The 52,448-nt window shown below is 43.2% G+C and overlaps 3 protein-coding genes across 4 annotated transcripts; 1 reads left to right on the top strand and 2 right to left on the bottom strand.

Moving 5' to 3' along the window:
• Positions 1-2,221: 2,221 nt before the first annotated feature.
• Positions 2,222-15,586, bottom strand: SERPINB5 (serpin family B member 5). The gene is made up of 7 exons (XM_052697626.1): positions 15,469-15,586; positions 9,850-10,024; positions 7,314-7,451; positions 6,212-6,329; positions 4,720-4,862; positions 4,082-4,249; positions 2,222-3,697 (listed from the first exon to the last, which is right to left on the bottom strand). Exons 2-7 carry the CDS (start codon positions 10,021-10,023, stop codon positions 3,305-3,307), a joined length of 1,134 nt encoding a protein of 377 aa, XP_052553586.1. The 5' UTR covers position 10,024; positions 15,469-15,586; the 3' UTR covers positions 2,222-3,304.
• Positions 15,587-22,148: 6,562 nt separating this feature from the next.
• On the bottom strand, positions 22,149-37,957 carry LOC128087752 (translation initiation factor IF-2-like). Of its 2 annotated transcripts, none has more exons than XM_052697627.1 (2): positions 24,214-24,289; positions 22,149-23,301 (listed from the first exon to the last, which is right to left on the bottom strand). In XM_052697627.1, exons 1-2 carry the CDS (start codon positions 24,260-24,262, stop codon positions 22,268-22,270), a joined length of 1,083 nt encoding a protein of 360 aa, XP_052553587.1. In that variant the 5' UTR covers positions 24,263-24,289; the 3' UTR covers positions 22,149-22,267. The 2 variants fall into 2 exon arrangements, with proteins under 2 accessions (XP_052553587.1, XP_052553588.1); XM_052697628.1 differs by lacking the exon at positions 24,214-24,289 and adding an exon at positions 37,561-37,957 and having other exon boundaries at positions 22,150-22,903.
• VPS4B (vacuolar protein sorting 4 homolog B) lies at positions 30,566-49,119 on the top strand. The gene is made up of 11 exons (XM_052697613.1): positions 30,566-30,767; positions 33,262-33,373; positions 34,458-34,608; positions 35,795-35,862; positions 38,996-39,115; positions 39,355-39,511; positions 40,131-40,279; positions 40,445-40,526; positions 41,976-42,195; positions 45,010-45,147; positions 47,008-49,119. The coding sequence occupies exons 1-11, from the start codon at positions 30,576-30,578 to the stop codon at positions 47,107-47,109; spliced, it is 1,491 nt and encodes a 496-aa protein (XP_052553573.1). The 5' UTR covers positions 30,566-30,575; the 3' UTR covers positions 47,110-49,119.
• The last annotated feature ends 3,329 nt before the right edge of the window (positions 49,120-52,448 follow it).

The raw sequence follows: 52,448 nt of genomic DNA, 5'->3' as shown, positions 1-52,448 counted from the left end.
CTGCAAAAGCTAGCCGTGGCTTGCTTTTTTCCATCAGGCCAGTTACCCATCATTGGATAGTAATGCTGTGTTGAAAGGTGAGGTGGAGTAGCTTGGTGATCTGAGCAAGTCCTCGCTTATGCTCACTTTCTCCGTCACAGCCAACGCCCTTCAGTACAAATACATTTCTATACACAAGCTCCCACACAGGTTTTCCCATGTCCTCCCATGCAATTTCTTGCCCACAGCCCAGAGGCCAGAATGGGTGGAACAGTACAGTACCTTGTAATGGCATTTCTCACATTAGCAGGAGCTGTTCTGATATTTCCTTCTCACATGCTGCAAGTTGAATAGGTTTTACGTTAGGACTTCTAAATTTCCATAGGACTGGAAGGGTCTAGGAAACAGGACTAGTACACTCAAATCCAATTGCTGAATGGAACAGGGATTATGGCATAACCTTCCTTTTTGGCTGTATGATGTCCATTATACCAAAAGCATGAAGCTGGCCTGCTGGCTTCAAGGGGTTCACAGAGACAGGTTGCATCACAGCTCTACCTGCAACTGTACTTTCTGGCCCTCCGTGGCTATTTGGGCCTATTTGTGTTGTTGCTTGTTGGTTTCCATTCACACTTGGTTCCTTCAAACTGGGCTATGTCATAAGCCTAACACCTTATCTGAACTCACTTGCTAGGTGTTAGTATGTCAGATCATCTAAGATACCATTAGTAAAAGCTAAAATTCATTATGATTAGCAGCTTAACAAAGCAAGACTAAATATTTGTCTAGTCTGCACTTGCTAGTAGGAAATAAGAATTATTTTCCAACAGCAGAGAGAAGAAGCAGATATGGAAAATGAACCAGAGCTTTTCATGGTCTTTTGTAAACTGAGACAGCTTCATATCTGAAATATCAGCTTGCCTTGCATAGGCTGGGGTACCTTAGTGTTAGTCGGGAGGTGGAGGCAGACAGGTCTCTGCCTGAGACAGTGTTTCTGTGTGCTTTCATGGGATAGCCCTCCTTGGCAAAGGCACCAACAAGGAGCTCTCTGGGAACATATGTGAATGCACTAAGTGTTCTGATCAGCATTTAAATGGATGGATATGAGCTGGATTGAATGGCTCCTGCACTGCAATATTTTTGTGATCTGGAAAATCTGAGAGTGATATCTCAGCTTTTCTCCTTCAGTAAGTCTTGTCTAGGCAGAAAAAGAGAAATGAGGCAGTCTAACAGAGATTTTCATCAGTCTAGCAGACCAGCACAGCACTGGCAATAAAGTATGATATGGCTTGCTGGATACCTACAACTACTAGACCACGAGTAAGTGCTGAGACACAGAGAAGCTGCACAGACTGTAGGCAACTAGTCCACCTTGCCTATGTACAGACTGCTCAGCTGCTCATCAGCTGCCAACCCCATGTGCAGTGCCCAGACCCATGGGAAAAACAGTGGACACCACAGTGATGACACCTCTGGATAACTACAACCCCAACCTCCAAAACAGATCAGACAGTGATGGGGCATATAAAACGTTTTCCAGACACTCAGTTATCACTGAAGCTATTGAGATAGTAAAGATGTCTGCAGGCTTTTTCCTCTCAGACAGAATGAAATGAATTCTTACATATTGCATTCTTCTATCCATGTATCAGAATGCCTGATGAAGAGCAGCAGAGACCCCCAGATGCCTGCAAGGACTCATCTCTTGTTGGTTTTGGTGAGTTTGTCTCCTCAGTGCCTTCAGTGATGTGAACCAGTGTATCCACTAACTGTCTGATATTAAGATAAATCAGAGACCATTAGAGGCTCACAAAGGGAAGCCAACTGGTGAAACCACTTAATCTTTGTGACTAAAGGCTGCTTGTGGTTTGGGAACATCAATAACCAAAACAGAAGTCTCTCCAAATCCATAATAGGCACTGTGCTGTTCTCTGGTATGAGAAGAAAGGAATACGTATAGAAGGTTGCACGTTCCCATTTAGAATTCTCTAAGTTCTTTCAGATCTGAAGAACCAAGGAATACTCAGTTAAAATGGCCCCTTCTTTGAAAATATATTATTGAACTCACTCTATATATTGACCAACTAGTAACATACTCCTTAACTGTCAGCTATTATCATGTGGTCCAAAAGGGCAATTCAGTCACAGATTTGATTTCTTCATATATTTAACTATGTCCTGAATGAATCTATCAATTTCTGTTCCTATCTTCTTGGAGGTTGAGTGAAGGACAACAGATTGACACTGGATGTACTGCAGACATTTGACACAAGTTTTGTAGTGCTTTATTCTGAACAGTGATTAGGTAAATCAGTACTGAACATATGCAGCAGGCAGTCTTTAGATAGAAATGAAAACTAATTACAATAATTTCATATGGAATTTGGAGACTGGTAATTACAATGTTAATCTCACTCAAGTAAAAGACTTTGTTTCTTTCTGGAACCCCAGAGGTTAGTTAAATATGTGGAGCCTTCTTGGTGCTGAATCCAGAAGCAACAGAAAATCTATCTGAAGACTGTGGCACTTTCAATATTAATCCAAGTGATATCTATCCTAGAACTGCATAACCTTCTTTTTCTCATATATACAACAGAGTTCCTCTCAGCTGCAGTGAACTGGTCACCCCTGCCATGTCTGAAGGAGAATGAGTGAAAAAATCCCACACAGTAGAGTGCAACCTCCTCAGCCTACAAACTGATGTAGCTGACACTGAAAAGTCTTCTAGACGTTTTATTATTGCCTCTTGTGTCCACACGTGCAGCTGCTGGTTCACAGATGCAAACTCTGAGTTGTTCGGCTGCAGTATTTCACCGTGCCTTAGCAGGGTCCAGCAGGGCACCCTGGATCACCAGACTGTAGCCAGGTACAAGAGGAGGGTATAGTCCTCCACATGTCCACATTTTCCCCTTTTATAGTCTAGAAATCCACTGAGAATGAGTCTTGAGGGAAGGTATTTTGGATATGAAACAGGAACGCAGCTCTTCCCCACAGAGCCTTTTCCAGCTCCTGGTCTTTCAAAAACAGGCTTTTTGTTCATTTTGTTTTAGAAAAAGGTGTCACAGAGGAACAAAATTCTTGTGAAAAAGGATGGAATACTTCTTAGTAAAATATCATGTGTTCTGCACAGTGGAAATCCTTCAGCTTAATGGGATTAATAAAAGGAAATTAGTTCTGCTGCATATGTAGAGTACACTGTGTTACCCTTCTGATATATGAACCTCTTACAATTCCTTTCAAAGGTGATAGTCAGGACACCAAGCATTACAGGAACACGCATCACCGTAAATGTAATCGTGTTTTTTTCATAATCAATATTCTCTGCTTAAGGGGAACAGAATCTGCCTGAAAGAATCACATTGCGAGTTTTGTTGTGCCTAAACAAAAAGATAAACGGATGGTCAGCTTTAAATTCATCCTTGTGTTGCAGAATCCGATATCCTGGTACCTCTAGAGACTCTCCTCCCTGTTCGTTTACTTCCAAAGAGACTTTATGAATGATCTTCGACAAAACCACACCTTTGGTTTCACACATCTCAGAGAAATCTGATGCGCTCTCATCAAAGACATTCGTCATGCCGAGGCTTTCCAGGAGTGGCTTCAGGTCATAATCACCTTCCACACTGAACTTTGGAAGAAATACATTCACTTTGGTGTTGGCCATTATGCTGGGATTGGTCCACTTTAATAACGTCTCAGGGGTGAGTGCCTTTTCCAGCTGAGGACATAAAGAGCAAAGGAAATTAATGTTCAGTTCAGAGAAAGTGGGAACAAAAAGACCATTTCTGAACTCATCACTCCTATCAAACACCAACAAACAAAATCTAAAAGACAACTTTTGCTTGTAGCATTCAGAGTTAACTTACACTCTCAGTTGTATTGATGTAAAGATTATTTAATCCATACAGTAGACTTCCAGAGAAACTCCATTAAATGTTCACACTCTGATTATTGGTTCTTCACAAGCGTTTGCTACGTAATCAGCTCAGCAGCCTAATGAAGGAATCCAAGGAAGACACTCTCTACCCAGGCTACACACACCTGTGCACCAACACAGCTGTGCACGGAAAGCATCATCTCAATACTGTTGTTTTTCTCTCACCTTTTCCAGGCCAGTCGTCTCATCTTCAATGTCTTTGGGGAGCAGAATGAGCATGCTGATATGTTTGTTAAGGCATGGAAGTTCAAGGATTGCAACATTTAACTCTTTTACATAACCCAGGCAAAAAGTAGCTTCCAGATTCATCATTTGCACTGGCTTAGTTTCAGTCTGCAAAACACAAGAGGAGACAATCTAGCACTCCTTTGAATTCACAGAGATGAGAGAGGAAATTTTGCAAGCTTGCATGAAAGCGGTACATTGATTACCATCATGGAATTTGTTGGCTTTCGTAAGTAATGATATCAGCTGTAAGACTCCAGTAGTGAAAGCTGTTTGTACTTTAAGAGGAGCAGTTTTCCTGTGTACTTAATACAGTATACTGGGAATGTGCTTTAAAGGAAAATATTACCTGCTGTTGGTGACCCTTAGTGCTTGTTTCACCAACAGCTTCAAACTAGCAATGTAACAAGAAAACTGGCTTAGGTGCTTTTGCAACAGCATGGAGGTTTTGACAGGAGTCTAAGAATGCCATTTAGTAACAAACATTTCTCACTTTCTCTCATTGAAATTTCCTTAGCACAAAATTGGCAAATATTTATTTGAGTGGAAGCAGTGCTCTATTTTATTTTAGGACATACCTTGTTGACTTTAAAAGGACATTCTTTGATCTCTGCCTCTGGGAACTTCTTCATCCAGTTTGTGACAAAATAAGCTGCATTAACTAGGAGGATCTGAGTCTGGTCACTTACACTATCCTCATTCAAAATATTCTCCATTTTGCCTGTGAACATGGTGAAGCTGGTCATTAATACAATAAATTATCAGCAGATGTGTTATTTTCACAGAACATGGAAACACTGTACTGAATTAAAATATTTCTGCCCTGCACCTCACAGATAGCAATTTTAATTATAAAGGGAAATTCCAAAACAGAAGCATTTAGTTCCCTAGCTGCAGCTTCATGTTTGAAGTGGAATTTGGGTCAAGATAGATATTCCAAGTGACATTTTTACTCGGTTTACATAAAACAGAATAAAAAATATGTCTACTACTTTTGTTTAGTACTTTAAAGAAGGTACTGAAACTTCAGTGAAATTCATCAGATAGAACTGAAAAAATATTTCTCATTTGGAGAGCAAGACTTCCAGGGAGGTTCCTGTTTAGGTTCCACTCACTTTTGGAGTTATACATGAGAATAAAATAACCCAAATAAGAAATATCTCTAACTATCTAATTACAGTTCATAACCAAATAATGCCATGGATTTCAAAAAGAGAACGGAATTCTTTCCCTCACTTAATTTTGTGTCTGTTCAAACACTGTCATAAGATACTGAATTCGGAGTGCTGTGTATTTTAGTCTCCACTCATGCATAAATCACACAAGCAGTGCAAAGTACTTCCCCAGAGGTACCTATGTCACCTTGGGATGGACCAGATGTGACTCAGGCACCCATATTTTTATATTTGTACCACATGAGGGCAATAGGCAGCAACCGACCCTGGAGCTACCTGTGAACAGCATGTACATAAGCTCTGCCTTGGGCACTGCGTACCAGACCTCCACCTGCATACACTGGGCAGGTTCTGCCCGGGAGCCCTGATGGTCACTGAGAGGTGCTTCTTGTGACTTAGTGGCTAAGAGGCACTGCAGGAAAAGCGCAGCCCTATTGCCACAGGAGCATCTCCAAGTAAGAAGTATATGTCCACCTGTGGTCAAAATCAGCTGCGCTGCTGAGATGAGCTACTAATTAACAGCTTGAACTTCAGAGTCCAGTACATACCCTCCATTAGAGAACGGGGACAGGATTTGATGTACTGATGTCAGATGTTTGTGAAGCTCCACAGCCAGGAGCTGTCATTCTCCCACACTTTCCCAGTGAAAACAAATGAGATGCTTTGCCAAAGGCTAATGCAAGGTCTGCCTCCAGAAATGCCACAGCAGTAAAGTAAATGATTTAAAAGCATGCTAACGTGGCTAATCCTCATGAATCCAAATAATAGGTGTAGTCCCATTGCTTTCACTATGTATTTATTTCTAAAAGCAGTAGTTAGGAGATGTCACGGTATCATGACATGATATCATTCTTCAAAGCGGTCAGCAGCATCCCTGAGGTTAGGCCCTACTCACCGTCAGTGAGCTCTGAGAGAGATTTGTTGATCTTCTGTCGTGTTTCCTCGGTTTTTTCTTTGAACTCCACTAGTTCCAGCTCCGATGGAAAAGGCCTCTTTGTGGAGTTAACAAAGTCCTGAAAGACACGAGGTACCAAAGCTAACCTCCCTTAAATGCTCTTCACTAGATGACTTTTTACATGGCCTACAACATCAGTATCCCAAGCTTCATTACAGTGTAGGCAGAGAGTAGATTACAAAGGACAGCTAATAAGTAACAGCAGGTGACAGCCAGGATACACGGCCGCATTCAGCAGATTGCTCCCCAGACTGTCTTCAGTCCAGTTACACTAGCTGCTGAAGTAGCTTTGGTGTTACAGGAGTGAACACACTGCCCAAGTTTGAAAGGACAAAGTGGCCTTCAGTCTGGACCTGGGCAAAAGAAAGGGACGAGACAAAGTCCACAGGCTGCTCACAGAGTGCCTGTCCTTGTCAGATGACATGCCCACTGTGGATGGGACCAAAGAGCAGGCAACCTAATTATAACACCATTTATGCAGGTTGTGAGTCTTCTGAAATATCGCTTCTAGGTTGAAGTTGCCCTTGCTTGGGGTCCTATTCAAAAGCAACTCTAATAAATCAAACACAACATTTTTCTCAATTGTTTGCAAGGTCCTTAAGTTTCATGGCCAAACAACACCTTCCTCACTTGTGTTGTTTGAATAACCAGGCTTGTGCCTCCTCAGTTGAATTAAGAAAACTACTCTTTATGTAGTAATTACTTGGGTGTGTGGACTAGACACACACTTGCACCACCATCTTTATTTAAAATCCTTCCCAGTCATACTTACATTGCAAAGCCCTTGATGTGGCATAGAAGTAACACTGTATTCAAAACCTACTGGGTCTACTGACCTAAAACATATTAATGAAAGAAGTGCAACTGTAGCAGTCGCTGCATTGCTTGGGGTCAAGCAGAACAATCATCCTCCTACAAACTTTTATTATGCTGTTCATCATTTGAGTCTAGTCAAGTAAAAGGAAATAGTGAGAGAATGTATTTTGAATAACATCGAAGTCTGGTTGGTCAAGCAATTCAAGCACGTTTCTGCAGTACTTACTGTGGTAGGACTGAGAGACTTGTCTACAAAGAGCCGCTTGACCATTTTCAGTGCAAAGAAAGAGGTGAGTTTGGAAACATCTGCAGTTACCGTTTGAAACCCAAAAGAAACATCTTTGACGTCTTGTAAATGGAGCACCTGATAATGAACATAATAAAAAACTGATCAGCTTTCTTTTTATCATCTAAAAATTCAGAGAATCATGGTATCATTAAGGTTGGAAATGACCTCTAGGATGATCTATTCCAATCCATCACCACCATGCCCACCAAACCACATCCCTCAGTGCCACATGTACACATTTCTCGAACAGCTTCCTGGGCAGCCTGTTCCAATGCCTCACTGCTCTTTCAGAAAATAAATTTTCCTAATATCCAAACTGAACCTCCCCTGGTGCAACTTGGGGCATTGATCTCTCATCCTATTAATGCTACCTGGGAGAAGAAGCCAGCCCCAACCTCACCACAACCTCCTCTCAGGCAGTTGTAAAGAGTGATCAAGTCTCCTCTGAGATTCTTCTTCTCCAGGCTGAACTGATCCCAATTCCCTCAGCTGCTCTGCTGTAAGACCAGTGCTCCAGTCCCTTCACAGCTTTGTTGTCCTTCTCTGGAAGTGCTCCAGGCCTAACAGCTTGGCAGTAAATAATGTTTGTTTGTGACCAGAGCTTTGACTTTTTTGTATTTAAGCTAACAACACAACCTCTCACTCTTATTTATTACTAAAAAAACCCTCATTTATTTGACATCCCCACATAAATCTAAAGACTTCATTCTATCAGAACTTCAACCAAAAGTGTTTCCTTCCTGTGAGCAGTCCAAAGAATCCCATAGAGCTGTTAATACTAGTAATGTGATCTAGTGAAATACAAATCTGCGGTGCGGAGTCATGTTTTCATCAAACTCACATTCTTGTCCAAAAATCTGGAGTTTAGAGTTTAGAAGCCAGATAAATGAATGTTCCAGTTAGTTTCCTTTCTGCAAATGGGCTACTTCTTTGAAAACTGCTTAGCAGATGGCAAGGTTTGCTGATTATTGACACATGCCGTTGTGTGGTATTTCAGCAGAAATCAATCAGATAACTAGGTGAGCTTTGGTAGACAGAATGTAAGCTAGAGGTACGGCTGCTGACCCACCTCCCAACTCCTGGGAATCACATGCCCAGTTCAGGATGTTCTAACATGACCTTAAACTCTCTGCTTTTAGGTGCCTCCCTGTTGCGAGATCTTTGAGAGTGCACGTTCCATTAAAAACAGCCTGCCCAGCCCTTATCATCTTTCCCAGTCAGCATTAGTGACCTTTTCCCTTTCAGCCTCACTCCTGCTCTTTCTCCCTGAACACACCATGTCTTTACAGACACAGTAAATTACCTCTTGAGAAATGTGAAATGTAAGTGCACTTGTGTAACAGAACTCTATTTGTGGATGTGGATGTTCACTTACTATGGGACAGTTCAATGCAAATTGCAGGCACAAGTGAAAGTGAAATTAAGCATGGGATAATATTTTAAGTTTTTCCATTGGAAAGACAGTGCTTGAATTTTGAAATGGTGAGGAAGCTCTGGGGTGTCATTCAAACTAGAAATAAGATCTAAAAAACTTTTTTTTTTTTTTTATAAACCTATTTGGGAAAACACCCAGCAGGCCTTTGTGGGTATATCACTTTGTTGCTGTGTAGATAGGCTCACTGCAATCTGTAGGATGAGTGGAGGCAGTGTGCCATCAGGGAAACCAAAGGTACAGGGAGGAACTGCTAAAGGAAGCAAAATGTATTCAAATACGTGGAATGCCCCTGAGACCCAGGTGATAATCAGCATATAAATGCAGGCTGAATTTGCTTCTCATTCACCTCTAGGTAACTGCAGAGACTGTGGGCACTGGAATAAAAAGAGGCTGTGTAAATCCTGCCTCTCACAGAGGCAGTCGTGCAACCTCTCCACACCACAGAATGACCTCAATACACTCATTGCACCATCACCATGATGCTGCTTTGTGGTGCTGTAAAACCCTTGAGCATCTAGTGCTGTTTGCAAGGCAAAGTACTATTCAAGCTGCGCTGCCTCCTACTGCGTTATCTTCCTCTTAGCTGTGTGGCAGGAGAAAGGGGAAATGGCAGAGAGAACAGCTAAAATCACTTGGTAATGGCAAAATTATTTCCAGTCCTGTTAAGCTTAGGCAGTCCTGAATAACCACAAAACAATTATCCAGAAAATGCAGTGACTTCAGCAGTGACCTTCAGCCATAGTCAGCACTCTGCTGAAAGGAGCCAGCGCCTTAATGCAATTGCTGAGGACTCTGCCATGTCCCCATCCACCCTGTAAATGCTTGAGAAAGCTTTTTTCCGTGTGCCAGTGATTTTCAGCCTCCTTGGTTGTGTGGAGCCATGGAGTGTGGAAACATTCTGGAATTTTGGATGGATAGTTTCTATCTGGCTTAAAAGGGAACCAGCACTCCTGTACAGTATTAACAAGAATAAATAGGAAAGCCACCTCTGATAGCCACATAATTTTGCAGCTACAGAGAAGGATGCTGGCAGCTCACCTTTTTCATTTGGTCTGCAGTGTCACCCTTTGTAGCTTTATATGCCAGAGCCAAAGACGTGGAGGTACACAGTGGGGCAAAGACAATATTGGCTGTTTTGTCCTTCTCGCATAGCTTTTTGAACATATCAACAGCAAAGGCAGTGTTTGCTAGTTGCAGAGCATCCATTGTCATTCTGTAACAGAAAAGGATAAAGAGAGATGACCCACAGAGTGAGCTCCTGTTGCAGCGGGGCTGGCAGGTCACTGATTTCCGTGCTGAAGGAGGCTGGACACCAGTATGGGGATGGTGCAGCTTGAGCCCACAGTGGGAGGCGAAAAAAGCCTGACCAATCCTGTCCAGTCTCAGACACCATCAGCAGCTCTTGAGGAGAATCTCATCCATGCCCAACTAGGGTAACACGAGTGGCTCAGTAAAAGCCCTTACCTTCAAGTGCCAGCTGGCAATTCTGCGTGGAGCCAGTATTACCAGATGTACGTGGAGAATCTGGGTTGGTCAGAGTGACCCACACATATCGAGTCACATTGGATAACATATGGATTTAATCTGTTTTTAATTGATACTCATCAAATATGCCAACTTATAAGGCACTTTGCCTATGCTTTGGGCCCTTCTAGTGCTTTCATAGGCCTTTAGAAGTCTCACAGTCTTTCCCGTCTCTTGCTTCATGTCTAGTTGTTCATTAAAGCTTCAGCTGTGGCACATCTTCTCTCTAAGGGGTGATTCTCTGTTCTCCCTACCCTTGCTAGAAGTCTCCAGAAAGCTGTCTGATCCTGTAGGTTGAGATCATCCTAGAAACTCTAAGTACTTAGCCTCCTACATAAATACTGCTGTGTGCCCATTCATCACTCACAATGATGACTGCATATATTTTCCTAGCAGTTCAGAGTGACTGCAATGCCACAGGGCTGTTGGCTGATGCATGCAGTCAGGAATGGAAAAAGTGGTGCCAAGCGACAGATGTTCTGGGCCGTGTTCTGGGAATGCCACGGAATATTCTGGTCTTCCTGACTGCTTTCATAGATCTAAAACTGCACTTTGGTGTAATTCCATTTGTGTAGATTAAAGACAACAAAGGTAAATCACACAATTCAGTCAATATCATGTTGAGCTTAAGAGCAGCACGGATATGGAAGATGTGGCACAGTGAGTTTGACACTCTTCTACCTCAAAATCACGCGTCCCTAAAGAAAGGGAAAGGCAGTCTGGTGAATTGGTGCTCAACAGTTCTGTCTATTGAAAGAAACAGAAAGGAAAAGGAAAAGATGAATACTTCAAAAGAGCAAAGATTTCAAACAGAACCCAAAAAATTCTTTAATATGTACTCTCCCCAGGAAAAAAAAAAAAAAAAGACAAAATATTGGAATTTATCTGGCATGGAGAGGTGATTTTAAAGTTCTGTTCTTATCCAGACATCTATTTACAATACATTTCAGGCTCTGACGCAGAACATGCAGCAGGAAAGTTGGCTATTTGTTTGAAGCATTCCCTTGGTAAGAGGCTTGCTGATCTTCCAAGAAGCACCTGAAGGACAGGGATTTCTCTCAAATGACTACTAAATGCTGCAGTCTTAAACATTTACCTTGTTCATACCTTTTGCATTCTAGATTGAATCAGGTGAGTAAAGATCTCACCCGATGAGAGCAGTTAGGTAAGTCAAGACAGAAATGGGAAGAGGGGACATATGGGCAGGGAACTGCCTCCAGAGCAAGGACGCCTGCTTCTGACCACTCACTCTCATCCCTGCATTCAAGAGCATGTGTGCTACTGTCCAAACTTTGCTGAATATCAGACTCCACTGTATAGAGATGCTGTGGCTGTTTTGGTAGTTGAGAGTAGAGATTTCCAAAATAATCTGTGGTATTTATACATTTTTATAGGAATAACAGAACAGGGGAGTATTTTCATCTGCAACACAGCAGAGAAAACTTTGATTTCCATGTAAGACCTGTAGAAAAGGCCTTCACGTCTTTGTTTTCATTAACTTACATATGTATGTATTCTATATACTTAATAAGGCACCTGGCTTAATTTTAGCTAAAAGATGCTGTACAAAAGGTTACTGAAATGAATTGCACAATCTAATTAAGTGGAAAAGGATACTGGCATAAAATCAAGGCTTTTAAAATCCAAATTTGAAGAACACTTACCTACCAGTGTCCTCTCACACAGTGCTCTGATTGTTGGTATTAGCAACAAAGTATTTCCTAATTGCCTCCCAATTGCAAAGAAAGCAATTTATCTTGAGGAGGGAAAAAAATAAAATACACAGCACTGGAAAAAGTCATCCCCAAATAAAAATGAAGAGGAGGATGTTTACAACATGTAGAGGACTCCTGTAAGACATTTTTCAAGCAGAATGGGTCTGTCCATCTCCCATGACACTGGCAGTGTCCCAAGGTGCTTGGTAACAAAAACTACCCTGGGAGATCCTGTTTTGTAGTGTCAGCAGCAATCAAGATGGTGTCAGAGTGAGGTTTGGGAAATGTTCTCAGAGTTTTTTCTGGGGGTAAAAGTGAGAACTCAGTGCCAGTCAGTGTTACAGACATCTGTGTCATTCCTGTGGTCACAACTTCTCACATAAAAAAGCAACTAATTACCAGAAAAGACAAGCTTGCTAGAAATGATGGATCCTGCATATGTCAAAGAAGAGAGCTTTGGGCAAAACAGTGGCAAAGGCAGTAAAAACAAATATGAAGATCTGGGACTGCTGCGGAGGGAGTCGCTTGGAACAACAGAATAAAGAAGCATATGTGAAATCATCCTTTAAAGTGCCTTTCTGCACTCGCTTGACACAGGCATGCACTTCTGTGCACCTTACATAAACTGCTCTGAACAGGATGCCTGCCTTATTTTTCCTTTTGAACTCATTCTCTTTAAGGGCACTTTAAGGAGCACACAATCCATATGCGTACTTTCTCTGTCTCAAGTAAAAATTTAAGAAATGGGCAAGTACCAGCTTCCCAGGTATTTCTCACTGAGGAGACTGTGGAAAATTACCCAAGGAACCAAGAATGTGTCATTCAACATCTACCATTCTCAGGAAGATAAATACGTATAATCTCATAATGCCAGAATGATGTGTGCAGTTTGCCTGAAAAATATTTCATTTGCTAGTGGAGTAAAATATCCCTCTTTAGTTATGGTTGGCCTGATGATATTTTCAATTCCAATCTTCCTTACAGACTAAGAAACGATATGAAATCATAATAACTTCAAAGCATTTCATGTTCCTTTCTGACTTCATGCCAGAAATGCAATCCTGCCTTTCTAACATCAGCATTTTCAGCTATATTGGCAAATGACCTGCAGTGATATTAAAATGTGCATGTGCTACCTGCGTTTCACTCTCCTGGGTGGCAAAAGATTCAGAGTAAGGAAATTAATTGTGAACTTTTGCAATATTAAATGACACCCTTCTAGCTTACACCAGTGAAATTCTGCACCAGGACACAGAAGTTTTTTTTCTGGTACCATTCAAGGTGGATCATTTTCTGCAAGTTTTCTGTGTTCCCCTTCAGTGAGGATACCTGGAGGTACTTCATGGTGAACCTTTTACAGACCTTCTGTTCACTCAGTAACTGCTGACATTTCTCAGTGCCTTTGTTATGCCAAGAGAATCTATTCCTGGTAATGGCAAGGCTTATCACTCTTACCATTTTTTTTTTCCTACTGATATAATGCACATTCAGAGGATTTTGTGGGAGAAAAAAACCCTTCAGTTTCACCCTGCAGTTTCAATAAGGGCTGGATAGCAAAGAACAATCTCTATCTCACCATCTTTTTTAACTGCATCTGGTCAGTCTTCTTTTTTAATGCTCCATTTATTAATGGCATATGACACATAGGAGCTCATGGCGTTCATATGCTTGAAAGGAATTTACTGCATGAAATATTACAAAATCTTGAACCTCTTTAAAGCCCTGAGCACCCCAAGCTGTGTCAGTGACCCCACTACAGCAGGTTCTGGCTGAGTGAGAAGGGCTGAGGCCCCCCTCAAGACAAAAGCCCATTAGGTACCCATGAGCGGTCCCAGAAACCAGACACGGCTCTTGAATCAGTAATCACAGGAAACTCTCACACAGGGAGGAGTCAACAAAGTTGGAAATGAAATTTCAAGAAGGGCTGTTTGGATACTGGCTGAGTCCCTGCTTTCCCAGGAGAGCAGCAAGTCAGCATTCTGAGAGGCCCGCGGCACAGTGGCACCTTCTATGCACAGGCAGCCTGTGATCCACCCAGCTTTGTTTAAAGCTGTGATGGGGCCACAGAGTTCAAGAAACACGTTCAGATACAGGAGGAAGCTGAGAGACTCTAGAATCAGTTCAGAAAATAATAATGTAAAGGAGCTTAGTAGCATAAGACTCTACTTTTGCTTTGTCACTCTTGAATGCAACCAACAAATAAGGCTTTGCTTACTGTTTGCTTACTAAGTGAAAAGCTAAAGGTAGCTTATCTTCTAAAAATTAATCAGAAGAACAGCAACATTTCTGCGGAAACCTGATAAGTCACGTCAGCTGAATGGTAAGAAACATCTGATAAAGCAGAGCAAGCATTTATTTCATTCTTGCCTTTGCTAAAGAGCCCTGAGGAGAGCACCTGGGGCAGACAGGGTGGTGGCCATCCAAGCTGGGCTGGTAGTGGGACTGCGCACCAGGGCTACAGCTCAGGAGCTGTGAAAGAACACCCCGCAGTCATTTCAGTTTAGACAAATGATGTGAAAGAATACTTATTCACAAGTAGGGCATTCCCCCTCCAAAGTAGCTCATTTGACATGACCTTACTGGAGCTCTTGCTCAGATAACACAAAATATAAAGGAACAAAACTCTTGTGAGCCTCTTCTTCCTACTTCTACACAAATGGCAGCTCTCCACCAGGCAGGCTACACAGCACCATGACAAATACATGATCTCCTCTGAACAGATGTTTCTCTGAGGAATGCACAATATCAGACTGATGCTTTACTTTAGTGAGATCAGGGTGTTCATCAGGTTGGGGAAAAAGCACCATCAACAACACAATTGAGAGAGTCACGCCAGGAATTAGAGAGTCTCAAGAATATGCTTTATTGTGCCTCATAGTCAGTGAATTTTTCCAACTGGATGAGCACACTGAAGATAAAGTAGGTAATTAGCAGACTTAAGTACTTGTCCTTTGAACAAGCAAGACTTAGACAAAGCAAAGAGAGCAAAGCACACAAAACCCATGCAGAAAGCAAGAAGAATATTCTTTCGTAAACTTCTAAAACAGTCTACACCTACCTAGAGATATGGAGAACTTTCATGGCATCATATACAGCCTGTTTTCTGATTCAGGAAAAGCCATTTGGAACAGCCAACAGGTAGTCTAAATATTCTAATAATTCCTTCGCAGTCTCACCTGACAGACCCCACTGACCGTTTGCAGTGAATTGTTTCAAGGAATGTAGACAGACAAACACAGCAATGCTGGGACAAAACCAAAATGTAGTTTAAGCAGGCTTTTTTCCACCCTTAATTTCATATGCTGTCTTTTCATACGAGCTTCCTTATCCTGCTCATTCTCTGCGATTACACATCGGAGATTTTATAACTATTAGTTAGGCATCAAAGTATCAGAAGAAGAAAAAATGTTGTACTTACTTTGCAAGGGTATAATCCTGGTAAATGAATCAATGAAATGGGTCCGACACGAAGAACTAGAGACCTGTGGCGAAACCTTGCTGAGCAGAAGAGTCTGTTAGCTTGCCTTGCTCATTGACACCACTCCCACTTTCCCAGCCCTAATTACGCACACACTCTCGCTTTTTTTTTCTTTCTTTTTTTTTTTTTCCCCTTAATCATTCTTCAAGCAGCTCCTGAACTGGAGGAGCAGTATGAGTCACACCAGAGTTGTCTTTGTCTGCCCAGCTACTGAACACAACAACATGCTCCAGCAGGAAACAGCAGCCTCGGCACGTTGCCTGCAGCAAGTGCCCTACAAAAGGCACCAGACAAGAGGGAGCAAAGACTCTGAAAGAGAGGGTACCGGAGTGAAGGAGCAATTGAAGGACTTTCTGAGCAAAACCAGTGCTCCAAGGTACATTGGAATTGCTGCGATTTGTAAAAACTTGTAATTGTGAAGAAGACACACAGGAAGGCAACCAAAACGTGTGATGGCAATCCAGTACTTTGCGTCTGTGTATCCATTAAGGTAATGTCTCAATGTTGTCTTTGTGAGGGTTGTGTGTTGTGCTTGGTTGCCTCAAAAGCCCAAGGCCACAGTGGAGCTCATGCTCAAAGAGCATGCCCATCTTTTTGCTCTCAAGCAGCAGATTTCAGCTGGGAGGGAGGAGGAAGCCACAGCTCCTTTCCAGCATCTCAAGAATGGGAACCACTGGACTCAGGCCTCAGTGGCCACATGATTATTGATGAATCCAATGGAGAGGGGAGAAGAAAGGGAGAGGGAGAGGTGATAGTGCAGCTTTACAATCCCATTTGATTTGAAAAATGCATGCGGTTTGAAAAATGCATGCGGTTCTTAGCAAGGAAAAGTAGCCTACCCTGCTCCACACTGCTTCTCCCACCACAGAATCCAGCTGCCCACCACACTAACAAGGACTTCCTGGAGTCCACATCAACTTTCATGAGGAAAGTGCCACCCACAAACACTGCTCCTGTCCACATCTCACTCACCCCAGGTGTCCCTGTATGCCCTTAGACTACTGATGTGCTACAAAAAAAGTAAACACGGTATTACTGAGGTTGCTTTCAAGATTGCTGTGCTGGCAAATGGAAGTGCTAGGAAACCAGAGTGTGTGTCTCCTCTGACATGATGCATTCTTGGTGGCAGTGGCAACTGAGGAGTTGTTATCTCCTTCTGGAATTACATTCCTGTTTTGTTTTGAGTGCAAATCTGAGGTTTGCAAGGGACAAGCACTGGAGCTTGGCCTCCCAGTTCATCTTCCTCAGGTCTGACTGTTTGACAGCTAACTGCATCAGCTTGTGCATCTCCTGCATTTACCTGTCTCTGAATTAGTCTTGTTTGGTTTGTCCTCCAAGACACACATCTATTGCAACCTATATTTTAATCAAGTTTGAAAAGATAATAGAATCAAGAACAGGATTTTTCTTTACCCGGAAAAAAAAATCAAAGCTGTTTTGAAACTCCCTGTGAGTTGGACACCTCCTGTCATGATGTTGTCTCAGGAAAAAAGATTCCAGAGAGACAAAGCAACATAGGACAAGGGATGTGCAAAGTGAAACACCGTCATTATTGCAGTCCAAAGTTTCATAACACAGACAAGCCACACTCTTCTAAAAAAGCAACAGTGGACCTTTGATCTTCCTTTTCCAGGTCACCAACATTTTCAGGTGTTCAGCAGCCCAAGGGGAAACACAAGCAAAGGCCTTGCTGGGCACCAGAGCACAGCAGCCATGCCCATGTGCCACCACCTGGCTCTGCGGTGTGCAGGAGGGACGCAGCCGCCGCTGACACTCCTATCATTCCGTCTGCTTTCAGCCCCACATCTCGGCTCACCCTGCCACTCCTGCAGGGCGTTGTTCCTACACGCTGCTCAGTGGAAAAGACGAACAGCTTCCCTCCTCCCAGCCCTGGACTGGCTTGTTTGCAGCAAGGAACGCTCCTGCTGCTTAACACAGTGCTATGAAGTAGTTCAGCTCCTTCATGGACTCCAAGCGACTGCTGTTGTCTTTTTTTCTTGTTTTATTTCCCTAGTGCATTGATGCTCAGCACATGTCTGATTGCGGATTTTGTGCTTTGGAGACCACACAGGAAGTTGACTACAAATGGGACGGAGTAATGAGCAGAATAAACTGGGGCGTTTTTATTATGCTGCCAGTCACAAAGGGTGCAACCCCTTTTCACCTAGCTACAGCTTTTACAGCAAGCCTGAGACCTTAGAGGGAGCAAATAACAGGTTGTTTGCATGCCTTTATTTCAGTACGACAACCTGCTTCCTCAGCACAATTAGAAAAAACAAAGAGTAAAATCACAGTGTCTGTAAGTTGGCCTATACAACTGAAGTACAATGGCACTCAGAATAATCAAGTGTCATTCTATGATTGTATTGAGAGAAACACAAACTGAGCAGCGGCAAACTGACCTCTCTTTTTTTCCTCTTTCTTTCCAAGGCACTGAGATGCATGAGGGATGGTGTCACATAGCAACACGCTGCTTCAACATGTACAGCAAGAATTCAGGCTTCTGCAGACATGTCTGCTGACATAGAAGTGTTCCTCACCAGTGAATATTTCTAGTAACAGACAGGAAATTAATTGTATTCATTTATTTTACTAAGCCTGTTCTTGTATGGGGTATACATCTCATCAGGAAAAAATAATAATAATAATAAAACAACTCTGAAATAATAGGCGACCAAACAGCTGCCAGCTTTCAGTGAGAACAAAGCCTTTCACCTGGAGAATAGGAAGTGAAAGATCCCATGTGCTGGAATCTGGTCATTTGGCATCTGTCCTTTTCCCTAAAGACACTGCTCCCAGCTCTTAGCACTGGGCACAACTGGCCTTGGTACAACACAGATAAATCAGATGCAGAGAAACAATGCTTTGAATTAATTACTTCCAACTGAAGCATCTGTAATCCAGTCCTTCCAGGAAGAAAATATTGTGAACCCCACACATGTGCACTGTGGTTCAGAGCACCTTCTCACAAGGACAGGGACAGCACTGTTCTGCCTTCATCCCTGCTGCCCATAGTGACTGCACCAGGTTCCTTTTGCCAGGCTGTGGCTAGGGCTCAGAACCACCTGAATGGTGCTTGTCTCAGAAAGAAAACAAAAAACAAAAAACAACACACTTAGGTTTGTCACCTTTCCTCAATAATTTTTTTTAATTCAGAGATACTTTCAAACCTTTGTTTGCCCTGAAGTTTCAAGCCCTGATGTGCTTCTTTCTAGTCCTGTTTATGTGAACAGAGTTGCCTTATTAAAAGCATATTGCCACTGCGGTGCATTTATTGAGGATGCTTCCTCTACACAGCCACATTACACTGTGCTCAATTATAGCTCTGGGGAGAACGCTGACCAGTGAACTACCAGCACCACAACAATCCATCAGTTAGCTCCTAGCTGAGTGTAGGCGTGATTTCAAATTATCAGGGGCTCACCTACCAAAGGAAAACCTGCATGGGGATAGGATTGCTCACGTAAGCAATGTGGAAACTTTGAAGGGCGAGTAAATCACTTGGGCACAAGTGCTGTTCCCACGAGTAGCAGAGACCAAGCAGACCTCTCCCTCTGGCACTGAACTGGTTACAGGCTGCAGCATTAGCAGCTGACATGTCCAGGGATTACACGGCCTTTGCTGCTCACACACAGCTTCCCTTCCAGCTCTGGGTTTGCATTATGCCCTTGAGTGCCTCCTTACTATGTGCTGAGGAAGGAGGTGTGAGAATTGGGGATTTCTTTCCCCTCTTGCTTTTATCCAGTGTCATCAGTAGATGAGTCACTTTCTCCTGTAATCCAGGGAGTTATGAAGTGTCTGGGTGATTAATGTGCGTGAGGGCACACACCTTCCCAGAGTTCTTCAGCACAGTTTCACAGCATGAATATATGCATATTAAAGGACAATAAAAGCTTAGAGTCAGTATTTGCTGAAATAAAGACGCTGGAAATGGGCCTGCCTCCATGGTCTGAACTTTCTCCAGCTGTGTGTTTTCAGGGAAGGACAGAGCTTCGCTTGTCCCCGAACGCAGCTAAAAAGAAGAGCATGTTAATTCTTGCTTCTTCAGTTGGTATTTGGCAGATCTGCTAACGGCAACAAAATCAGTGTACATTTTTACGCATTACCTGAAGTAAAACGCCCTACACTGTCGCTGTCTCCTCAGTCATTTTAAAAAGTTATACCTGCAAACCCATCTTGACATCCAGATGTAAATCTTAACAAATAATGGCCCTGAACCTCAGCTAATGTAAACTGATTAGCACCCATGAAAGCAAGTGAGCTATTCCCACATCCAGCAACTGATTCAGCTCGTATCACCACAAACCCAGGGCCCCTACATCTGTGTAAAAAAAAAAACACATAGAACGTATTAGCCCATAAAAAGGAAAAGTATGCAAAATTGTGAATGATGAAAAAAAAGCCCAAACCTGTATTTAACAAAAGAAAGTGCTAAGAGTGGATAACAGAATGCTTCTTTTTCTGTTTCCCACTACATTTACCCAGGTAATATGTAACCTACTGAAAAATAGCTTTCTTCATTCTTCTGAGATCTGCATGCAAATTCCAGTGAGTTAATAAACTCCACAATAACATTAACTTTTATATAACAGGCATAAGCAACCTGGAAAGCTGCAATTAGGTCCATAGGAACTTGTGACAATGCAAATACCCTTCCATCTTTCTTTCTTGGGTCAAGATTAAAAGCCCACTGCAAAGGTGGCTGCCAAATTCAATGGGTTGTGGAAAAAACACAGAAACAGGCTTGTTACTGAGATAGATATTGGAAAATGTGGACAAAATGTTGTACATGTAGAAGAATTATAGACAGTTTATGGTGGAATAATAGGCTGGCTCAACGAGCTTCCTGCTTAAGATGAAAATTACTCTGATAAGAGTGTTAAAAGGCTTTGGATTAATAAGGAGGAATCTAAGAGGAAAATGCTAACCTAGAAATCTGGTGCAGATGAAATCACAGCAGCTACATAGTCGGCTACTCCTGGTACAGCTGCTGGACTTTGGCTCTTGAGGGACTTTCTGTTCTTGCATGAGAGGTCCCACAGCAAATTTCTTACCACTGTGGGGCTCACCCCCTGCTACAATGCCATTGTATCTTCTGCAGTATGGAAAGAAGGAATCTTGGATGGCCCCATTTTCTCATACCTTCCCATGAATTAAAGAACAGTAAGAGTGATGCATTTCAGGTCTTCTGCAGTTCTAAGGCAGGCAGAAGGCATGCTTAAACTTCTATTGCTTAAAATACCACTTAGAAGAAAATAACTATGCAAACCACATTTCAGTAAAACAAAATAGTTGAAGGAGGTGCAGTATCACCTACTCCCAGCTCTGTTCCCTTCACGTCTCTAATTCAGACTATGCAGCGTGCAGTTAATTGTGAACACTGCTGTCTACAATCCCACAGTAATAAAAAAGACTTTGAATCTACCATGAGAATAGAGAAAGTCAGCTGGAAGCATCAGAGGTAAGCAAGTCAGTTTCGAAACTTACTCAGGTGGTCTGTCTCTTTGTTTTGCAGTTCAGTTATTCTATAGTGTAATGGAATGGCAAAAGTTATTCCTCTATCATTTGTCTAGAAGATTCTGGTAATGCTCCTAAAACTACCTACATGAATAGAATCACTTTTCTGCTCCTCATTTTGGAACTCAATGAACTCAAATGAACTCAAAAATGTTCATTTCCAGTACTCTGATGAGAGCAGAAAGCAATGTTCGCTTTTCTTCGTACAGAGGAGGAGAAATTCCAGAAGGAAAATCTGGGTCTGTCCACAGACTGGTATATCTTCAAGACTCCTGCACAAGCTACAGCAATCATTTAGCTTGAACCCTTCGTAACATAGACTGTAGAACCCAAAGTACCGATTTAATAGGGCTCATAATCTTTGAATTACAGCACACATTTTTGGTGTTTTTAATATCAGACTAAGATGAAGTCTATAGAGAGGGTGACATCACAGCTCAGTCAATGAAATCAAACAAAACAGTAATTATTGGTGGCCTGGAGCTGGTACTATGAGAGGAAATCAGCCGAGCCCTGATGATTGGATTATTACAAGAGTAACATAAGTTCCTTTTTCTGTTTGTTGAAGCCTTTGCACGTTTGGTTAGTGCTGTCATGAGTCCCCATTTGTGGTGATGGAAATAAAGTTGTGATTCTACGCCATACCTCAGGACTGGAAGAGGGAAGAAGCAGCATAGGTAGGGACAGCAATAGCAACAGCCTTGTCAATAACACAGAGACTTTTTCTTTTTTTTTTTTTTAATTTATGTTTATTTTCTTGCAGCGTCTGAACCATGGACTCAGACGTATGGATGATCCAAATCATTTGTTGCATGTCCTAATATCCCTTAAATGCATTGCCAAGTTTTCTCTGGAATCCTTCCTATCCCCTCTAAACGTCAACAAAACATCCGGCAAAGTCACTCCAGTCTACTCCTTAACCGCGCATGCAGGCGCTTCTCCAATGAGATTCATGAGTCGTTCTCAGCCACGTGCTCTTCTTCCAATTAGATTGGCGTCGTGTGGCGATCACGCAGCTTTGGCGATCACTCGACTTTTGTCTGGCTTGGAGGCGTCCTTTGTCCTCGCCATTCCTTTCCCATGCTGTTATCTTGTTTTGCATCTTGTGCTCTAAATATTCTTCCCTGAATCCCCACATTTCCTCTGCAAGCAGCAGGCCGAGAGGCAGATGTCGTCCTCCCAGCCCACTGGAGCCGTGCTCTGACGGCAGTGGGGTGCCGGCCTAGCGCCGCCGCCGGGGCCGCCTCTTGCGGGGTGGGGACGAGTCCTGGCGGCTGCTGCTGGCCTTCCTCTTCGGGGGGCGCCGGGGCCCCCCACGCGAGCGGTCCCTGCCCTGGGCGGAGGGGCCCGCTGCCGCCGCCTGCCCTGGCTCCTCCTGGGGCTCCTCCGCTGAGGGCGCGGTGGCGGTGCTGGGGCGCCCGGGTCCCCCAGGAGAGCTGCCGGGCAGCTCCTCGGCGCTGGGCCCTGCGGGGCTGGTGGAGCGGCCTGGGCCCGAGGCGGGAGGCTCCAGATGGGAGGTGCTGGTGATGGCGCTGGCTGCAGGTCCGTCCTCCCGTCCTCCAGCAGCGTGGCTGTCCTGGTGGTCCAGCTCGTGGCGGATCGTGGGGCCGTACAGGGCTGCTGCGGTGCCGATGAGCCTTCTCACGAAGGGCACCACATCGCCGTCGGTGATCGGCTGCAGCGCCTGCAGCAAGGCCTCCTCGTCCAGTCCATGCTCACAGAGGAAGTTCATGGTGGTCCACTGTCCCGCATGGACTTCCCACCAGTCATCGCTGGACTGCTGCTGGATCTCCTCCTGCAGCCATTGGAGCAGGGGTTCGAGGTCTCCCTGGTGTTCTCTGAAAAATGCAGCCCAGACCTCGGCTGGGAAGCTGTGCTCAGGTGGGATGAGCACCGGCTCTGCAGGCCCCTGCTCCTCCTGCAGGCCTTGATCTTGGTCTGAGTGCGCTGCGGGCTGCGGGACAGCACACTCGAGGAAGTCATCATCCGACCTCACCGAGTACCGGATAGTTGTTATTTTGTGCCCGCATACGGCACAACTCGGCTTCTTGTAGGCCCACCAGATGGCACAGCCGTAGCACAACTGGTGTTGGCAGGGGGTCACGTAGGTGACGTCCTCCCGAATTTGCCCGCAGATGGGGCAGACCCAGTCGGATGCCACGTCCATGGCCCCGGGCTGTGCGGTGGGCTGGGGAGAGCTGAGGTCGGGAAGCTGCTCCCCTCGCTGGTGCTGCAGCAAGCAGAAGGTGTTACGAACTGCAAAAGAGAGAGAGAGCCCACGGTCACTGGCTGCCCCGGTCCCTCAGCAGCAAACCCTCCGGTCCCTGTTCCCCACCAGCTGCTGCAGGGGCCGTGATGTCCTGCACCACTCACCTCTGCTGCTACAAGCGCACCCTGTGCAGCCCCAGCTGCCCGAGGCAGGCAGGGCTGAGGGAAACGCTGCTGATACTGTGGGACGGGCACCAAGAACTGGTGCCAGCAGCCCCACAGCTCAACACAACCAACTCGCTCAGTGCTCCAAGTCTTGCACTGCATGGATGATGGACCATATACCCTGTTTGCCGTGTGGACATTGGGGCCTGCTGTTATTGCACAGCTGGGTGCAGTGGTAACAGAACTGGTGGCAGAATGGCATGGTGCTTGGTCCCAGTACTCCAGGCCTATGGGGCTGTGGGTATCTAATGCCACCTCAATGCTTCCACCAGTTTCGATGGGCATGGGGGAGCGGGAGATGACGATGTGCTCCCCAGCTGAGATACTGTGACAGCAGGCGTCACGCTGGAGGAAGACAAGAGACCCCATGGACATGGGCCGGCCTGGGGAGGGTCCCTCAAGAATCCCCCTCCAGCTGCCGGCATGAGGCATTGCCACGCTGCCTACCTGCGCTGCTGCACGCGCCTCTCCGCGATGTCCCGGCTGCCTGCTGCCAGCAGGGTCGGGGTACAGCAAAGTGGCTCTGAGACGGCGTCTGAAGCACGTTTCAGCTCCCAAGCTCGCCCTGTCCACACTCCAGTCCTCGCACACTCGCTCGGTCGGAGGTCAGGCACGAACTGCCGGGCCGGGCTGCCGCGCCCGCATTCAAGCAGCGTGGGCCAAGCAGTCACAATGCGTCGCACGGAGACGTCACAAACCACGGCTTGGCCATGTCACCATGTCACCAGTGCTCACCTTCACTGGCTGACATCACCACCCGTCCCACAGTGATGTCACCATCCATTGCTTGCTCATCACCGTGCGCCAGCCTCACCTGTGTGTACCAGCCTGGGTCCCCATCGCCATCCATCATTCTGTGTTTTTGGGTTTTTTTTGTAATGGTGATACATTTGGGGAAATAAAAATTGCATGTATTTACTCTCTCCAGAATAATCCATCTTCTGTGAACTGTTCACATTTTCTGCAACTTAGATCCTTCTTTGCCTCTTCTGGTTTTGATGCAAAACAAATTGATGTTGGTCTCCACTCCAGGCTTGCTTTTTATACTGAGTGCTAACAGCAGGGCTTTTGCTCGCACTTTCCCATGCCACCTACTGTAAGGAACCTGCCTCATCATGGGGTAGGACGAGATGATCCCCAGAGATCCCTTCCAACAATCCCACCCTACATTCTGTGATTCCGAAAATTTGATGGAGATGAGAATCGATGATAAACTTTGCCTGAGACAATGTGGCTAGATGGGTACAGAAAGCCTGCTTAGCTGTAGAAAAAAATAATCTTCATGATGCTTTCAACCCTAACTCTTAGAGATCTGTTATATTGGATGTTGAGATTACTTACTACTCATCTGGTGATAGGCAACAATTTACAAAATCTGGGCCTGTTTACTGATTTGTGTCTGACTCTGAGACATGAGCTGCAACGATCATTCCACTTCAACCCTGCCACAGCAGAGACTGTAGAACCTGATCTACAGATCCAGCTCCATGGCATACATAATTTCTTTTTCTATTTCAGCACATATTTTTGGAAAACTGGTAGTGATTTCTCACACTTAGGTAATGAGAGCATCTACCATGTATTAGGAGTTGTTCCAAAGCTTCTATAGGTTAACAGAATCTTAAATGATGTCAACATGAAGCGATCCAAACTGTAGAGTCTAAACTTTTAGATTTTTTTAACTTGAGGAACTACTGGCTGGGAAACTTTTCTTTTTCTTTTTACAGCAATATCTCTGAAGCAAGTAGGGCTGTTAAGCCTTGTAGGCATTGCAACTGTAAAAAAAATTCAAAGAAAAATGCTGCTATATTCCAGCAACACATAGTACAAAATCCCTTCCTATATTCGTATATGGGTAGAGGAGCTGGCCGTTGCAGATGGCGAAATTGGTTGATATAAGTCAACAGTACAACCCTGAAGCCACATTTATTCAATTATGATGAAGTCATCACTGAAGAGATTGTATTCTGTTCAGACGTAATGCACTAGCAAGACCTAATACATAAATATATAAATATATAAAATGCTATGCAGAGAAGACATCGGTGAAGTATTTGTCCTTGGCTGGCTGTACAGACTACCAATGAGTGCCCCTTTCTGATGAGTTCATGTAGAAGAAAAGAGTCAGAAGTTGCCATATGCACACTCTTTAGGGCAATGATTACCCTTGAAGATAACACATGCAAAGCTAAGAAAAAATATTTTTTCAGATTTCATTTTCGTTCCTGATCATTTCTGCTGAAATTCACATAACAGTAGAAAAAAATCCTCACATTCACCATGCTGAAGTGTATTAAATAATACATCGAAGTAGTTGAGTATGTTTTTCACAACTTAAGAAAGGGTCTTTTCCTGATGTGCTGGATTTATCTCACTGTGAATTACGAGTGTATAAAAGTGAAGTCACCCCATTTCTAGAATAAGGTAACTTAGTTTGGAAGGTAACACATCTCCTGCATACACATACCTGAACCAGAATCATAGTAAATTTCCAAGCATTTCCATATTTTCGGTTTCCAAGTTTAAAATTGAAACGATTTACACAGGAGTGGAGTTGAAATTAACAAAACTAAGAAATCCAATGGAGTTTAGATCAAAATTACAAACTTAGATTTTCCTTTCCAAAGAGGTACTACCAGACCCATTCCTGTACTATGCCAGAAATTACACTGCTACCATCTGTCACTGACTGTGAATGTCCTTCCCAGTGAAATGGATTAGTAAGACTCAAGTCTCCACATTAGGCTTCCCATTTTCTTGAGCCAGCCTGTAAAAGTAGGAGATGGAAGAAGAAATATTAATTTCTGAATGTCGATTTTGTCAAAGCAGATGATTTATCAAAGGTTAAATTCTCAGCAGCATTTAAAGATGAATACAGGCTTTGGTGGCATGTGACCACTGAGCAGCACCAGTGGCACTCAGGCAGGGGAAGAACGGGCCATGCAGTATAGCACTATCTTAAAGCCACCCCTCCTGCCCTGTGCCTCTACTGTACTTCCCTGGCCTCTGTCTCTCCCAGCTGCTGTGTGAGCATCATCCACGGAGATGGAGTGAGAAGAGTCCAGTCATGGCTGGAAGGGGCTGGTTTTCAAAGCAAGACCTAATTTTCCTTTGGTTGCTGCTGCAGCTGCAGAAGTAAGTGTGCACAGACCAAGGGCTTTGAGAGGAGGATGCCTAACACATGCAGGAGACATTTGCATTGGCACACAGTACAGTTGTGGCACATCCCCCTGACACAGAGGCTGAGGACTCCTCAACATCCAGTACATCAAGTCTTGCCCTGAGGCTCCCCTTTGCCTCTAGTGCCATAGGTGCAACACAGCTTTATTTTGACTCCAGTCTTTCTGGTGCCGAGTACAGCTTTAAACCTTTTGCTCCTGGCTTTACAGCTACAACACACTGCCTAAAATCTGGAGTTCTGAATGAATTTGAAAGAAAGGCTCTTGGGACCCAGCTCTGCTCCACCATGCTGGCATGCTCCTAGTGCAATTAAAAGTGGTTACAAAAGGAAGCCACTCATCCAGGACTACCGTATCAGCAACACTCCACAGGGCACTGTGCTCCAGGCAGACATGTTCCCTAGTACAGCCCATGGTCTGGGTCTTTTGCAAAAGCAGTGTTTGCACTTTTTGTCACTCCACACCCCAGTGCAGAGGAGGCTTGAAGGCACTGTGGCCAAACTGACTGTGTGCACTCAGTGCTCACAAGTTGCATGCCTGTTGTCAGTTTCAAAGTCTCCTGAAATGCAATGAAAAGACAAGGCATTAGAGAAGAGATACTGCTTTATTTGTGCTCAGAGTGAAAGGTGGATAATAGCACTATCTACATCCATAAACCAAATGTTCTCAATACTCACCTATCTAAGATATAAGGCACGCCTATCCATTGCATATTCACAAGATTACTGCATTTACAAGGTTATACCAACATATCTGAATCTTCTGTGCTTGCTTGTGGGTCTTCAGTGTTCTCTGGTGGTCATTTAGGGAGGTGTCCCCCTCCTCACTTTGTCCATGTATGGGCACAGGTTGTCTAAGAACACCCAGCCTCCACCTACTTTCTACTGATTGATCGCTGATTACTATAGAGAACGTTACTCTTACAATAGAAGCCTTGTAGTTAGGAAGGATATTTATCATAGATAAGCAATACATCTGGAAGCTTAATTAGACAAAAGAGTGGATCTTCAAGGACATCACTAATTATCTTGTGTAGAATTTCATCTGGAAATGATAAGCAGCATAAACAGCAAATAAACGATTTTCAGATTTCGTGCCCACTGGAGGTGCTGTCTGTGGTGAGTGATCTCACTGCATATATGCTGAAAAGATCAAGGTAGTGTAAAGGGATTTGGACAACATGCATTTTAATTCCTAGCTTTCATAATGAAAGCTTTTGTTAACCTATGTCTAATTGATCTTTCTTCATCATTTCACTAGGTAGAAAACTAGAGAAAAAACAGTGGTTTTACTTGCCTGCCTTTCTCGTTATCTTTCCTTACACTTATCTTTCCTGCCTCGTCTACCTGCACTGTTAGATACTCTGCCACAAAGATTCTCTTTCACTGCATGGCTCTCATGCCACCTAATAATGAAGTCTCACACTAACGTTAGTCATTTGTAGCCACTTTCAGCTACCACAGTGGAGCAGTATTGCTGACAGGAGACCTGGCTGTGCTGTAGACCTGACTTATTTTATTGATGCATTCACCTATTCTTGGCACAAGGCATTCAACCAACCTGTGGTTTGGTTCCTCTCTTTCCATGCCAAAAATTGATAATAGGAAGCGTTCTCTACAATTTACTCAGCCTTAATGAACATGGAGATCATGTGTGCCTGTGCCACCTAGTGTCACAGTGACGTGATTTAACAGAGACCCAGACAGGTAGCAGATGGGCCTCACTGAGGCCAACAGTTACCTGCTGACCAGACAGTTGAATGTGACTCAGCGTTGTGCCCTGGCAATTGTACCCGGGGGTACATCAGGCCCAGCACTGCCATCGAGTGTGGGAAAGGGTTGTCCCCTCTATTCTGTAGGTTTGGGTGCCACAATCTAAGGGTATAGAACTATTAGAGACTGTCCAAAAGAGGACGACAAAGATGGGGAAGGGTCTGGAGGGCAAGGTGTGCGAGGAGAAGCTGAGGTCCCTGGGTTTGTTCAGCCCAGAGCAACAGGGCCCGAGGGAACAGCATGGAGCTATGTCAGGAGAGAGCAGCTGGGGGTTAGGAAAGGTTCTGCACCAGAGGGCGGTGGGCATGGAACAGGCTGCATAGGGCAGCCCTAACATCCAAGAGTTCAAGGAGCATCTGGACAGTGCTCTCAGAGATTGGGTTTGAATTTTGTGTAGTGCTGTGTGGAGACAGGAGATGGACTTGGTGATCCTTGTGGGTCTCTTCCAACTTGGGATATTCTATGATTCTATGATATCTTCATTTAACATCATTAATATATTTTATTGTCATTACACTCAGCTGAACACAACAATGGTGATATGGATTTTGAGAATATTGTAACATAACAATTCAGCAATTGAAGGCATTCAAAAATGTGACCATACACATCTTTCAAGTTGAAACTATACTCTTGCTGTGATACTTCATTAGCTTCTCAGGAGTCTGTTGTGATGTTATTACTCAGCGTTCAGCCAATATTTCCTTAGGCAAGACTAGCTGCAAAGTCACACGATAGGAATATTGTATGAGTAAGGTTTAATTAAGAAATACAAGATTTAGCCTGTTATCTGTAAATATACATGTGCCTTTTTTGATTTATTTTTTTAAATCTCATTCACAGTCAGGGAAACACATTTATACGTGGAGTTTCGGAAGCCTGCAAAGTGTGAGTGGAGACATTACTTACATGCCTGTGACTCGTGTACTGTTTTAGATGTAGGTCTAAAAGCTAGGTGTAGCATTACAGATTTGAAAACCATAGATACAGATGGCACAGCCAGAAATGCTACCTACTTCCAATGGGGGATTGGAACAAGATGATCTTTAAGATCCCTTCCAACCCATATCATTCTGATTCCTGAACGTTACTCTTAGCTCCAACATTTCCTTTGCCATCTCATTTCCCAGAGCCTGATTACATCCAGTAGTCTTTGCTACATTGTGCCCTTTCACATTTGCAATAGAACAGCTGTTACTGATCATGCCTGAACATCAGCCTGTGCATCCTTTACTGTGTGCACATATGAAGACATTAAGCAAAACAAACTGCTGACCAGAGGACTTCAGGAAGAAATTACATCAACCTTCCTAGATATAGGGCTGACTGTGCTTGTGCCTTTTACCCTCATCCCAGAGCAGACTGTACTGGGCTTAGTTGGAGGCAGGTGGAAAAATGAGGATTGTGAATCTAAGGCAGAGTTTTCCTAACAGTATTACATGGGAAGGATAATGACACTAATTTAAAACAACTGTTGCACTGACTTAGCAGAAGTTCGTAAATCTGAAATCCATATAGCAAGTTTACAAAACTCTTTTGTAATGTGCTGTGCTTTCTGAGTCACACCATTGCTTTTGCTCTGCAGACACTACCTGTGAGCTGAGGCTTATTGCTGAGCCGCAGGTGACGGTGACTAACGCCTGATTGCTTATGACTGTCAGGAGTTATTAAGAGCTGGTTCTGTGAATAAAAGCATCCAGTGCTTGGATTATGCAAAAGACAGTGCTGCTGAAAGCAAGCAAATGGTGTGAGAAAGCAGAGATGGAAGAAAAAAATGTCTTTGTGTCCCAAACATGAGGCACGAGGAAAAAAACGAGATTTATTCAAAACCCTGTAAAAGACCCTTTAACATTTTACAGAAATGATCACAGAGTCGCGGGGACTGGAAGGGACATCTGGAGAGCATTCAACCCAGCCCCCGCTACAGCAGGCTCTCCACAGCAGGAAAACATCAGACCTCAACGCGGCTCAGCCCTATGCCCTATGCCCTATGCCCCATGTCACTGCTGGACCTGACGCCACCTCCACTCCCTGAGCCCCACTGCAACCCGCCAGCCCACTAACTTCCGCTTCCGGCGCCCCGCCAGCATGCGCACAGCCCCTCGGATAGGGCGGGGCGGGGCGGGGCGCGGCGTGCTGACGTCAGATGACGCGCACGGGGCGCTGCCCGGAAGCGGAAGCTGTCCGGCTGGCGCTGAGGTGCGGAAGCGGCTGGCGGAGGCCGGCGTTTCGGTTCGGTGGGCGGCGGTGGCGGGAAGGGCAGTTCCGGCCAGCCGCGGTCAGTCTCGTCTCGTGTCCTTCCCCTTCCCGGCGCCCCGCCATGTCGGGCAACCTGCAGGTACAGCGGGTCCTGTTGAACCCGAGAGGGCGGGTTCGGCGGGGTGGGGCGCCGGGCTGGGCCTGGGGGCAGAAGCGGCGACGGTAGCGGGGCGTCGAGGAGGCCTGAGAGGGGGCTCGGAAACGCCGGAGGACCCCGGTAGTCCCCTGCACGGCTGGGACCAGAAGGTCCGGTGGCCTCTGGGGCAAGACTGCGGCCTGCTGTGAGTTGGAGACATACTTTGGACTGGGGTTCTGCTGAGAGCACTGCTCTCAGAAATGCTTGTCTACTCTCTATTCCTTCTTATTTTTTTATTTTAGCCTTCGGTTGTGGGAGTGTAACTGCTTGTGTTATCGGTTCAAAATAAATCCAGGAATGACCTGTGCAAAAAGTAGTTTTAAACCTGTTTGAACTGTGTTTAAGGCTACGTAGTGCTTATACTGACCAAGCTGGGAGAGATCTCACTGTGGCCTTCCAGTAGTTGATGGGAGCTTATAAACAGGAGGGGAACTGACTTCTTGCATGGTCTGATAGAGATAAGGCAAAGGGTTTTAAACCAAAAGAGGGGAAATTTAAGTTAGATGTTAGGAATAACTCCTTACTCAGAGGGTTGCTAGGCTCTGGCACAAGCTGTCCAGAAAAGCTGTGGTGCCCCATCCCTGGAGGTACTCGAGGCCAGGTTGAATGGGGCCCTGGGCAGCCTGAGCTGGTGGGGGCAGCTCTGCCCATGAAAGGGGGATTGGAACTGGGTGGACTTTATTGTCCCTTCCAACCTGAGCCCTTCTGTGAAACTGCAGGGCTAAGAGTAAGCAGGAGAGCAAAGCCAGTGTTCATTCTGAGGGTGGTCTTCATCCAGCTATCAAACTATAGCCCCGTAGGTATAGCTTGTGCCTTGTTTATGGTTACAGCTATGCCTTATTTCATACAACTTTCATATAAATTATTTCCTGTTTGATACTCATGTTTTTCATCGCAGTAGCAGGCTAAGAGCCTTCCTGATGTAATCAAGTACCAGAGCTGAGAGTCTAATACCCAAGTGATGGTGTTCTAGGTTTTTGTTTAAAAAAAGAAACACCACAAACAGCCAGTACGTGATGTAGGCCTTTGTTTTTGTATTTCAGAGGAGCAAGGCTCTAAGATGCCCTGTTAGGAGACTTACCATTGAGCAGAGGCAGTCTTTACCATTTAGAACACAGAACCATAGCATCATAAAATATCCTGGGTTAGAAGTGTTACACAAGAATTATCAAGTCCAACTCTTATTTGTTGTTTGGATATAGTGTCGCTTGTATCATAGCTCTGCTTTTGTTGTACTGCATCCAGGAATCATTGGACTGTTCTTGTGAGATTGTTAAATCACCAAAGTAACAGAAATTATTGTTTGGAATTTATTTTTGTTGTGCTGAATTTGAATGGTTTGTAGAGGGCAGCACGAGGTCAGCAGTGAGGAAAGACTAAGTTCTGTTTCAAAGAAACAGATGTTTGCTCTGTTTTCAACACTTGTCACAAAGGATCCATAGTCTTGCTTGTCAGGTGATTGTTTTGAAATAAATTATTCTTAATTTCAGATGGATCCAATGAGATGATCTTTACTTCCAAAAATGCAAGACAAAACAATAGAAGGAGAAGTTTTGCTTCTCTTTCTCTGGTGGCTTCAGTTTATCAGCTTGGTTTTGACTGAGACGCATCAGTGTCAGGTTGCTGTTGAGAGCACGTGCACAGCAGTGTCTAGTGAAAACCCTGTGATGAGGTTGAACATCTTCACCTTGCTGCCTGATGTTAGCACAGTCGTCACGAGCATGCTGTGTGTGCCTTGGGAAATGAACTGGCAGAGGTAGAAAAATGCGTATGGGGCCGTAGGAGTTCTAGGAAGCGTTAGTCAACTCTGGCTTTTCTAAGCATAGGTGCCTTGGTCATTTGAATTGTCAGTTTTAATTGTCCTGAAGAAGTACGGATGTTCCAAGGAATTAAATGTAATAATAAGCACTCAAAAGCAAAGGAATAACAGTAATATCAATAAATCCATAGGCCAGTGTGGTGTCTTAGATTACGACCTGATATATTTGAAATTAGCTCAGCACAAATAAAAATCCACCTCTAAATTGTCCTTAAGTTCTGTGATAATTTAGGTACATTTCCTGTCCATTGTGCTCCCCCCATATGCACATTGGAGAGATGGTTAGAATTTCTCACTTGGATATCAAGTACCTAAAGCCTTTAAGAGAAGCTTACCAAGTAATGAGTCTTTGAAACTAACTCCTGGCGTTGGGTCAGAAGGGAAAGGGTGCTGGTTTCGTTGCTTTGTAATCATTTTCTTCCAGTAGCGGCTTTGAAGCCAATAGGATTTGATGAAGACAACTGACAACAAGTCTTCAATAACATCAACTGTTTTGGGTAAACATTAAAGAGCAGAAAAGCTGGCCACCAAATGGGGGGCAGAGCAGCAGATTAAAATCTCTTTGATCACACGAAACACTCACACAGCACTCATTTGAATTATTTACCTGTGTTACAGAAAGCGATAGACCTTGCTAGTAAGGCAGCACAAGAAGATAAAGCAGGAAACTATGAGGAAGCCTTCCGTTTGTACCAGCATGCTGTGCAGTATTTTATCCACGTCGTTAAATGTAAGTGTGATGCACTGGGTGATGAAGCCAAGTTTTATATTGCCTGCAGTAGTCTCCTCTATCGACATCAGTGTTTGACTTCTGACTGTCAGTTGACACTTGCTCTCTGTAGCTTGGCTGAGGTGGTATATTATGCAACTTTTGTCCTCACTGTACAGCATGCCTGCTCCCTTCTTGTAAGAACTCTTAGTAGCATCCACAGGTTGTTTTTTGTTCATTAACTTATGCCTTTTGCTTTCATATGCTTTTTCTACTGGTGTTTTTTACTAATTTATGTCAGTCACACTAATCTTGGCCAGCACAATGTATCAGGTGGACTTGTATTCTCTTGTCTTTCTTCAGTTTTCATTCCCTCGTAATTATTTTATGCCTTTGTTTTCACATTTCTCTGTGCCTTTTGCCTCGTGTCCAATGTTTGTATGCAAATAATGCATTTCCTTAATGTAGGTAACAGGCCTAATTTGAGTGGGCTAGGGTTGCTAGCCTGACATGAGCACTCACAGAACTCCTATGACTTGGAAAATAAGACAGAAGCCACTTTTTCCTTTACAGTTACTTAGGGATTGATAAACACAAATTATATTGTCCATTTATTTCTTTTGGATTTTGTCAGAGTACAACTTCTGTGCTTTTAACAGTACTGAGGTACTTTTGGGAACTTAGCACATGAGCTTCATATTTTTGAGCTTGGTTGCTGATTCAAAATACTGCAGTAGTGACTAACAGAACTGTGGCTGTCAAACCACTCCTCATTTTTTCAGATGTTTAAGACACTGTATAGCAGTTTGAGACAGAAAAAGCTGCCAGTGCCATTGTCCTTACTCCTGTTCAGTCAAGTTTTTAAGGCAAAGCAGTGTTCGGGTGTATATTTGATTTGTAAGTGATTATTTACCATTGATTTGTAGGCGTTAACTTCTTTCCTGTCACTTCTTTCTGTGGCATAGAGGGAAAAAATAAGTAAATGAAACATTTGGATATGTGGTAAGCCCTGAGAGAAGTATCTTGATAAGACATAAAGATGTTTTCTGAATGATGTACGTGTATTTTGCTGTTAACAAAACATTGTTTCTCTTCAAACTCTTAGATGAAGCACAGGGTGATAAAGCAAAACAGAGCATAAGAGTGAAGTGTGCAGAATACTTGGACAGAGCAGAAAAACTGAAAGAATATCTGAAAAAGAAAGAGAAAACTGCACCAAAGCCAGTTAAAGAGTCTGGTCCTTCTGATGGAAAAGGGTATGTTCTGGGAGCAGGTAAAGCAAAATACTTCCTGAACTCAGCTTATTCTAAGATTCAGCTTTTCAGAGATCTCTTCAAATAGTGTTTTTCAAGTGCTTCGCTTCAGGTAACTGCTTATGCTGAAGTACACTGGCTTAAAAAGGAAAAATAATGTAAGTTAACATCACAGGCTTTTTTGTGCTTGTTTGGTAAGTCTTTGAATGCTTCCATAGGAAAATTCACTGAAGAATGAAAGCTGTTTCACACTAATACTTGCTTTTTGGGTTCGATGACAGTGAGCCTAGTGACACAACTCTTCTGCATGTGAATACTTAATAACCAGAAAATAAATTCAGATTTGGTGATGCTTACTGTGGTCTAAGTTTTATTTGGTTCACATTTGGTAAGAGGTAACAAGGTTCTGTCATAGGCTGATGTTCTGATGGTCTGAATCGCTCCTGCCTATCCACTGCCTTCCTTTTATTAGATCTGTTTTTCATTTTGCACATCTGAGAGCTGAATCAGCCCACCTGAACAAGCAGATCCTCTTTTGTATTTGCTAAGGTAAAAGAAGTGTTTCACAGTGGTGTCTCTAAGTGAGCCTGCCCTTTTTGGTAGTCCTGAACAGCTAGAACTGCTCAGTTGTCTCTTGAAACTTCACCCGATTTGCAGTGTCTTTCATTGGCTGCTCATTTCATGAACTGTTTTTTGAGCTGTTCTGCTGGTTTGTAGTAGAAGGAAGCATGAGGCTACGTGTCTCCATTTTATTTCTTCCTTACCTCATATACTTTTTTCTACTCTTAACTTCCTTTACTTTGACAAGACCATAGAGTTTCATAGTACTAAATGCAATTGGCCAAGTCCAGTTGCAATTCTGGACAAGGAGTAAGTGCCAGCATCCACAGTGAAACCATTTTACTGCTTCCATCTTGCTTTTGTTTCCTAGAGGCTGAGTCAACACACGTAGAAGTGAGTTGAGAGGAAGGGCTCAGGTCTGCAAGGAAGTTGAAATGGTTGGGGAGGGGGGAATTAGTGTAGAAAAACAAGACTACAGTGATGTAAACTTGTAGAGAGCTGAAAGACTCTAAAATGGTAAGGTTTTTCATTCCTTAGAGCGATGTCTTTTCTACTTGCCTTCTGATTCATAACCTAGGACAGTGTCTCTCTGTGTATTTCAACGTTTTATTTCTTGCTTCCGTATCAGGAATGACAGCGATGGGGAAGGAGAGTCAGAGGATCCTGAGAAAAAGAAACTACAGAATCAACTTCAAGGTAACTTCCAAGCCTCTATTTATTTAAGTGGAGGTGACTTTGGTCAAGTGAATTTCTAGTTGTTTGGTTTTGTTGTTGGTTTGGGGTTTTTTGCCAGTTAACTTGTTAACTTTAAGTGGTTCAACTAGTATATAATCTTCACATCCAGAAGTACAGTCTTAATGACAACATGGGTTTGCATGCCATGAAATTCAGTGGTGAATATGTTGAAATTGTATTATTTATCAAGAAAACATTTTCCAAAGGGAATAGTGGCAGGATCCCAGATAGCTATTTTGTTAGACTGTGCCAGTATTACTCTTAGGTGCATTGCCATGTTATTGCCCAGGGGCCAGAGTGACAGATGCCATCCAAGTATGCAGAATAAACAGGACCATTTTCACAGAAAGGCTCGAACTCAAGTTGCTAAGGTGGGAAGATGGATTCTTGTTTGTTCACAGCAACAGGCAGGATTTCCTCATGTTGCTGTGATGAGGGGTGTTACTCAGTTGAGTAACACAGTTGTTTCTGTTTTTGAAATAATGTGCTGTACACATTCAGTGATGCAATATATAGCAGCTAGCAGTAGTTTTTTACCCAGTAAAGAAGTGGCTTAGCTTGGTATTCATTACTCCTTAATGGTAAGGAATTGGTGAAAGCTTCTCTGCCAGGTGATGCGTATTGATATGAAGAAACTTCATTCTCCTTCTTATTTGCAGTATAACAGAGATCAAATGCATTTGTCTGATCTCTCAGTTTCTGTCATTACAGGAGCTGCTGTACACATTTGTAAACTGTGCCATACTTCTGCTTCTCTACACATTTACTCAATTCTGTGTTTGGTCCTATGGGACAATTTCCTATATCGTAAAATCATTAAGCATTGGACTCTTAGCCTGTGCTTCACTATAACCATTTTGTTTCTTCCAAAATTAATCTGACCTTCAGTTCATCAACAGTGTCTTGCACCCGGCGCTTCTTGAAGAGTTTCCTATAAATATAAGGTTCTTGCTTGTTCATTCTCTTGCTTTCAGTGTCTGAGATGTGACATCTTTGGTGTTTTTAAACTTAACATAGGAGTCTCCTATTCAGTGTAAGCTCTGGGCAGCCTTCACTCAATTTTACTTCCTGGGACAGCTATAGATATGCCCTGTATTCAGTTTTACTGCCTTGTTACTCTTACCTGACTTGGTCTTAAGGAACCTTCCACACCTATGGTTATTTATCAACATTTTGATTATAACAGCAACTTGACTCACTGTGGGAGTAGTGGCAACTAAAATTCAAACTGGAACATAGTTGTCATTTTATTGTCATGCACTCTCAGAACTTTAAAGGCCTTTTGCACTCTGTTGCTTAGTCTTCCAGCTGATGGGAGGTGCTGCTGATGGCGCTGGCTGCAGGGCTGTCCTCCCGTCCTCCAGCAGCGTGGCTGTCCTGGTGGTCCAGCTCGTGGCGGATCGTGGGACCGTACAGGGCTGCTGCGGTGCCGATGAGCCTTCTCACGAAGGGCACCACATCGCCGTCAGTGATCGGCTGCAGTGCCTGCAGCAAGGCCTCCTCGTCCAGTCCATGCTCACACAAGAAGTTCATGGTGAACCACATCCCCACATGGACTTCCCACCAGTCATCGCTGGACTGCTGCTGGATCTCCTCCTGCAGCCATTGGAGCAGGGGTTCGAGGTCTCCCTGATGTTCCCTGAAAAATGCAGCCCAGACCTCGGCTGGAAAGTTGTGCTCAGGTGGGATGAGCACCGGCTCTGCAGGCCCCTGCTCCTCCTGCAGGCCTTGATCTTGGTCTGAGTGCGCTGCGGGCTGCGGGACAGCACACTCGAGGAAGTCATCATCCGACCTCACCGAGTACCGGATAGTTGTTATTTTGTGCCCGCATACGGCACAACTCGGCTTCTTGTAGGCCCACCAGATGGCACAGCCGTAGCACAACTGGTGTTGGCAGGGGGTCACGTAGGTGACATCCTCCCGAATTTGCCCGCAGATGGGGCAGACCCAGTCGGATGCCACGTCCATGGCCCCGGGCTGTGCGGTGGGCTGGGGAGAGCTGAGGTCGGGAAGCTGCTCCCCTCGCTGGTGCTGCAGCAAGCAGAAGGTGTTACGAACTGCAAAAGAGAGAGAGAGCCCGCGGTCACTGGCTGCCCCGGTCCCTCAGCAGCAAACCCTCCCGGTCCCTGTTCCCCACCAGCTGCTGCAGGGGCCGTGATGTCCTGCACCACTCACCTCTGCCGCTACAAGCGCACCCTGTGCGGCCCCAGCTGCCCGAGGCAGGCAGGGCTGAGGGAAACGCTGCTGATACTGTGGGACGGGCACCAAGAACTGGTGCCAGCAGCCCCACAGCTCAACACAACCAACTCGCTCAGTGCTCCAAGTCTCGTAGCTATGCTCAACTGGAATCCAGGCACGAGTACACGCTGGCCTCTGCCAGAGCCCAAATCTATACAGGAAGGGCTAGCGAGGTCACAGTCATCTCCATTACTGACATTACCACCCCTTGGTCAGTGACCTCACCGTCCATCACTGCGTGTGTTGGGGCCCCAGCCAGAGCCTCCATCATTCTGTGTTATGTTTGTTTTTTTTTTTTGTAATGGTGATACATTTGGGGAAATAAAAATTGCATGTATTTACTCTCTCCGCAATAATCCATCTTCTGTGAACTGTTCACATTTTCTGCAACTTGGATCCTTCTTTGCTTCTTCTGGTTTTGATGCAAAACAAATTGATGTTGGTCTCTACTCCAGGCTTCCTTTTAATTCTGAGTGATCGCAGCAGGTTTTTTTTGTGCTTTCCTGTGCACCGGACTCTAGGGAGCGTGCTTCGTCATGGTGTACATCTTGTTGATCTCCTTTTAGGAGATGTGCTCTTCTGTAACTGCTGTTGGTATGTTTGCTGATCAGTTACAGAGTAGCTTTGCACATTGCGAAACTTCTAACAACTCTCTGCTTATTGATGGTTTATTGGAGTAAAAGAAAAAAAAAGTGCCAAATCTCTGTAGGAATGCTATCTGTTTGCCTAGCATTGTTTGATGTTTAAATCTGTGTGGAAATGGCTTGTTTTTATTTTATTACATACATTTTTCAGATGTATGGTATCAAGCAGTGGAAGAACATGCCTCACTGATTTATACAATCTTTTCTTATAGGTGCCATTGTTATGGAGCGACCAAATGTAAAATGGAGTGATGTTGCTGGCCTTGAAGGTGCCAAAGAAGCACTTAAAGAAGCAGTGATCTTGCCCATTAAATTTCCACACTTGTTCACAGGTCAGTATTACAGCATTTATTTCCTATTCTAAATACCATGTTGAAGAGAGTAGTGTGAGCAGAGTCGGAGAAGAGCATGATGCTGATACATCAGCGGCTCAAGCTGAGCTGTTAATCATCTGTCTGACAGATGTTTCTCAGGTACACACAGGAAACTTAGTAAAATAGGGAGGCTTCATGAGGAAGATAGACTTGCTCTTGATACAGTGTTTTGACGATTGCTGATTCCTTTCTTGCAGGAAAGAGAACACCCTGGAGAGGGATTCTTCTATTTGGACCGCCGGGAACAGGGAAGTCTTATCTAGCAAAAGCTGTTGCAACAGAAGCAAACAATTCCACTTTCTTTTCAGTATCCTCTTCTGACCTGGTCTCAAAGTGGTTAGGAGAGAGTGAAAAGTAAGTTGGAGTTTCCAGAATTCCAGGAAAATATCATCAAGAGGAAATTAAATTTTCAGATCTAGATAGGATACTCTAAAGAAATTAAATTTGAAGGAAAGTTGTGTGTCTTGTTAAAGTAAACCTTAGATTTTTCTGTGCTTCAGAGCAGTGTCAGATGAAGGTACCATTATGCACTGTACGTTGTGCTGCAGCAGCTGGACTGCTCTTCAGTACTCAAGACTGTTTTTATAACTAGTTCAGACGAAAGTATCGGGAGCACGATGCTGATCAATGCCCTTCTGAACCCAGCTGTGATTGTACAGTGAAGTGGTCTGAAGTGTTGGGATACTTTGATTCTTGTCCCTTTCTGGCTCTGTTGCAGTAGCCCTGTATATAGCACATGATGTTTCTTTAGTTACTTTATTGTGTGGTATCTCACTCAGCATCTCAGCGTAATGCAGTTATTGGAGCTGAAAGGGTGTTGTATCTTTGAGTAGCTTTGTTAATGTCTTATGTGGGATTCATTTTATTTTTTAGTTTTAGTTTTTTCTTAACAAAATCACTGCATCATAATCCAAAGTTACGTGTTCTTGCTGGTTTGCACACTAAGATAACTGCAGCTGTTTCCTTTTTTAAGATTAGTGAAAAACCTGTTCCAGCTTGCCAGAGAAAACAAGCCCTCTATTATCTTCATTGATGAGATAGATTCACTGTGTGGGTCAAGAAGTGAAAATGAAAGCGAGGCTGCTAGACGGATTAAAACAGAATTTTTAGTCCAGATGCAAGGTAAGTTGAATAGTTTTCAGAATCAAAGGAGTTCAGCTATGCATGAAATACATAGCTTATATGTGAAAAAATCTGCAGCTTTACTCCATTACATTTTGTAAATGTTCTAAAATATCAGGCAGTCTCTGTTTATTTTCTAAATGGTGAAATTATTTCTTGGTATAGGGGTTGGTGCTGATAATGAGGGAATATTGGTCTTGGGAGCAACAAACATACCCTGGGTTTTGGATTCTGCTATCAGGAGAAGGTATGTTGGCCTATGATTGATGTATTTGTGTTTATGGTCAGAAATTTACAACTGTTGTGAGGGTTCATTGTGAGGCTGTTGGAGCGAGTGATTTACTTGATCCTTGCAGACATGGCTCATGAGATGGACTGAGTCAAATCTCCCCTTCATTTAAGAAGTGGATTGTTCACTCTTACGTTTGTCCTGTAGTTAATGTGATCTCTTGGTCAGCTAATTCCATTTGACTGAGCAAAGAATTTCTGCTTCTTTGCTGACTGGTTTCCTGGTGAGTATGGGGGGCCAGGTACAACATAAGCAGGTCAGAAGGGTAAGAGAGGGCAGAGCCACCATTTTCAACTGTAGCAAACTGGTGAATAGCTTGAGTAATTTCACAGAATTTTATGTAACACAGAAGCATCATTTTTGCTGTACTGGTCACACAATTTGTGATCTTTCGGTGTGTGTTTCAGCTGCATTTCTGTAATGGGATGATGTTTGTATCCTTATCTGATGAGCTGGATCTTCCAGCTGCAGAGCAGCAAAGGGCAAATGAAGTCATGTGCCAGATGTGATTACGTTGTGATGAAAATACAACCTTTAGAATGGTAATTTTTGTAGGCTAAAGAAACATTGCTTTTTGGTGGCAATGTCATTTTACCTATATACTTAATTCAACTGGACCATGCTTTGACTGGTGAGTTTATACCATGTGGCCTCCAGAGGTCGCTTCCATCCTGTGCGAATGTAGTTTCATAGAAAGAATAAGAAGTGAATGTGGTACTCAATCTTTGCAGTGTGAATGAGTATCTCTCGTCCATAAAACTTAAAGGAGCTGGTAGAGCATTGCAATAACAGAATTAAGTTGTCATGGTTTTGGCTCACTTTGTTACATATAGGAAGTTAGTGGTGTTCTACAGAACTTGGAGTCGGTCTTACTTCCCTGGTGGGAGGTTGTCCACTCTTTGAGAACAGATGCTTCAAAGGAAGCACTGCAATTATTAACCATTCCTACCAACAGCTTTATTGAGAGTAAGACTCCAAATCTGTTTCCAACTACAGCGTTCTCTGTAGAAACTGGTTGTGTGAATGTGTTATCAGGCAGCTCTTTGAGTGTGAAAACTGTTCAGATATACTTAAACATTAAAAGACTCCTTTTGCTTCAGTTATTTTCTTTTAAAGCACAAACTTTGCTGGAGTGAACCTACAGTCTGAAGAGACTTTTTGTCATAAAAAGGAAGTAGTTGTTCAATTGTAGCTTATGATATAGTGGTACCAATGAGTACTAATATAGTAGTACTAAGGCTGCAGAATATCAGAGATATATTTTTAAAACATTTATAATACAACCTCAGAAAGAAGCAGTTTCATTTAGGACCGAAGTGTGTGCTGATTTGCATAAACTTCTTTCCATTGTGCACCTGCGTGAGCCAGTGTCTGTGGAGCGTTGTGCTTTGATCTCTCTGAAACCAGGTTCGAGAAGCGCATTTATATTCCTTTACCTGAAGACCACGCCAGGGCGGCGATGTTCAAACTGCACCTCGGGTCAACTCCAAATGTCCTAACAGAAGCAGATTATCGGGAGCTTGGGAAGAGAACCGATGGCTATTCTGGTGCAGATATAAGCATCATTGTACGCGACGCGCTGATGCAGCCTGTTAGAAAAGTGCAGTCAGCTACTCACTTTAAAAAAGTAAGTAAAAATCAAACGTTTTTCATATTGCTTCGACTCTGAGAATTAACTTGATCTGAAAACTTCTTGTAAGTAAGCCAAGTTTGGTTTGGGGTAATACCATGTGCTTACAGATGTGTGTACGCTGTTCTTCTTACCTACCAAAAGAGTACTTCTAAGTCCTGCCATAAGTTTCTGGGTATTCGTGCTGTGTAATCCAAGCTCTAATGAATCTTCACCTCTGTTAAAAGCATTCGGTTTGAAGTTCAACTTAAATCAGAGTGTTAGAGTTGTGCTCTTCTTCTATACTAAGTTATGCAATTGTTTTTCGTGTGTGTGTGTGTGTAAATGTATTCCTTATCTACATGGGAACAGATGAATTACAAGTGCACAACTGCTTGCTTGGGATGTCCTTCACACTGTAAAATTCAGATTCTTGTAAGATTCCAGTAAAAACATCAAGTCCCCTAATGTTACTTGTGACAGTAGTAAAGATGCAAGATGGCTGAGCAAGGTCTGTCATTACTGGGGCAGCAAGGAGCATCTTATGGATGCTGCTGTGAAGTGTAAACTGCTTTACACTTAGTTGCTGTCTAAAAAGGGTGTTGAAACTATATAGGAAAAAAAAAGCCTTTTTTTTGCTTATCTAGCAGTTACACCTACATTGTATAAATAGCATGATGCTATTTTTCTTGTCTAGTCTTTTCTTGCTGTTGTTTTGGTTTTTAGAGATCCAAACTAAAATAATCTCTGCTTACATTTTTACTGCAGACTTTGTTTTTTACAGAAATTCGTGTATTTCAGGTGAAAGTGGATTCTTGTTATCTGTAGAGACTTTTGACTCTGTAAAGGGAAGCTTCCAAAGCTTTAATTTTGTTGCTCTTTGTGTCATACATGCAATTTGTATTGGCAGCATTTCTTGCTCATCAGTTATGATGGCTGTTTTTTGTGTTTGTTTTTTTTTTTACCAGTAACTCATCCAGGGCCCTAAACTGAATGGCTAGAGTCAGTGTGAACTGAAGGTGGGCACTTTTCTCCACATAGTTCTAAGGAACACATAAGACACCAAGGGAAAAGAATGCTAAAATGCAATATGGTTCAGAATATAAGAGATCTATTGAAATTCCAGCGCTTGCAGTGAGGAAACATTATCAACTTGTTAAAATATGCCAGCAGTCTGTAACTTTGGTGGTGGGGAGGAATATTTGATAGGTTTTTTGAGGAACTTTTTCCAGTTTAAAATCAAAGAATATTTTGAAACAGTATTTTGAAGCTGTGATGCTGTTGTAAGCTGCATTTGCTTAAAAAATAAGCAGCTGTTTTGATATATCAGAGAATTTCTGGATTATTCCTTCCCTTAAGCAGTGATGCCTGAAGTATTTATCCATTGTTGTCTTCAAACGATGATGACATTTCTGGCCAATGGGTTGTCACAGTTTAGCCTTTCATGGACATTTGCAGACATCTGAGGCGTGTCTCAGACTACCACAGAACAATGAAATAATCTCAGTTACCACAGTTTGCAGAGCAGCCAAAGGCAATTCTTACCTCTTTTGCCAAACAAGAAAAACAAAACGAAAACTACAGTGCTTTGAGTGTTCTGATGCAAGTCTATTCCACGTGTTTTGTTTGTGCTTTAATTGGATGCAGACTTTTATTTTTACAAGGAAAATCTTTGCTTTATTAACTATTTCCATAATAGCAATTTGTCCCAGTTAAATAGAATCATGGGATGGTTTGGGTTGGAAGGGACCTCAAGGCCCAACCAGCTCCAACCCTGTGCCGTGGGCAGGGCTGCCAGCACCAGCTCAGCTGCACAAGGCCCCATCCAACCTGGCCTTGAGCACCTGCAGGACTGGGGCACCACAGCTTCTCTGGGCAGCTGTGCCACTGCCTCGCTGCCCTCTGACTAACAAGTTTCCTCCTAACATCTCACCTAAATATGTTCTCTTTTAGTTTAAAACTATTCCTTGTCCTAATCGTCATCTGCCCCTATAAAAAAAAAGTCACTCTGCCTCCTTTTCTAGCACTTTGCTCCATTTTTGTAACTCATTGTAAATCATTGCTTGTTGCAGCTGATTGATATTGGGTTGTCCAAGTGAGTTTCTAATGTTATAATCCATGCTTTTCCTTGCTGTGCTTTAAAAGCAGACTGGAACAGCAAATCCAATTCTCTGCTGTTAAAAACAGTTGTTTTTGATCTTTGCGTATGTTCTGTGTTCATGGAGATGTGTGATACTTCACTGTCTGATGAAGGATGGTAGAACTACAGCTCCTAGATATGCACTGTGAGAGGATAAGAGGCAGCTGGTGCAGCTATTGAGTTTCTGTCCGTCTATCTGGAAAAAAAGGATGGTTTCTGTTCTCCCACTAGATGGCCCCATTTTCTACCAAGTGCTGTTTGAGATTGTGTCCAAAAAGGTGCCCACAACTTTGCAGTACAGTAAGTAAAAGCTTAAAAGGGCATCCATGGCTGCCTAACTTGAGGGACACTCAGCAATAACTGCTGAGAATTTTTTAGACATGCTCACCAGTGGTGAATGGACTCCCAGAGTGACCTGGGACTAAGAAGAGAGTGATCTTCTCCAAAGGGTAGTCCTGACACGTTAGCTTTCGACTAACATTCCTACCTTAAAGGCTCATTGGTTCTGATGTGATATGAGGTCAAGTATCTGACTACTGCTGTGTGTTTTCGAGTGAATGATGCCAGCACCTTTACACAATTCCACTTCACTGGGTAAGACTTCCGTATGGGTGAGGCATCTACAGGGAATGCTTTTGCTCTAAAGATGTTCAGCTTCAGTTTGTTTATTTATTTGTGTATTTATTTATTAGGTAAAAGGACCATCAGTGTCGAATCCAAATACCATGGTAGATTTGTTCACCCCTTGCTCTCCAGGTGATCCCGAAGCTGAAGAAATGACATGGATGGATGTTCCAGGGGATAAATTACTGGAGCCTAAAGTTTCCATGGTACGTTGGTTTGTTTTTGTGTGTGTGTGTGTGTGTGTGTGTGTGTGTGGCATTTCTTGCTTTGCAGGATCCTGAAAATACTGAAGATATTTTGGAGCCAGCATGCAGGGCAGTTGGCTCAGCCTTTTGTTTTCAGACATGCTTGGACATACCAGCTGCTATTTCAATCCCAACTCACAGCACGACAATACAGTACGTTTATCAGCTAGCCAGCTCTACATTCCTGATAAGCATTTATTATTTTCTAGTGGCATGCAGTGTGGACAGCACCTGACCCTTCCTCCCTTCTTTAATTTTTCTTTTATTCATTTAAAACCTTCAGAATTCCTGCCCCATGATATGTTACTTTCTATTGCTCTGTAGCATTATTATTGACACTGAGAAGTGGGATATTATGTTCCCACATATAAATCCATAAATCCAAATCTAAATTGGGAATAATGTGCTGTAGGTAAATGTTGCCCACAAAAGAAATGCAAGCGTAACCAATACAATGTAAAATGCTGGTGGATGTAATGGTAGTTTGGATTATACTTCATCACAGATGACGTAGCCAGCTCTCACTAGCTTTCAGCTGGATTTTTTTTCTGTGTTAAAATATTTGCTTTTGTTTAAAGAATGAAACATAATATTTGAGACAAATTGCAATTTGTTGCTTAAAAAATGACAAATTGCTGAGCACTTATTCTGTATTTTATCCCCAAGCAGCAGAAGATTCTGAATATAAGTGCATAGTTTGAAGGAAACACTTGATGTCAAATTTGTGCTGCTGTCCGTTCCTGTGAGCAAACGATACTGTAATGAATGAAAGGAAGGTGTTGCATAAGGATCACAAACCTCTAAATAGAATGCACTGCTTTGTACCTGTAACCGTCATTTGTTTGAGGAGAGAAATATCCGTGTGTATTTGCACACAGAAGGAAGCACAAAAAGATGTGAACAAGTGCAGGCCTGCCTTAAAACTTCTGCCTGTGTAAACTAGGTGGATTTTTCATCAGTCTTTCCTGGAATTAAATACAATTCCTTCAGTGCTCCTAATGGAATGTAGGCTCCAATGTGCCATGTTGCACAGGGGCTTGTTTCAGAGTCCCAACTCAGTCCTTGTCATTAAAAAGATCGGACTTCAGTTCTTTCTAAGCAGGATATCTGTTGTGTGATGAGATGAGAAAATCTAGAAAATCACGTTGTTGACTTTTAACTTAACCTGTGCTTTTATGGTAACATGAGATGTTGAGCATCTCCTCATTTAATTTGCCTTTGGCCAGGACTTTTCTTATAAATTTTTTTTAGCAAGGTTTCTTAACTGCTGACTTTTAGTTCACACCTCTGTGATTTTTTTTCTGAACTCCTCCATTTTTTAGTAGTCAAAGGTAAACATAAGAAACTGGCTGAGCTGAAGAAACAGAAGTTACCACTCATGAGCAGTAAATCTTTGCTGGAGATCAGTGATGAAATATTCCGTGTCGGAGAACAATGAAGAATATGTGGGAACACGTGATTGTTTTCCACTTTAAACTGATATCCTTAAAAGTGTATTGAAATGTGTATCTGAAAGATGGGAAGCTCAGTTTGTTGCAGTAGGCAGTGGTGAATAACACCTGTTGAATGGATGAATTGTTTTAAAGCTGAACCTTGGATTGTGGCTTAATTCCTGAAAAACTCATTGATTGTCTGTCTTCAGGAAGTTAAAAAGTGGCCCTTGTACAGAAATGTTCAGGCTTAATTGAAGTTTTGTTTAAGTAAGAGTTCCTATAGTCAACTTGTTTTAAAAGGCTTTTTAAAGCTTACTTTTCTTCACAGCAATATTGTTAGCAGTGGTATGTTTTCTGAATGCATGTTTTCTTGCTTTCTCTCCCACAGGCCGATATGCTCAGCTCACTAGCTAGTACAAAGCCAACAGTTAATGAGCAGGACCTGGAGAAGCTAAAGAAATTTACAGAAGACTTTGGTCAGGAAGGCTAAGCCAAAGATGTCTGTGGGTCATTAGAACTTTTACTTCCTTAGTATTCTCATCTTTATCGATGGCACTCCAAATAAATGCCAATAAACTCTCCTTTCTTACTTTGCAGAAGGAATAGAAGATCTGTTATGCTTTTTATATTGTTTCTTCAGATGTCTATTAAATGTCTTCTATTGAAAAATAATACCGAAAATACAATTTTAGCAAAGTGATGTGGCAACTCATTAAATATTTGTAATTTTTAAATGATCAGTTCAGTTTTAGCTATTACATTAGACCTGGGCACAAGCAAGTTTTGAACTTCTGGTAGGCTCAAGAAGAAACCCTTTTTTGAGGGTGCAAGAGTTCTGACTGGCCAGGTGTTTTCAGTAGCAGTCAGCCTATGTGTTAATTACTTCTGTCATTTAGAAAAATGCAACAAGACTGGCTAATTGAGCATACTGTGTGTGTTTGCAGTTGAAGTAAGAAAGAAAACACTGTGAGGAGAAGACTGTATGAGCCAGTGCTTTGTTTAAATACTGATGAACCCGGTATTCGGCTTTTTCTGCTGTGCTGTGTTAAAAATTTTGCCTTAAGCAGCAGGCTTTTGTTTTTAACTCCTTACTAGCTGATACACATCCCACTATGCAACTGAGCAAAGGTTCGTTAAATGCAAGTATGTGAAAGATCTCCTGATGGCTGGGTTTTTAAATCTGGTTTTATCAGAGGTTTGGCTACAGTTAGAAAAAAGCATTGAGTAGTACTTGCGAGATTGCGTATGTCAAGGCTAGCGAGGTATGGGTAGTCATTGAAGAGCGTAAGGGAGGCATTTTGGGAAGCAGCATAGTGTCAGAGGTGAGGAGCACATAGCATGATATAGCCACAGACTTTGCAGTGATAGGTTAATTCAGAACCCCACTGATCATTATTGATACAGGTTACATCAACTTCATGCTTAATCTTTGGGAAGAGGCTGGCACTTTAGTACCGAAGTAGCAACTTCTGCTGATTATTATTCTGAAGAACTACAAATCAAAATGTGCCTGAACTTACAACACTACAGTGTCAGCACTGAGTTTGTGCCTTGTAAGTTTGCACTGGCTGTGGATGCAAAACATCTTGAGGATACCCAGAACGCTCTGTTCTGTAATGGCTGTGCAACTCTGTTGTGCATATGCTTTGTTTAACTTGCATTAAAAGAAAATTGCACATTTCACGTGCATATGTCATATGTACATAGGCACATGGATGATTGTCTTTTTATGGGTTTGGGTTTCCTCTGTGTACATATTTTGTGTACTCGATAAATCATAGGACGGGTGAAATTTGCTGTGCTTAAATGAAGTAAAATGTATAACATCAGTTATGTTCTGTGATTATTCCTTCCATGTTACTTTCAAGGATTTATCACTTTTGTTTAGATTTTTGTTTCTACGTTTGACAGCTAAGCAAAATACTCAGAGACAGATTCTTTCATCTGCAAAAGCTTTTGTTTACTAACATAATGAAATGTTCTTTCCAAAGGCATTCAGTTTCACACAGCTTTACTTTGGTGTCGCACTGGAAAATGTGAATGTGATTCAATGGGCTGCAGACCTTTTTGTGGGCAAGCAGGGAAATTCCAGTGTAGATGCAAGCTACTGTGATTTGTAAACTTAATCTTAGTTGCAGCAGGTTTGTTCTCAGTTGCCTCTGCTTGAGAAGTGAGCCACACACTGGCATGGTTCTCACCTGGAGGTTTGAAGCTACCATCTGAATTACTTGTTAATTGACCTTTATAAATGACAGTCCTTATGGCAATCTTAAAATTCTCAGGAAACGTGTTTCTTTGTTGTTGTCGTAGGTCTGTTTGTCTGATGGGTTTCCCTAAACCTAACTGTGTAATCTCTTATCTTGAACGTAGAAAAGTATACTGTATGTTTTAAACCTGCATCTTGCTGCTTGCTCGGTTGTAGGGCAACATCTGTAATGGAAACATTGTTTGGTGTTGTTTTTAGAAATATTCCAAATAAACAGTGCTGGTTAGAACTGCAGCTCCAAGGGTAACTTTTTGGTTTGCTGTTTTTGTACAATGAGAATAAGTTGATATATTATCACAGATTCCCAGCTAAGTTATCCCAGAAGATGCAGCTGAACGGCTGCAGGAGGCAGGGAGGAGATGTCATTTACTTCAGTTTTCAGGGTTAATCTAAGCTACGAGTTCTACTCCAAAGGTAATGCCTCCTATTTTAGTATATCAGCCCATGGTGTCCGAGGCAGATGTTGGTGGCACGGCAGTAGTGTTCAACTTCCTACCAGTATTCCGTGATGTGCTCTTGCCGTGCGACAGATGGCAGCAGAGGGGCAGTCTGGCAGAATGGCATTTGGCATAGGAGTGCAAATGAAGCAGAGGTGTGTCATGGAATTCCTCCATACATAAAAAATTACACCTGTTGAACATTCATTGATGCTTGCTGAATATTTATGGAGGCCAAGCAATGGATGTGAGCACAGTGAGGCAGTGGGTGATGCGTTTCAGCAGCAGTGGCAGTGGGGCACCTCCACTGGTGCAGATTTCTGTGAGCACAGCATGCGGGCTCTCGCTCATTGCTGGTGAAAATGCAGAGCTAATTGTGATGACTAAGTTGAAAAGCAGTGTTCTGTAGCTGAGAGTATGCTCTATCAAACAGTGTCACTGTGCTCTTTGTATCAGTTGTAGTTTCTGTGGAAATAAATAGGAGGCGTTACTTTCAGAGCAACCTCTGTACTCTGAACAGTGCTGCTCGGTTTATAGATGATTAAAGGTTATATTTGCTTTACATAACCAGAACCTCTAAGCAGTGGATAAACGACTTGTATATCTTTCATGCTGTCAGCTGTGACTAGTCTTTGGCTACTTGGCCTACATTTTTTTCCTAACTTCTAGTGCAATTGCTACCTCTGACTGTAATATGAAAAAATATTTCCAATGGGTAAAATAGTTTTTAAATCAGTCGTATCTGTGCTTGCTTTGTTCTCCGCAGATGTTTCTTCCCATTGACTAACACTGGATTTTCTGTCACTCTCAACACATATATTCATTGAGTTAGAAAAACTCATTAAATTCTCTCGTTGTATCTTTTCCCATGGCCCATGATCAACCTCTGAATCCAGAGTTCTGCTCCTTCCCTGATTTAAGCGTTGGTTTTGTCTGTCTTAGAAACTGGTAAGGTTTGATTGGTTTTGATTTTATTATTATTATTCAACTGCTATTCTTCAGAGGTGAGTTGATTGCTTTTGATACAAGGAGTGGAGCAGAACACGTTGTTTGGGCAAATACCCTTGAATCAGCTTTTTGCTTGTGCTCCTATCAGTAAGATATGCCTGATCATAGTTTGCTCTTTGGCAGCTGAAGTAAAGAAACTGCTTAAATACTCTCTGTTTAGCCCCTGTTTGATCTACTTTTTGTGTTTATTTGGTCTCCTTCCTAATGAAAATCTGCTCCACTATGTATTTTTTCACATTATTTCTGAAGATTATCATGACAGGAAGCTTTTTAATGGCTCTGAATTGTTGAAATACGCAGGAACACCTTGATTTTGCTGCATACTCCTTCCTTCCTTCAGAATGATGGCCGTGGTTTCATGGTTGGCTTCCAAACATGTTTGTCTTAACCAGATTCATCCTAGTAATCACAGCTGACTTAGAGCCATTCACACAACTTAAATAAATTATTGCAAGCACTTGATGGGCAGTTTGCTTCCAGTTGTGCTGCTTTTCCAATAGATACTTTATTATTATCTAAACATTGCTCCTTTTATTCTTGGGCAGGTAGTCTATGTTCACCTTAATTTTTCTTTAAAAATACCTTTTTATTAATAATATTTCCATTATTATTTCACAAACCCTCTGTCGTCATAATTACCTGTGTAAAAATTCTTAATTGTTCCTGTTCATCCTCTGTCCTGGCATTTGTGTACTGACAGCCCAGGTATCAGATAAGCTTGTGCTGTTATTTTTCTTTGACCTAATTACAGTTTTGCCTGCCTACCTCTACCCACACGCCCTTCTGATAGTCAATTTTTGACTAGGTCACTGTTTTGTACATTTTCTGTTTACTCGTATCACAGAATCCTTGAAGTTGGAAGGGACCTCTGATGGTCATCTAGTCCAACTGCCCTGCAGTGCACAGGGACACCACAGCTAGATCAGGTTGCCCGCGGCCTGATCCAGCTCCGCCTTGAAGTCTCAGGATGGGGGCTTCAACCACAGTACTGGGTTTCAGTGCCTCATCACCCTCACTGTAAAAAAATTTATCCTTATATCCAACCTAAATCTTCCTTCTTTGAGCTTGAAACCATTTCCCTTCTCCTTTCGCACCAGACCCTGCGAAAAAGTCTGTCCCCTTCTTTCCTGTAGCTCCTGTTTAGATACTGCAAGGTTGCTATCAGGTCACCTCACAGCCTTCTCCTCTCCAGGCTGAACAGCCCCAGCTCTCTCAACCTGTCCTCCTAGGAGAGCTGTTCCATTCCATGGATCGTTTCTGTGGCCCTCCTCTGGACACACTCCAACAGATCCACGTCTCTCCTGCACTGAGGACTCCACATCTGGATGCAGTACTGCATGCGAGGCCTCACCATCACAGAGCAGAGGGGCAGGAGCATCTCCCTCAACCTGCTGGCCACACTTCTTTTGATGCAGCCCAGGACACGGTTGGCTTTCTGGGCTGTGAGGGCACGTTACTGGCTCATGTCCAGCTTCCCATCCACCAGTATCTCCAGGTCTTTTTCAGCAAGGGCTGCACTCAGTCCTTCTGTGCCCCAGCTTCTAGTGGTAGTGGGAGCTGCCTCAACCCAGGAGCAAAATCTTGCATTTGGGTCTGCTGGACTTCATGAGGTTCACCTGCTCAGGCCTGCCTAGGTCACTTGAACACTCCCACCTTTGCATTTGTTACCCTGCATAGGTGGCTCCAGCTCCATGAATGAATGCTCACAAATGCTTCTCCCCTTCCTCAGAACAACTCCACAGCAGCTCAATGTGAGGAAGCCGGCATCCATCCACAGGCGCTGTCTGTGCAGGGTACCCACCACGTGCAGAATCTGCTACGTTCTTTTGCAGGGATACTAGACATTTTAAAGCTAATTTATTTGGATGTCTCAGGCACTAGTCATGAAAATAAATATCAATATCCTACCTGCATCATAGCAGGCACTAAGCTCTCTCATATTAGTCCAAACAGGTGTAGGTCATGTTTTGAGACTTCTCCAGGAAATAAGTCATGGGCACCTGAGCATAGGCCTGATGTTGATAATGAAGCCGGGGTTGGGTTTTCTTTCCTGCTTGGTGACCTATCACCAGGCACCGTGCCATGGATTGGCAAGACCTGCTTTTGCTTGCCCTCCCT

Source organism: Tympanuchus pallidicinctus, unplaced genomic scaffold (assembly GCF_026119805.1).
Source record: "Tympanuchus pallidicinctus isolate F22 unplaced genomic scaffold, pur_lepc_1.0 scaffold31, whole genome shotgun sequence".
NCBI lineage: Eukaryota > Metazoa > Chordata > Aves > Galliformes > Phasianidae > Tympanuchus > Tympanuchus pallidicinctus.
Note: the sequence above shows the minus strand (reverse complement) of the source record. Positions and strands in the feature narration are given on the sequence as shown.

Coding starts and splice junctions, on each gene's coding strand:
- VPS4B (XM_052697613.1), top strand. CDS start 30,576: ATGACGCGCACGGGGCGCTGCCCGGAAGCGGAAGCTGTCCGGCTGGCG. Junction 33,374..34,457: donor TTTTATCCACGTCGTTAAAT/GTAAGTGTGATG, acceptor TCAAACTCTTAG/ATGAAGCACAGGGTGATAAA. Junction 45,148..47,007: donor TGGAGCCTAAAGTTTCCATG/GTACGTTGGTTT, acceptor TCTCTCCCACAG/GCCGATATGCTCAGCTCACT.
- SERPINB5 (XM_052697626.1), bottom strand. CDS start 10,023: ATGACAATGGATGCTCTGCAACTAGCAAACACTGCCTTTGCTGTTGAT. Junction 6,330..7,313: donor AGTCTCTCAGTCCTACCACA/GTAAGTACTGCA, acceptor CGTGTCTTTCAG/GACTTTGTTAACTCCACAAA. Junction 4,863..6,211: donor TCTCTCAGAGCTCACTGACG/GTGAGTAGGGCC, acceptor CCATGTTCACAG/GCAAAATGGAGAATATTTTG.
- LOC128087752 (XM_052697627.1), bottom strand. CDS start 24,262: ATGGATGGTGACATCACTGTGGGACGGGTGGTGATGTCAGCCAGTGAA. Junction 23,302..24,213: donor GGTGATGTCAGCCAGTGAAG/GTGAGCACTGGT, acceptor TCTCTTTTGCAG/TTCGTAACACCTTCTGCTTG.